General features: G+C 42.6%; 1 protein-coding gene across 1 annotated transcript; it reads left to right on the top strand.

Moving 5' to 3' along the window:
* Positions 1–20102: 20102 nt before the first annotated feature.
* On the top strand, positions 20103–48546 carry LOC100491288 (monocarboxylate transporter 2). Its single transcript, XM_031901224.1, has 5 exons — positions 20103–20230; positions 25050–25294; positions 34353–34496; positions 42313–43179; positions 46634–48546. Exons 2-5 carry the CDS (start codon positions 25078–25080, stop codon positions 46897–46899), a joined length of 1494 nt encoding a protein of 497 aa, XP_031757084.1. The 5' UTR covers positions 20103–20230; positions 25050–25077; the 3' UTR covers positions 46900–48546.
* Positions 48547–70524: the final 21978 nt, after the last annotated feature.

Raw genomic sequence — 70524 nt, 5'->3', positions numbered from 1 at the left:
TATAATTACCCCTTATTGGGGGCAGAACAGCCCTATTGGGTTTATTTAATGGTTAAATGATTCCATTTTCTCTCTAATAATAAAACAGTACCTGTACTTCATCCCAACTGTTCTATTATTACAGAGAAAAGGGAATCATTTAACCATGAAATAAACCCAATAGGGCTGTTCTGCCCCCAATAAGGGGTAATTATATCTTAGTTGGGATCAAGTACAGGTACTGTTTTATTATTACAGAGAAAAGGGAAATCATTTTTAAAAATTGGAATTATTTAATTGAAATGGAGTCTATGGAAGTTGGTCTTCCTGTTCAAAGGTTTCTGGGTAATGGTATTCCAGATAACTGATCCCATACCTGTACTCTGTTTAAACCTGGCTCCAACCGTCGCTACTTGGCCTTTAACTGGTAAGATGTAAAGAGGGACCTGTCACCCACACTCCATACCCTGTCACCCACACTCAAAGCTCAATAATAAAAGTCCCTTAGAAATTAAACATGAAATCCAATTTCTTTTTTCAATTAAATCATCTATACCTGTTATAAATGTATTTAAAAATCTGAGCTGTCAATCATGTATTGCCTGCCCCACCTCTATGCCTTCGGCATAGAGGCGGGGCAGGCAATATATGATTGACAGCTCAGATTTTTAATTGCTATTACTTCAATTTTCCATTCAGCACTCCAGAGATGGCAAATACATAAGATTTGGGGGTGATACAAAACTTGCCTTAATAACAGTGTCCACAAAATGGCGGCTGCCTGCTTGCTGTGACTGTAAATTCCAAGAGTAAAGGGGAACTTTACTTACACTTATAGTGTAAGTAAAGTTTATTTTGTTCTACTAACCTGATAGAAAAGGATTTGGAATTATTTCTTAGGGTGACAGGTCCCCCTTAATAACCAAAAGCAGCAAGGTATTTTCGATTCCATTGTATTTTAATCCCACTTGGTAGTTTGTACAGAAACCCTTCCATGTCTGCGTGCCTTTTTTTTTTTTTGGATCATGGGTTGGTACTGCGTCTTCAGAGTGTGAAGTTTTATTTATTACGGGTAATATCCAAGGCAATATCACTAGGGTTTTTGGGGTCCTTCTGCTTGAGAATGAGTAGACGTACTACTACGGAACACTAGCTCTTGAACCCTATAGAGTTTTACTGTATGCCAGGCCGGCTTTGGAAAGTAAACGTTGGCCCGCTTCTCCTTCCCATACTGGGAGGGCCGCAGAGTCTCTCCTCGCGCTTTGATTGGGCATCGAATCCTCCTCCCAGTGCTTATTCTACGTACTGAAGGTTTCTGTAGGATACGCTATGTCATTTTCTTGGCGATATATATATATATATGACATTATCTTTTTAATACAGGTGTTGAGAAGCACATGATGCCAGAGCTGGTTTATCGTTTGTTTTTTTGTGTTTTTTTGTGTTCATGCTTTAATTTTGTATTTCGATGGTGCTATCTTTTTTAATACTAGAAGACCAAATTTTTTTTTTTTATTTTCAATTAAAAAGAAAAAAGGCTGTTGGTACCGGCACAGATTTAATGGGAAAAGAGAACTAAGCAGGTTTTCAATTGGTCTTTAGTTGTTTTCTTAGCGATTTGCTTGATGTTTGTGCAGCCATGGCATTGACCAGAGCATGCCTTTTGGGGCTATGTTGTGGCACATCCTCTGCTCTGGGTGTGGAAACCCCTAGCCCCATTAGGTTGATGGAGATGTTTCTAACTGCAGCCTTTTGTTGGTATGTTTATGCTCTGGCCACTTATTTGCAGCTGGAAAAGCCTAAAGACCAATTGCATGTGGTCTTAGAATACAATTTACGGCAACGTACCAAAAATTTACTTAAAGCTTAACTTTCTCTTTAAAGTGATACCGAGACCATTGTATTGAGTCTTAACTAATGCAAAGTGCCATCTCCAAGACCTGATATCCTGGGGCTGGCACTTTGCGTTGGCCCAACTGGTGTATTTTTGGATCCTCAGTAGCCCGAAAATGCAGAGAGCTGCTGAAGATGGGTTACCTCCATAGAGAACAACAAGCAGCCAATATGATGTCTGTATCTCTTTAAAGGAAAATGAATGCAAGGTAAATCTGTGCTAGTTAATTGCTCACCTAGAGGCCAGGCTTGACTTGCCCTCTGTTGTCGAAGTGTAGTCAGTTATAGATGATAGCCTTTACGCGAGTAAAGTAGCCCCAAACCATTCACAGTTCAGGCTCTTTGCATTTTGGTTCTACTTTGTTTTTAGAAAACGTTCAACCCGTGTCCCCCAGAATATATACAAACTGTTGAGAATAAACCTAATGTTGCCAGATATAAAACAAAAACACCTATTTGTAGTTTCTGTTGTCTTACCTTAGGGCCACTTTAAAGGAGAACTAAAGCCTAAACATGAATATGGCTTGAAATGCTGTATTTGATATACAGAACGTACTGTACCAGCCCAGAGGTTCAGCAGCCCTTTGACAATAATGATCCAGGCCTTTAGCGTTTAGAGTCTACAGCAGCTCCCCATCTTGGATCTTGTTAGGCCGTCCTGTGTGTGTGTGTCAGTGGCACTGCACGTGCTCATTGGGCTCTGGGCTGCTGGAAAGATTGGCAGAAAGTGAAGTTTCATCTGTCATAGAAGCTGATAATACCTTTTGGTGCAGGAATACACTGGTTCCTATGCTGCCATGTAATGTGAATCGTATTTAAGAACTAATCACTCCTGTATGACGAATTTTATATTGCGCGTGTGTTTGTGTATAGAGTGTTTGTTGTGAGTCAGTCCCAAGTGCAGCAGCCCAGAGCATGTCAATTAGCAGAAATGAAAATGGGGGGCTACTTGGGGATCTGCTCAGGGGCCGTGGTGGCCTTGAACAGGAGCATAAGGTGTAACGTGTCCATACTAATTTTTTTTTTGAGCTTTAGTTCTCCTTAAACTTGTTTTTAGGATTATATTAACTATCTGTGTGCCGTAAACCTTGGACATTGTGTAGAGCTGGCGTTGGTTTGTTTATACAGATCCGTAATGGGAGTCCCAGATAATCTCAGTGGATTGGAACTGCATTTGCTACTCCCCATACAGCTGGATCCTGGCCTATAGTTAACTGATAGATATTTTATCTAATGTTCAATGCTGAAAGCTTGAATACCCAGCTCAGTACTGGGTAGCCTGCAACCCTGCAGCTCTCCTTATATGATCCCATATTCCCTTGGTACAGCTGGGGGGATGCAGTAGTAATGTGCAGGTCGACTAAAACTCAACCCGCACCCAACCCTAACCCGGCTGCTCCTAGCCTGAACCCTAACCAACCCAGCTAGTCCCCTTTCTTTATAGACCCGCGCCCGACCTGCCCACCGATGTCACAAAATGGCGGACGTACACCTATAACTTAGAGAGCCGAACCCGGCAGTGTAAGGTGACCCGTAAATTTTTTGCCCCGTGGGTATGGGGCCGGCCCACACATCACTAGGATGCAGGCAACTCATCCCTGATATAGATAATAAATTAGCTTTGCCTAGCCATGGCTGGCATATATCTTTGGTACAAGTATGGGATCTCTTATACAGAAACACTTTATCCAGAAAGCTCAACCCAAGTCTATGGATGCAAGTGTCCATGGCCTTGTGAGCAATGCCTAGTACCCCACTCTGTCTAGAAAATACTGCTGGGTACTGAGCATTCTGGGTAACAGATCCCATACATATACAAGGCTCAGATTCAACTGAGCACACTATTTTATTTTATTACATTATCCATGCCCTCATTTGTATAGACAGAACACTAATTTCACTCCCATGTGTTGCACAAGGATTAAAGGAAAAGTAAAACCAAAAAGTGAAAAATGTATCAAAGCAATTAAACTATAATATACTGCTTCCCTGCACTGGTAAAAGATGAATGATTACTATCGTTGATATAAATACCCAGCTGCATAGCCTTTCAAAAGGATAAAAGGCAATGGTGTTTTATCTGCTTTTTGCTATGTAACCTGTGCCTTTTCCCCTTTTTTCAGCTTAAATGGCTGCCCCTGGGGCTACACTGCAGGGTATTTATATAAACTATAGTAGGGTTTCCGAAGAAAACACACCACTTTTACCAGTGCAGGGCAACAGTACACTTTCATTTTTTGGTGTCACTGTTCCTTTAAATCCCTTGACTGAGCCCTATACAAAAACCAAGCCTATATTATCCTGACTAAACAAGTCGGGCAAGGCGGTTGGAGTGGCTATATTGCCAGAAATCCTTGTAGCATCCCTAGGTTTTTGTACCGGTGTGGGACCTGTTATCCAGAATGGGGTTTCCAGATAACAGATCTTCCCATCTTTCCATTTGGATCTCCATACTAGTCTATAAAAAAAAAAAAAAATTTGAACATTAAATAAACCCAATAGGATTCTTTTGCCCCCAATAAGGGGTAATTATATCTTAGTTGGGATCAAGTACTGTTTTATTATCCATTATTTGATTAAAATGGAGTCAACGGGAGCTGGCCTTTCTGTTATTCTGGATAACAGATCCCATACCTGTATAAGGTGCCATTGTCTTCTTAACTGCATAGTGTACAGGCTGACCTAATAGAAACGAGAGGCAATAACATATTTGTATATATAAAGCAATAAGTTGAGATATAAGGGGGCGTATAAAGGCATAGGTGTACATTAAACTTTGTGATCCTTCCGCTGTTGCAGTTGTACAACTCCCAGCATCCCCAGTGACCCCGCCACAGCCGGAGAGCCGCCATGTTGCAGACCCAACCTTCATGGCTGTAGAACCTATTGAATTTCAAGCCTTTGCTACCAGAAAGGGGACTGACTGTGAATGGAAAGATGGAGATTTTGTTTTTCGTTATTATTTCGCTTTTGTGTTGCTACTATTGTAAAAGTGTTTGATTTTTGTATTTATGCCCAGTTCTTGCACAAATATACTGTGAAAATGAAAAGAAAAAAGCCTTGATACATCACATACCTCATTGCTAGATATTGTTATGTTAGGCCTAGCGGAACCGTGGCTTAGTATGGTTCCATGGCGTAGGATCTGCTTCCATGCCAAACCTTCTCCCTTCGGAACGCACCCTTCCCTGACTCCTTACTGCCTTGCTTTTAGGATTTGAAATGTTCCCCTTTTTGTGTTTTATCATTTATATATAAATATTTTTTTTTCCTTTTTTTTAAGATTTTTTGCTTTTTGACAATCTCTTTATTTATTTGTGAGCATTTCTCCATGGCAACAAACTACCACCAATATTACTTGAATATGTGATTCTATCTAATGAAACTACTTGCTTACCAATGTGATGTCTTTATATTCACTAACTTGAGACTGTTTTGGGTTTTTGTTTTTTTATTTTTTTTTGGTTTGGTTTTCCTTAAATTTGGAAGTCTCTATGACCGTCTCTGAGTGTTCTTAGATCCACAGGTTCAGCCAATTACCAAACTGCGATTTGAAATTGCACAGATGCAGCTTTTTGGCGCAGTCAGTTCGGGGACCGCATCCCCCGATCTGACAATTTTTTTAACCTGCCCGATCGATATCTGCCCAATTTCAGGCCAGATATCGGTCAGAAGGGACCAATATCGGCAGCTACAATGGGCCCGCGTATGGCCACCTTTACAGGGGCAGATAAACGCTTGGGAATAACTAAGCAGCTTATTATTTTTTGGCTAGATACAGCCCTGTCGGGGGCTCTCCCGATGGCATTCATGGCCGGTATTGAGCCAAAAAATTGCCAAATATCTATTGAGCAGGTTGAAAATCGGAGTGAAGATGCTGTTCTTTCCTTGCATATCACCCTTTTGATCCAATCATTGGCCCACTGGGCAATAATGATGATATTATCCCAATTTAGAAATGTTAAACCAGTTCAATAAGATCTTAAAGGAACAGTAACACTAAAAAAACCAAACAAAAGCGTATCAAAGTAATTAATATAATGTACTATTGCCCTGCACTGGTTAACGTTGTGTGTTTGCTACAGAAACCCTACTATATTTTATATGAATTAGCCGCTGTGTAGCCATGGGGGCAGCCATTCAAGCTGGAAAAATAATAGAAAAGGCACAGGTTACATAAGCAGATAAGCTCTGTAGAATACAATGGGACTCTATGCAACTTATCTGTTATCTGCTATGTGACCTGTGCCATTTCTCTTTTTTCCAGCTTGAATGTCTGCCCCCGGGGCTACACAGCAACTTTGTGTATATAAACTATATGAACTAGTTGTTGTTACTGTTCCTTTAAGAAGCAGCGGTTGAAGCAATGGAGGGCTTCCTTGCTCTCCAGCCAATAGGATATGGATAAATACCTGGCCAATTAACTGTGGTTCTCTTCATGTATAGATATTGATTGGCTGCCCAAGCTTTTTAGCTTATTTTCAAGAGAGCCCAAGGGTGACCCTTGTTGTGCCACAAGTTACTATGATCAAATGCCACTTGTGGCCCCGCATACTAAACAGCGGCCCACAGAACCCCCCCCCCCCCAGTAGCAAAGTTCCTAGGTTGAACTGCAATATCTGTTCAATATAATGTACTAGAATCTATATATGTATATCAGACAGCTGGCACAAACAGAATCATCCATAGTTACAGGACTGCGGAAAGTACAGGGTTTGCTGGTTACCTGGGGCACTGCAGGGTATACGTGGATATCCGTGCCAGTTGTCATTGGTAGTAAAGCATAGGGTATGTGCATTTATATACAAGTTGGAGCTGCCATATTGCTTACCTTACGCCCTTTTGATTGATACATGAGGCAATGGAGAGAGGGTAGATCTCAATATGACTGGAAACTGAAAGCCTCCTGTATTGGTAGCAGGGGTAATCCGGTGTCCTGCTGGCCCGAGGGCCAATCCCTGTTGGCTAAAGAAAGCTGCATCTAAGGCAAGCAGTGTGGCTGCTTCTACTTGCAAAAAGCTGCATTTCTTGCATTACCTTCTATAGCAAAAATAAAGTATATTAACTTATGGTTTGGGACCCAAAAATGGATACCCTGTGTAGCAATGAGCCCCTCATAATACAGTGATATATACAATATAACATAGCTCTGATACAGTAAGCCTTTAGCAGCCAATCAGATGTTTCCTTTCATTATTCAATCTGCACTAGACCAGTATAAGTTAAATGCTGATTGGTTGCTTTGCTTAAAATATTGACACAGTCATGTAATGCCATTTTCCCCCATGAGTTGTAGGACTACAGCTCCCAGCATCCCCCGTTACTACATGACATTTCCATCATTTCCCTCAAGCTGAATTGTTGGGGTTTAATAAACAGTCATTCTGTAACCGGAGTCCAATTCAAATAAAGCTTGCAATTGGTCAGAACAATAGTGGTGGGTTCTAGGGAAAACCGGCTTTGCTGGATGACCTTATTCTGATCTGTAGCCTTTTCAGCTGTTGTTGAACTACAACTCCCAATTTCAATCTAGCAGATCCTCTATGGGGCGTATTTGAAGCCCACCACATACAAAACTGTCATCTAATTTGGTATATTTAGATATCTCTCTCTCTGATCCTTATATCCTTGAGTTTTTTTTTCTGCTCTGCCCCGCCCCCTTTTAAAAATGAAAAAAAAATAAAAAAACTTTATTGAGAGCAGTGTAACATGGTGTGTACTGTTTGGTGCTCAGGTATGCTAGCAAGTACTGTAGTGCAGTGAGGGCAAATTTGTATTTTTGTTTCATTTCTTTTGTTTTTTTAATTAATACATTTCCGTTTGCCATTATTGCACACATTTTGCATTTAACTTGATGTCATTACTTTTCATATAATAAAAAAAAAAAATTGTTTTGACATGGATGTTTGTGTTTGGGTTGCTCTGGGGAGTTTCCAGTTTAAACATAACAGTAATGATCCAGGTCTTCCAAGTCGCTGAATGTCAGTGGCACTGCACGTGCTCAGTGATCAGATTGTATATTACTGAAGTGAATAAAGCATAAAAAAGGCCATTATAGGGGTAGTTCACCTTTAGGTATGTTATAGAATGGCCAGTTCCAAGCAACTTTTCAATTGGTCTTCATTATTTATTTGTTATAGTTTTTAAATAATTTTATTGTTGTTTTGTAATACAGGTATCGGACCCATTATCCAGAAACCCGGTATCCAGAAAGTTCCGAATTTTGGAAAGGCAATCTCTCATAGACTCCATTGTAATCAAATAATTCACATTTTTAAAAATGATTTCCTTTTTCTCTGTAATAATAAAACAGTACCTGTACTTGATCCCAACTAAGATATAATTACCCCTTATTGGGGCAGAACAGCCCTATTGGGTTTATTTAATGGTTAAATGATTCCCTTTTCTCTGTAATAATAAAACAGTACCTGTACTTGATCCCAACTAAGATATAATTACCCCTTATTGGGGGCAGAACAGCCCTATTGGGTTTATTTAATGGTTAAATGATTCCCTTTTCTCTGTAATAATAAAACAGTACCTGTACTTGATCCCAACTAAGATATAATTACCCCTTATTGGGGGCAGAACAGCCCTATTGGGTTTATTTAATGGTTAAATGATTCCCTTTTCTCTGTAATAATAAAACAGTACCTGTACTTGATCCCAACTAAGATATAATTACCCCTTATTGGGGCAGAACAGCCCTATTGGGTTTATTTAATGGTTAAATGATTCCCTTTTCTCTGTAATAATAAAACAGTACCTGTACTTGATCCCAACTAAGATATAATTACCCCTTATTGGGCAGAACAGCCCTATTGGGTTTATTTAATGGTTAAATGATTCCCTTTTCTTTGTAATAATAAAACAGTACCTGTACTTGATCCCAACTAAGATATAATTACCCTTTATTGGGGCAGAACAGCCCTATTGGGTTTATTTAATGGTTAAATGATTCCCTTTTCTCTGTAATAATAAAACAGTACCTGTACTTGATCCCAACTAAGATATAATTACCCCTTATTGGGGCAGAACAGCCCTATTGGGTTTATTTAATGGTTAAATGATTCCCTTTTCTCTGTAATAATAAAACAGTACCTGTACTTGATCCCAACTAAGATATAATTACCCCTTATTGGGCAGAACAGCCCTATTGGGTTTATTTAATGGTTAAATGATTCCCTTTTCTTTGTAATAATAAAACAGTACCTGTACTTGATCCCAACTAAGATATAATTACCCTTTATTGGGGCAGAACAGCCCTATTGGGTTTATTTAATGGTTAAATGATTCCCTTTTCTCTGTAATAATAAAACAGTACCTGTACTTGATCCCAACTAAGATATAATTACCCCTTATTGGGGGCAGAACAGCCCTATTGGGTTTATTTAATGGTTAAATGATTCCCTTTTCTCTGTAATAATAAAACAGTACCTGTACTTGATCCCAACTAAGATATAATTACCCCTTATTGGGGGCAGAACAGCCCTATTGGGTTTACTTACTGTTTAAATAATTTTATTAGTGGACTTAAGGTAGGAGATCCGAATTAAGGAAAGACCCCTTATCCAGAAAACCCCAGGTCCCAAGCATCCTGGATAACAGTTCCCATACCTGTACTTTGTATTACCTATTTTTCTATTTAGACCCTCTCCTATTCATATCTCAGTCCCTGGTTGCTAAGGTAGCTTAAACCCTATTAACCAGATAACTGCTAAAACTCCAGACTGGAGAGATGCTGATCAATAAGTGCATAAAAAAAAATGAAGACCAATTGCATAGTGTCTCAGAATATTACTCTCTACATCAAACTAAAAGTTTTACCTTCCCCTTTAAACATAAAATTGCCTTTCTTTAGATCCCTGGTAAGCAGTAGTGATGTGTGGGAAGGGCCAAAACCTGTGGTGTGGGAGCCGTGGGTTTACCAACGGGTTGGGCGGGTTCGGCCTGAAATGAACACAGCCCACCCGTGAACAAACTGTGCCCCTCTTCTGCCTCCGGCAGCGTCTATATATAGATGTGTGCCTGCCCCGCCCCCTCCTTGGCGTCAATGACGGGTGTGGGTATATAAATAGGTGCAACTCAGCGGGTTGGGTCGGGAGTGGGTAGCTAGAGAGCGGGGTGGGGTCTCGCACATCACTAATATGCAGGAAAACAAATCCCCTCTGTAGAAAAACAGGGCATCATCCAAGCAGTGCAGGGAGCCATTATTGACATTTGTCCCTTTGTTCTGCTCATCTTATCTGTTATCTGCTGTGTAAATGTCTATTATTGCCCTGTTCCAGCCACTCAGCAGCGTATTTACATTGGCCATATCTGAGCCTCTGGAGCAAAAGTGCAGTTTGGACCAGTAAGGGCTCTGGTACACGGGGAGATTAGTCGCCCGCGGCAAAACTCCCTGCTCGCGGGCGACTAATCGGGATGGCAGACGTGGCGGGGCGATTTCGGGAAATCGCAGAAAAAGCGAAATCGCGCCGCCGCGTCTGCCATCCCGCCGGCGACTTACATGTTCGCCGGTGGGATGGCAGGGGGAAGGCAACTCTGGGAGATTAGTCGCCCGCGAGCAGGGAGTTTTGCCGCGGGTGACTAATCTCCCCGTGTACCAGAGCCCTAAGGGCTCTGGCACACGGGGAGATTAGACGCCCGCGACAAATCTCCCTTGTGCCATGACCCGCCATCCCACCGGCGAACATGTAAGTCGCCGGCGGGATGGCACACCCGCCGGCGACTTACATGTTCGCTGGTGGGATGGCAGGGGAAGACAATTCAGGGAGATTAGTCGCCCACGAGCAGGGAGTTTTGTCGCGGGCGACTAATCTCCCCGAGTTGCCATCAGTTGCCATCCCACCGGCGAAAATGTAAGTCGTCTGTGGGATGGCACACGCGGCGGCACGATTTCGGCAAATCTGCGAAAATGCCTCGCGAGGCAACTTCGGCGATTTGCCGAAATCGCCTGCGCAGCATGTACCATCCCACCGGCAACTTACATGTTCACCGGTGGGATGGTAGTTCAGGGAGATTAGTCGCCTGTGACAAGGGAGATTTGTCGCGGGCAACTAATCTCCCTGTGTGCCAGAGCCCTAAAGGGTAACTACACAGTATGTAAACACCTGGAAAACTTATTGTAGTGGTGTTAAGGTCCCCATGCACGGGCCGATTGTAGCTGCCGATATTGGTCCCTTGGACCGATTCGGCAGCTTATCGGCCCGTGTAGGGGCAGAAACGAGCGGCCTGCCCGACCAATATCAGGCCTGAAATTGGCCAGATATCAATCGGCCAGGTTAGAAAATTCAGTCGGATCGGGGACCGCATCGGCTCGTTGATGCGGTCCCCGAACCGACTGCCCCATCGCCACCAATATAATTCGATTTTAGCCTACACGTGCCCCGATATCGCCCACCCGTAGGTGGGGATCGGGTGAAGATCCGCTCGCCAACGTGTATGGGGGCCTTTACTGGCCCTGACCCGCATAGAAGCTTTCCTTTACTCCTAGCTTCTATTGAACAAACTCTTCTTTAAGCCTCAGCCATCAGATGGACTTAGAGGTTTATACACAGCCAGGCAGGTCCATTTCAGTCACACTATCCTACTACATGTATACCAGTTCTGGAGAGTTACTTCATATCATCCTATCATATTGTTGGTTGGCAGGCACTTTAGGGCGAAGACACATGGAGCTACTAGTAGCAGCAGCTACTTTTTCATGGCTACTAAACTCCAGAAAATCCCCTGCCATAGACAATACTGAGAATTGCCTCTGCTAAAACACACGTAGAGACAATTATCAGTAAATGATCAGCACTGTCTATTTTAGTAGCTGCTACTAGTAGCTCTGTTGTGTGTCTTCACCCTTAGACCCCCCCCCCAGGAAAGGAAATCATGATAGTCTGTCTCTTTTAGACACTTTTAGGCTCACAGTGTTTAGCAACCCCCCTGTCTTACCTGCTTCCATTGTGAAGTGCTACATTCTGGGATTTGAAGTTCTTCTACTTTCCAGAGAATCGGTGCAGCACCCGCTATGGGAAGCAGAGACTCTACAGGTCCCATAATCCAGTAGGGGCTAAAGTAGCTCTGCTATACTATTTAAAATGTATAGGGGAAATATTCTTTAATAGGGGGAACCCCAATACATGAGTGTTATTACACACCCTGTTAAGTATTGGGGGCTAAACCCCAATAAACCAAACCCTCTCTATGGGACCCTGCAATGGATTTGTACAGAATTTTCCTTGGTTCTGCTTCATTTATACAGCCATCTCTCGCTTAGCCAGGTTATTATACGGGCTAATTACTAATTTATCTCTGAAGACATTAATCTGACCTTTGAAAGCACAGCAGGTTGGGGCTTTGAGCACTTATGAGGAGTTTTTGCTGTTCCCTCCACCGATTGGCCGCCAAACGCAGAACTCTGACCTTTCACTAACCAGGCCGCGTGGATAACTTGCGTAGAACTAAAGTAAAGCACTGGGTATAAGGAATGCTGCCCAAGAAGGTGATAGCTCCCCCCCAAGCTTGTTAAGGGAAACTACACCCCCAGAATGAATCCGTAACCAACAGACAGTTTATATTATATTAAGTGGCCTATTAAAGAATCTCCCCAAACTGGAATATATATATATCAGTAAATATTGCCCTTTTACATCCTTTCCCTTGAGCCGCCATTTAGTGATGGGCTGTGTGCCCCCTCAGAGATCAGCTGACAGGAAGTGATGCAGCTCTAACTGTAACAGGAAGTAGTGTGGGTGCAAAATGCAGAACTCTGTCCATTCATTGGCTGATGGGGCCTAGCATGTATGTGTGCCTTGGCTTGTTTGTGTGCACTGTGACTCTTATGATCCCAGGGGGCGGCCCTGTGTACTTAAAATGGCAGTTTCCTATTTAGGATTACCCAGTGGCACATACTGCTAAATAAGAATATTTATATGAAAATGGTTTATTTAGATGAAGCAGGGTTTTACATAGGAGCTGTTTTATGGGATATACTTTTATAGAGGGGTATACTTTTCCTTTATCACCTGCTTCCCCAAAACATACGCCCCTGTAATGCAACCCTTCTTATGTCATTGGTTTCACATATACCCCCACTAGTTGGTTTTTCCCAAACTCATTCTGACACAAGCAGAGCCCTATCAGCGGCCAAGCAACCCAATCCAATTTCCTTGTAACTGAACCCCTATAACCCCTGTCGCTGGCAGAATAATATAGTCAGGGTTGAACTGGGGGGTGCAGGGCCCACCCTGCGGCCACGTCCCCTAATCCCCCCCACAGGGGCCCCCCTAACCCCCCACAGGGTCCCCCGCCCAACGTCCTTCCCTGAGCGTGCGTAAATTTAACGCATCAGGGGAGGAACGGTCGGGTAGGGGGAGCGCCGGCAAGGGTCGGGTCTGGGCCGGCAGGGCCCACCGGGATTTTTCCCGGTGTCCCAGCAACCCAGTCCCCTGAATATAGTGCAAAAAATATTTTGGGTCCCACTAAAACTTTAGGAATAGAACTTTTTTCATAAAACTATTTATCAGTCAGTGCCTTACTGGGCCCCCTACACCGCCCTTGGCCTCCCAGAAGTTGCTGGGTCCCCTTTACCTACAGATGTGTGGGCAGTGAGCCTTTACCCCCAGTTTGTGATAGCGATGGATATTTCCCCCCTTTGCCAGTGTCAGAGCCGTAATGGAGAATAAATCATTGTTCGTTTCAGAGATTTGCCACATTCCGCTCAGTCTTTCCATTCTAATTGTCATCTCCCCAGTGCCGGTTCCCATCCTGATCAGACCAGTCGGCGGAGCCGTATTTGGAGCGCGCCAGTGTTTATGTTGCACTTGAAAGAGAAACCATTCAGCTGAGCAGTTTAACTAAATGGAAAATTCAGAGTGCATTCAAAGTGCCAAACAAACGCATACTGGCTTAAAGGGACAGTGTCCCTGTCTGGTCTGAGCTGGTCATGCACAGGCTGGCACTGACCAAACTGCCAGTTTATTGGCCCAAGTATGGACCTATAATTTTTTAGCCAAATTGGTTGCCTGAAATGGGCTAAAGGGTGTAGTTCCCCTTTAAATTAATTTTATTATGATATAGACAATGCTATTCTGAGACAGTTTGCATTTGGTCTCCATATGGTGTTTTTTTTTTTTTCTTTTAAATATTTAGGATTTTATTCAGCAACTCTCCAGTTTGGAATTTTAGCAGCTATCTGCTGTACATCTTTCAATCTCTCATTCAAACACTGTCTGGTTGCTAGGGTAACTTTAACTCTAGCAACCGGACAGTGTTTGAATGAGAGATTGAAAGATGTATAGGAGAGGCCTATACATCAATAATAACAGCAATATAAACATTGAAGTATCAGGTGCAATAATTTATAGCAAATAATAGAAAATCAAACATGAAGACCAACTGAAAAGTGGCTAAGAAGAGGATATTCTAAAGGGGGTTGTCTGCCTTTGAGTTAAGTTTTAGTATGATGTAGAGAGTAATACTCTGAGACAATTTCTAATTGGTCTTCATTTATTATGTGTAGTTTTTTTTAATGATTTCAGTTTTTGTTCAGCAGCTCCCCAGCTTGGAGTATCAGCCGCTGTTTGGTTGCTAGGATCCAAATTTCCTTAGCAACCAGGGTGTGGTTTGAATGAAAGACTGATATATGAATAGGAAAGGAGCTGAAGAGAAAAATAAGTAATATAAAGTAACTATAACAAATAATCTGTAGCCTCACAGAGCAATAGTCTTTTAACTCAGGGGTCAGTGACCCCCATTTGAAAGCTGCAAAGAGTTAAAAAATAATTTAAAAACTATGAAAAACAAATAATGAAGACTAATTGAAAAATGACTTAGAATTGGCCTTTCTATAACATACTTAAACGTTAAATTAATAGTGAACTACCCCTATGGCAGCCCCTAAGGCAGCACATTACCCATTCTAGTGAATAGAAAGTGGCTGCCAGTGGGTAGGGGGGTGTTAAAATGCCCCCACTGCCCCTGAAATGACTGCAGCAATTAGAAAGCCCAGTAAGCCAGTGCCCTTTGACATAAACGAAAGACAAGCAAGACTGGAATGGAATGCCTTTATTGGCTGGCTCCTTTGCGTATATAGTCGGGATACTGCCCAGTCAAGGTCAGGGGCACGTGTCCCAAAGCAGAGGCTATTCTGAGTACTCAGGGTGGAATTATAGAGGCTATTATATGGCAGCTTTCCAATGTACATATGTGTGTAAAGTTATGTGTCAGTGTAATTGCTATAGAAAGCAGCATCTGTCTCTTTTGCTCTTTCCGCTCTTGGAGACAGAGAATGCAAAGACAGAGGCTGCTTTTAATAGCCATTGTCTCTGCAATGTCCTTTATATAAAGCTCTATATACTTTATATAGTGAATAAAGTACCACCTGTAAAATATAGGGATATTATACATCACAGAGGAGTTCCTTATAATATACAGTGAATAAAGTACCCCCTATTGTAACATATAGGGATATTATACGTCACAGAGGAGTTCCTTATAATATATAGTGAATAAAGTACCCCCTATTGTAACATATAGGGATATTATAAGCCACAGAGGAGTTTCTTATAATATATAGTGAATAAAGTACCCCCTATTGTAACATATAGGGATATTATAAGTCACAGAGGAGTTCCTTATAATATATAGTGAATAAAGTACCCCCTATTGTAACATATAGGGATATTATAAGTCACAGAGGAGTTCCTTATAATATACAGTGAATAAAGTGCCCCCTATTGTAACATATAGGGATATTATAAGTCACAGAGGAGTTCCTTATAATATACAGTGAATAAAGTGCCCCCTATTGTATCATATAGGGATATTATAAGTCACAGAGGAGTTCCTTATAATATACAGTGAATAAAGTGCCCCCTATTGTATCATATAGGGATATTATAAGTCCCCGAGGAGTTCCTTATAATATATAGTGAATAAAGTGCCCCCTATTGTAACATATAGGGATATTATAAGCCACAGAGGAGTTTCTTATAATATATAGTGAATAAAGTACCCCCTATTGTAACATATAGGGATATTATAAGTCACAGAGGAGTTCCTTATAATATATAGTGAATAAAGTACCCCCTATTGTAACATATAGGGATATTATAAGTCACAGAGGAGTTCCTTATAATATATAGTGAATAAAGTACCCCCTATTGTAACATATAGGGATATTATAAGTCACAGAGGAGTTCCTTATAATATATAGTGAATAAAGTGCCCCCTATTGTAACATATAGGGATATTATAAGTCCCCGAGGAGTTCCTTATAATATATAGTGAATAAAGTACCCCCTATTGTAACATATAGGGATATTATAAGTCCCCGAGGAGTTCCTTATAATATATAGTGAATAAAGTACCCCCTATTGTAACATATAGGGATATTATAAGCCCCCGAGGAGTTCCTTATAATATATAGTGAATAAAGTACCCCCTATTGTAACATATAGGGATATTATAAGTCACAGAGGAGTTCCTTATAATATATAGTGAATAAAGTACCCCCTATTGTAACATATAGGGATATTATAAGTCACAGAGGAGTTCCTTATAATATATAGTGAATAAAGTGCCCCCTATTGTAACATATAGGGATATTTTAAGTCCCCGAGGAGTTCTTTATAATATATAGTGAATAAAGTACCCCCTATTGTAACATATAGGGATATTATAAGTCACAGAGGAGTTCCTTATAATATATAGTGAATAAAGTGCCCCCTATTGTAACATATAGGGATATTATAAGTCACAGAGGAGTTCCTTATAATATACAGTGAATAAAGTGCCCCCTATTGTAACATATAGGGATATTATAAGTCACAGAGGAGTTCTTTATAATATACAGTGAATAAAGTGCCCCCTATTGTAACATATAGGGATATTATAAGTCACAGAAGAGTTCCTTATAATATATAGCGAATAAAGTACCCCCTATTGTAACATATAGGGATATTATAAGTCACAGAGAGTTCCTTATAATATATAGCGAATAAAGTACCCCCTATTGTAACATATAGGGATATTATAAGTCACAGAGAGTTCCTTATAATATATAGTGAATAAAGTACCCCCTATTGTAAAAAATAAGGATATTATAATTCCCCGAGGAGTCCCATGACCATATAAAAGCACGAGGCGTACAATGAATAGGCTGCAGGCTCATAAGATCACAATTAGTGAAGCTCAATAAAAAGGTGCAGCCTGTTGCTAATAACCATCTGTTCCTGTAATAAAGCAGAAAAATGCCTGAATGTCACCCTCGGGCAGCTAAATGTCAACAGGTGGCTGCGACTTTACTGCAGCTCGCGAGTCGCTGAATATAAAGGGCCGTGCAGTCATGACAACTATAGGCAGGTCTGGTACCAAACTATTTTTTTGGCCAGATGATTCTCCTTTTTAACTCCAAATGTAGGAATGATGCCCTTTAAAACCAAACATATACACAGCGCCCTTAAACCCCACGCATTACGTGGCTGCACAGAAGCCGCAGCAGTCTGCAGCATGTATGTATGTTACGTTAATGCCGCCAGAAAGTCACCGGTGGGTTCCGGTCATAGTTCAGCCAAATGTTTACCTACTGCTGTCTAAACACACACCTTGTTTAACTTTTGTAATAATGTCTGTAATGAGGGGGCATTTGCATGGACAAATCTGGCTACTGAGTGAGGCAAGCAGTGAGTGGCCAGGGATCGTTAGCCACTAGCCATTGCCGGGGCATGGGAAGATCCACTCATTATAGGGGGACACGGGACCTGTCGGGGTACCAGGAAATCTCCCTATGGGCCCATGTCACAAATCCCACCATCTCCCTTATTTCTCCTATAGAGCTGTGCCTTATACACATATATACACATATACACACATATATACACATATACACACATATACACACATATATACACATATACACACATATACACACATATACACACATATACACACATATACACACATATACACACATATACACATATATACACACATATACACATATACACACATATATACACACATATACACACATATACACATATACACACATATACACATATATACACACATATATACACACATATACACACATATATACACATATACACACATATATACACATATACACACATATACACACATATATACACATATACACACATATACACACATATACACACATATACACACATATATACACATATACACACATATATACACATATATACACATATACACACATATACACACATATACACACATATACACATATACACACATATATACACACATATATACACATATACACACATATATACACATATACACACATATATACACATATATACACATATACACACATATACACACATATACACACATATACACATATATACACACATATACACATATACACACATATATACGCATATACACACATATATACACATATACACACATATATACACACATATACACACATATACACACATATATACACATATATACACATATACACACATATACACACATATACACACATATACACACATATACACGCATATATACGCATATACACACATATATACACATATACACACATATATACACACATATACACACATATACACACATATACACACATATATTGGCACCCTACTGGGCTAATAAGCTTCCAACTCAGTCTATAGCTGACATGGTGGCAGCCATAGGGTGCATTTATGGCCAGCTTTGCTCTGGAGCTGTAACCCATAGCCACCAATCAGCAGCTAGATCTGATTGGCCAATGCCGTAAAGCTGGCCATATACGGGCCAATTGTAGCTGCCGATATTGGCCCCTTAGACCGATTCGGCAGCTTATCGGCCCGTGTAGGGGCAGCAACGACGGGCCAGCCCGACTGATATCTGGCCTGGAATTGGGCAGATATCGATTGGGCAGGTTAAAAGATTTAGTCGGATCGGGGACTGCATCGGCTCGTTGTTGCGGTCCCTGAACCGACTGCGCCCATTACCATCGCCCTGGGACCGAATTAGCCTACATTTTCCCAATATCACCCACCCATAGGTGGGTGGGGACCTAAATTCGCCCGATATCGCCCACCCGTATGTGGGTGGGACCTCACCAAGTGAGCGGATCTTAACGTGTATGGGCACCTTTAGGCTAATACAAGTTGAATTCTTATTGTCATTGACTTGCCGCTACCCCCTGCAGGGATGCCCAAGTGGGACTGAGTAGTAAATGGGAAATTAGCAGTCAGTTTAGAGGCACATTGCATGGCTGTATGACAAGCAGCACAGCCGACAGCAAATATCTAGATGAACCAGCAGTGGGGGAGTGGGGGGGATCTGGGGGAGAGGGGCCTGCTTTCTCCATTGTTTCGCCACTGGTTCATCTAGATTTTTGCTGTAAATTTTGAATGTAAATGGTCACTTTTCGTCTGTCGAGGCGGTCCCTGCGTGGGGGGGGGTTAGGGGTGCGTGGCGGTCCCTGCGTGGGGGGGGTTAGGGGTGCGTGGCGGTCCCTGCGTGGGACGCGGCCGAAGGAGGCACCTTGGGGGGTGCCAGGCGTAGTTACACCACCGAGATGAACTACTCGTTATGTACTGCAAGATGCTCTCTTATGTGCCAATTATTAGTGGAATGAGATGGCAACTCTGCCCAAACTATAGTACATTTCTACAATTGTTGCTGAACTATGTTGACTTAAAGGGCAACTTAGGTCTTTAGAAGCCTTTAGTGCCACCAACTGAACTGGAACTACCAGCCACTGGCATAGTGAGGGGCAGGGAGCAGCAGAACTTCAGCTCCCCTGGGCTCTTATACACTGCAATTGGTACAGCAGCCCTGTAACATGGAACAGACAACAGCACCATGTATTCTTTTCAGTCTTCTATCATCATTATTATTATCGTTTATACACATGGTTACACCATGAAAATGATATCAGAGGCCCCTGACCCCAAGAGCTTACAGTCTAAAGACCTTAGTTCTTGCCAGTTTTTCAGGACTGCCAGGCCCAGGTAGGAATGCCGGGACCCCAATGTAATGGTGGATAAATATGGGGGTGCCCAAGCTGTCGGCCCTCCGGCTGTAGTTGAACTGCCACCCTCTGCATGCCGATACCCAGAGAGCTGACAGTCACACAATAGGGAGGAGGAGCTAGAGGTGACTAAGTAAAGTAACTCCTTTCCTAGTAATGAAGCACATGTCTGCCCCACACCCCCCCCCCCTCCCGCAGGCAGGCTCCGCCCCCAGCCCCGCCCCCAGGCTCATAGGAGCAGATATGTGATCTGTGTTTGATTTCCTCCCATCCGCATCACAAGGCTCCTTCCTGGGGAACCCAAGCAGCATCCCGCTCCCGGCGGTGAGTACATACTCTGAGCGCTTAATCGCTCTGTAGCGGCGCTGCAATCGCTCCCCGGGCTGCTCTGTGCCACATGGAGGGACCGGCTCCGCTAAGGGGCGCTGTGCGCTTCTCTCATCACTTCCAGCTAAACTTCTACTGGGGGGGGGGTCTCTCTGTCCCACCCCAACGTGTAGCAGTCTCCTTATCCACTAGCCCCCTGGCTTCAGAGCTTGCAATCTAATTTTAATCACATACAGTTGCGAACAGAGTAGCACAGCCCTTGGAAACATTGTATCAAACGTTACTACCTGCTCAGTGGGATGACTGCACATTGTAGCATCATTTATTAACAGATTTACCCCAAGTTAAGTTGGCCATACAGCCATCTGGAGAGGTTGCCAGACAACTGGATCTTTCCCCTATGCCCACTTTGAGTTGGCCAGTAGCCTGATTGCTTGGGCCACTTTAGGAAGTAGGAACTGTCAGTGGGTCTTAGGGGCAAGAAGTACTTGACTTCAGTCTAAGTTCTCCCCATTTACCCACAGAACATTCAGACAGGTTCCTTTGCCCTTAAGGGTGAAGACACACGGAGCTACTTAGTAGCATCTACTTGTTGTGGCTACTAAAATAGACAATGCTGATCATTTACTGTCTCTATGTGTGTTTTAGCAGAGGCAATTCTCAGTATTGTCTATGGCAATGTATTTTCTGGAGTTTAGTAGCCATGAAAAAGTAGCTCCTACTAGTAGCCCAGTGTGTCTTCACCCTTAACACATGGAGCTGCCTATTAGCAGCTACCTGTCACGGTTACTAAACTCCAGAAAATCCCCTGCCATAGACAATACTGAGAATTGCCTCTGCTAAAACACACATAGAGACAATTATCAGTAAATGATCAGCATTGTCTATTTTAGTAGCCACGATAAGTAGCTGCTACTAGTAGCTGCCCCTAGGGTTAGGGGACTCCTGTGGGGGGGGGGGTTAGGGGACTCCTTTGGGGGGGGTTTAGGGGACTCCTTTGGGGGGGGGGGGTTTAGGGGACTCCTTTGGGGGGGGGGTTTAGGGGACTCCTGTGGGGGGGGGGTTTAGGGGACTCCTGTGGGGGGGGGGTTTAGGGGACTCCTGTGGGGGGGGGGTTAGGGGACTCCTGTGGGGGGGGGTTTAGGGGACTCCTGTGGGGGGGGGTTTAGGGGACTCCTGTGGGGGGGGGGTTAGGGGACTCCTGTGGGGGGGGGTTAGGGGACTCCTGTGGGGGGGGTTTAGGGGACTCCTGTGGGGGGGCGTTAGGGGACTCCTGTGGGGGGGGGGTTAGGGGACTCCTGTGGGGGGGGGTTAGGGGACTCCTGTGGGGGGGGCGTTTAGGGGACTCCTGTGGGGGGGGGCGGTTAGGGGACTCCTGTGGGGGGGCGTTTAGGGGACTCCTGTGGGGGGGGCGTTTAGGGGACTCCTGTGGGGGGGGTGTTAGGGGACTCCGGGGGGAGTTAGGGGACTCCTGGGGGGGGGGGTTAAGGGACTCCTGGGGGGGGTTAGGGGATGCGGCCGGCGGGGGCTCCAGTGCTCCCTGCACCCCCCCCCAGCCTGACCCTGCCTACCGGCAACAATGTAAATCGCCAGTGGGATGGCATACGCGTTGCTCCGATTTCTTGAAGTCGCCAAAAGTTGCTTCTCGGGAAAAGGGGAGCCCAACCCACCCCCACTCCACCCCCATTCCCAAGTGGGGGCCCGGGGAACTTTTTGGCTAGGGTAACCCAAATGTAACACAGCTACACATGTCTGTGAACCCTGCACATTGCATCCAAGCTGGTGGGTGTAAAGGGCAAGTTGCAGGGAAATGCGAGTAGTTTTGCGTTCCCCCCCCCTAACCTATCATTCCGCTGCTGCTCTTGTTTTAGTACATCGGCCTTTTGGAAATCTTGCACTTTGCTTTGTTTACAGCACTTTAGTTCTGCTACAGTAAAGCAAACAGCAAGTAACAGTGTAAATGTTCTGTTCTGTTTGGTTGCGCTGCCGCTGACAGATCAGAGAGAAAGGGGAAGGTATTAGCGGTTTAAAAAACACACAGGGAGGAATTTGGGGGACATTAGCTAGGAATTTAGCGGAAGTTTGGGGGATTAGCTTTTCCTGGCGCAGTGGTATTAGTAGGACCCTAATAGGCCAGGGCAGCAGCCAATACATGGGCTGAGCTGTGTGATTAAGTTCTTTCCCTGGGCCCCATCTCTGTCATCCCCCGGCTACTAACGGAATTAACCCGGTGGCCCAGCCTGAAGGTCAGTTGGATTTGGGGCGAGCAGTCATTTGCTTTATTTGACCCGACAAAATGTCAGTTGCCACCCAGGGCAGATAATCAGGACATTGATTGATGAAGTGCAATCTGGGGTTAATGTGTGGTTTTACTTTCCCTTTAATTGTATTGATCAGCTCATACCTTGCCCTGCCATATAGGAATATTACTGTCCATACATTAGTCATTAAGCCTTTTGTTTTTTAGCTAATAAAGATCCCCCCCATATACTGGGCCCCCTCACATGTGTATTTGTCTGTAACCCGTAGCTTTCAGTGTATATTCCCTTCATATAAACACTTGGCCCTGAGAAGCGCGTTTTGCCCCAGAGCTCAGGGTGACGAATGACTGCCCTGTTTCCCTAAAGTAGCCACGCCCCCTCCAACAGGACGCGGGAGTCGAAAGCCCAACTCCCCGCAAGCGCTCACGTAGTGTCATTCACATATTTCAGACACATTTCTGTATATTTAATTGCACAGATATTACAGGAATGTGCCAGTGCAGACTGTACGTGAGTGATTAGGAGGTGGATCTGCTGAGACGGCAAACTGATAGGCCAGTGGGATGCCCAGGGCTACTGGGGGGCCGCTGACTGATTGGGAACTATAGGATTAGAGTGCATGCTCTTAAACTTTTGGGGTGGCCTCCTCAAGGGTCCCAGAAACCGTTTATGGGGGCAGATTTACATGGTGGTAAATGCACGTGCCTCGGTTCTATTTTGTTCTTCCATTCTCCTGCAATTATCAGTGCTTTTTGGGGTCGCTGACCCCAGCAACTTGATATCTTATATATTAATAGAGTTTTAGTGCTTATTTTTATTGCTTTCTGTTCTCAAACTTTCTCTTGTTCATCTTCCAGTCTGCCATTCAAACCTCTGTTTGGTTGCTAGGGTAAATGGGTTCCTAGTAACTGGTTAACATCTTACTTTCAAAAACCACAAAAGTATCTTAAAGATCCCTTTTTGGTTGCTGGGAACAGAGGGAGAGAAGTACCAGAATCCATTACTTTACATTGGAACAAGGTGAAGGAGGGTTTGCATCACTCTGTGAGCCTAAGGGGGGGTTGGGAAATGGTTCTTATGAGAAAAATGGTTTCCAGTGGGTGACATTAGGTGCCCCACCCCACAGATATATTTTACTGGACCCCCAGAAGCATCTCACACATCTTTCCCCAGCAGGGACCCCCCCCATGCACTAGACCTAAAATAACCCTATGAATGTTTAGGCCCCCGGGGGTTGCGGGGTCTGCTGTTCGCTAATTATACAAGTGATTATTTCCTTTCAATCTGTTTAATCAGGTATATCTGTTATATTTATAAGTTCTGTCAAAAAGGGGGGGTTAATTTTCCCTTTAGTTGAGATTCTGGACGTTTGTCACCATGACAAAGTTAATTATCACATTAGTGACCAAATGCCCACAATCGGCATGGGCCATTGGCCCTAACTACTGTTAAATGCCCTCACTGCAGCCCCCATAATTTGCCCCATAATTTCGCTGATTCCGCGTTTTTAAGTTGTGCTGAAATGATCATGTGATTTCCTTATTCCATAAATTATCAAATTACGAGAATCATGTGGGTTTAACTGGATATTCTCTCTGCTGCTCTGTCAGTCACGTGGTGCCAAAGGGCTGTCATTCAGCTTTCTACTTATGTTCCAGTGGGTCAGACTGGACTTTCAGTGGATCCCTCCTAAACCTCTACCTTTGCCCATCTAATCACCCTTACTATTCATCATTCACTGCCAATCACAATTGGATCATACTGATATAACACATATAATGGTCACAGAACCCCTCAGTGACTGCTAATATCCTTATCATTTACAGTAGGGGGTACATTATCCCTTATAATACATGAGTGATACTCAGAGTTCCCTGTATAACTCAGCCTGCAGCCTTGTGCCTTTATATGGGGGGCACAGAACCCCTCAGTGACTGCTAATATCCTTATCATTTACAGTAGGGGGTACATTATCCCTTATAATACATGAGTGATACTCAGAGTTCCCTGTATAACTCAGCCTGCAGCCTTGTGCCTTTATATGGGCACAGAACCCCTCAGTGACTGCTAATATCCTTATCATTTACAGTAGGGGGTACATTATCCCTTATAATACATGAGTGATACTCAGAGTTCCCTGTATAACTCAGCCTGCAGCCTTGTGCCTTTATATGGGCACAGAACCCCTCAGTGACTGCTAATATCCTTATCATTTACAGTAGGGGGTACATTATCCCTTATAATACATGCGTGATACTCAGAGTTCCCTGTATAACTCAGCCTGCAGCCTTGTGCCTTTATATGGGCACAGAACCCCTCAGTGACTGCTAATATCCTTATCATTTACAGTAGGGGGTACATTATCCCTTATAATACATGCGTGATACTCAGAGTTCCCTGTATAACTCAGCCTGCAGCCTTGTGCCTTTATATGGGCACAGAACCCCTCAGTGACTGCTAATATCCTTATCATTTACAGTAGGGGGTACATTATCCCTTATAATACATGAGTGATACTCAGAGTTCCCTGTATAACCCCCCTGTTTGTCTGGCAGGCCTATGAGTGCAGCATAGGAAGAAGACATGGCACCATTGGCTGACAATGCGATGGGATACACTCCACCGGACGGAGGCTGGGGTTGGATGGTCGTCTTGGGGGCTTTCATCTCCATGGGATTCTCCTACGCCTTTTCAAAAGCGATCACCGTCTTCTTCAAAGAAATCCAGGAGCATTTCGGGGCCTCGTACAGTGAAATTGCATGGATATCCTCAATATTGCTGGCCGCCATGTATGCCGGGGGTGAGAAAGAAAATATCTTTTTATATTCACAGCGCAAATAATTCTAATTATGTTGATGTTATAATGCAACGTCCTATGTGAAGACCACTGTTTTGGGGATGTCCTTTTATGCATATAGGTGGGACTGAGGGCAACCTTCAGGCCTAGAAACCCTAGTAATAGGTACAGTTCATATACACCTATAAATAAAGGGGGGAGCTGTCTACATGCCATGCAGCATGTGGAATTTATATGGATATAATATTAAAGGCTAAGCTCTTGCACCCCTAAAGTAAAACCCTTTCTAATTCTTTATTGAGGCAGGCCCGGACTGGCAATCTGTGGGTTCTGGCAAATACCAGAGGGGCTACTGTAAGGTGCCATAGACAGTCACTATTTATTGGGCTGGGGGGGGCTGTTTGTGCCTCTGGGTACTGGGAATGCCAGGGGGGCTGTAAGGTGCCACAGACAGTCACTATTTATTGGGCTGGGGGGGCTGTTTGTGCCTCTGGGTACTGGGAATGCCAGGGGGGCTGTAAGGTGCCACAGACAGTCACTATTTATTGGGCTGGGGGGGGGCTGTTTGTGCCTCTGGGTACTGGGAATGCCAGAGGGGCTGCTGTAAGGTGCCACAGACAGTCACTATTTATTGGGCTGGGGGGGGGCTGTTTGTGCCTCTGGGTACTGGGAATGCCAGAGGGGCTGCTGTAAGGTGCCACAGACAGTCACTATTTATTGGGCTGGGGGGCTGTTTGAGCCTCTGGGTACTGGGAATGCCAGGGGGGCTGTAAGGTGCCACAGACAGTCACTGTTTATTGGGCTGGGGGGGCTGTTTGTGCCTCTGGGTACTGGGAATGCCAGGGGGGCTGTAAGGTGCCACAGACAGTCACTATTTATTGGGCTGGGGGGGCTGTTTGGGCCACTGGGTACTGGGAATGCCAGGGGGGCTGTAAGGTGCCACAGACAGTCACTATTTATTGGGCTGGGGGGGGGGGCTGTTTGTGCCTCTGGGTACTGGGAATGCCAGGGGGGCTGTAAGGTGCCACAGACAGTCACTATTTATTGGGCTGTTTGTGCCTCTGGGTACTGGGAATGCCAGGGGGGCTGTTAGGTGCCACAGACAGTCACTATTTATTGGGCTGGGGGGGCTGTTTGTGCCTCTGGGTACTGGGAATGCCAGGGGGGCTGTAAGGTGCCACAGACAGTCACTATTTATTGGGCTGGGGGGGCTGTTTGTGCCTCTGGGTACTGGGAATGCCAGGGCTATTTTGAATCCCATTCAGATCTGCATTTGAACCTCAAAGTTGGATTGGCTGGGGAAGAAGTAAAAGCTGCACCTAAATAATCTGTGTAATGTAACATTGACATTTAACATATCAGGAAGCCGTTCCGCATGAAGCTAATTGTTTTAAAAGGTCACGTCAATGGCATTAAATGGTAGTAGTCATTGCAATTTGAATTTTGGGTGTGTTTTTTTTTCCCCTTTAATCTGCGAGCAATTCATTGATCGCCAACAGATAATTCATTGTTAGCAGCTATCATTTAGTGATTGGCTGAATCACCCAGTATTGGTTATCTGGGCCAGATAAGCTCATGTGTTGCAGCCATAGCAGATCACTGCAGGGCAATGTTGGGAAGTCTCCATCCTGGTGTTAGAGTAGATTACCCTTCTGGCAGCGGAAGATGCCCACAGTTTGTGGCCAAATTAGACTTCCGCTCCTTAGCATTTCATGGCTTGGCACAAGCGCGTCCACTTGTACGGAAATGAACGCCCACTTGCACAGAATCCGATATGACTTTAACAAGAGCTTGAATGCTCTGTATCTAATGTAAGTAAAGGTGGGAATACAAAACACTATCTGGAACCTTATCTTCTTGCCTAGTAGCCAAGCCATTGCTGTGCCGTCTCTTTCAGGGCTCTGGCACACAGGGAGATTAGTCGCCCGCGACAAATCTCGTTGTTCGCGGGTGACTAATCTCCCCGAGTTGCCATCCCACCGGCGAAAATGTAAGTCGCCAGTGGGATGGCACACGCGGCTGCGCGATTTCGGCAAATCGCCGAAAATGCCTCGCGAGGCAACTTCTGCGATTTGCCGAAATCGCCTGCGCAGCGTGTGCCATCCCACCGGTCACGGGCGACTAATCTCCCCATGTGCCAGAGCCCTCAAGCACCTTCAAAAAGATCAATCACAGTCCTTAATATATTTACTCAGCTTAGAAGTGTTAATTATCCCTGGGGTACGACTGTCTACTCGACCTCTCTGTAACATGGCAAGCTAAAGGTGCTTATACATGGGCAGATTTCAGACCAATTTGGCAGCTTATTTGCGTATGTATGGGTAACCCCGATGGGCCTACCCGACCAGCATCAATTGGCCAGATCTCGACAGGTTTGATTTTCAGTTCAGGCAGTGTATCCACTCGTTGATGCAGTCCTTGGTCCGATGGCACCTTTGCCTGCCATTGTTATTCAGTCCTTTTGCCCTAGAGCCATATTAGCCCAATAATTTGGGCATATCGGCAGAAGATATGCTTATTTGGCGACCTTGCCAAATGAGCAGATCTTACCATGTATGGCCACCGTTAGCTAAGCATTGAGCCACCAGTGCTGCTCCTCACTGTGTGGTGGCAGTTTGACTGGTAACTTTGATCAAAATTATAGTACTCATTGCATGGTACAGAGAGTCATCCCAATGTAAAGCTCAATAATCCGCTAGGTATGGGATCCATTATCCGGAAAACCCATTATCCACAAATCTCCAGAACAAGACCATTAAGGCCATCTCCCATAGACTCCATTTTAATCAAATAATTCAGATTTGTAAAAAGGATTTCTTTTTTCTCTGTAATAATAAAACAGTACCTGTACTTGATCCCAACTAAGATATAATTACCCCTTATTGGGGGCAGAACAGCCCTATTGGGTTTATTTAATGGTTAAATGATTCCCTTTTCTCTGTAATAATAAAACAGTACCTGTACTTGATCCCAACTAAGATATAATTACCCCTTATTGGGGCAGAACAGCTATATTGGGTTTATTTAATGGTTAAATGATTCCCTTTTCTCTGTAATAATAAAACAGTACCTGTACTTGATCCCAACTCAGATATAATTACCCCTTATTGGGGGCAGAACAGTCCTATTGGGTTTATTTAATGGTTAAATGATTCCCTTTTCTCTGTAATAATAAAACAGTACCTGTACTTGATCCTAACTAAGATATAATTACCCCTTATTGGGGGCAGAACAGCCTTGTTGGGTTTATTTAATGGTTAAATTATTCCCTTTTCTCTGTAATAATAAAACAGTACCTGTACTTGATCCCAACTAAGATATAATTACCCCTTATTGGGGGCAGAACAGCCCTATTGGGTTTATTTAATGGTTAAATGATTCCCTTTTCTCTGTAATAATAAAACAGTACCTGTACTTGATCCCAACTAAGATATAATTACCCCTTATTGGGGGCAGAACAGCCCTATTGGGTTTATTTAATGGTTAAATGATTCCCTTTTCTCTGTAATAATAAAACAATCCCTGTACTTGATCCCAACTAAGATATAATTACCCCTTATTGGGGCAGAACAGCCCTATTGGGTTTATTTAATGGTTAAATTATTCCCTTTTCTCTGTAATAATAAAACAATCCCTGTACTTGATCCTAACTAAGATATAATTACCCCTTATTGGGGCAGAACAGCCCTATTGGGTTTATTTAATGGTTAAATTATTCCCTTTTCTCTGTAATAATAAAACAATCCCTGTACTTGATCCTAACTAAGATATAATTACCCCTTATTGGGGCAGAACAACCCTATTGGGTTTATTTAATGGTTAAATGATTCCCTTTTCTCTGTAATAATAAAACAGTACCTGTACTTGATCCCAACTAAGATATAATTACCCCTTATTGGGGGCAGAACAGCCCTATTGGGTTTATTTAATGGTTAAATGATTCCCTTTTCTCTGTAATAATAAAACAGTACCTGTACTTGATCCCAACTAAGATATAATTACCCCTTATTGGGGGCAGAACAGCCCTATTGGGTTTATTTAATGGTTAAATGATTCCCTTTTCTGGATAACCATTCCCAGCCCGCATTCAGTATAGTTTCTCTTCAGTAGAATTTTTCCCATAAAGCCAGTGTTTTTCCTCTTGGGCACTTGCTTCTTTTTATTACCGGTGCAACGGCCAACAACCAATAAAGTTTTATCAGAGCAATGAAAGTTAGACAATACAACATTATGTTTGGTAGATTGCCATTGGTTGCTGCAAAGGTGCCCAACATGTTGCTCCCCAACCCCTCGGATGTTGCTCCCAGTGCCCCCAAACCAGGGGCTTATGTTTGTATTCCTGGCTTGGGGGCAAGTTTTGGATTCATAAAACCAGTTGTACTGCCAGACAGAGCCTGTCCATATAGGGGCTACCAAATAACCAATCATAGCCCTTGTCTGGCACCCCCAGGAATATTTTTTCTGCTTGCATTGTTCCCCAAAAGTTTGAGGATCCCTGGTCTATGGCAACAGCAACAAAAAAAAAACATTATTCTTTCAAGGACTTACTGGCATAACTAGGCATTTGCTACAATGTAGTAAAACTTTAATCTTCTTGTATTGGCATCCGCCCATGTGTCCATGCGTCAGCCTTGGTCGAGCCAAGTTTTAGCTTGTCCTGTTGGTCCGATGCCAGTTGGCAACCAGCTATCAGTTTAGTTGTAACCTTAGTGGAAAAGTTGGAAGCCATGTCATCACTTGTCACCTTGTAAAGTGACACCTTGTAAAGTATGTCATCTTGTTTCAATATTATCCTAGCAGACATATTCCTTCTATCATCACTAGAACCCTTGAAGCAGAATTCTTGATATGATCTGTGTTAAAGGGCCCTAGACAATATTGTAAAATGGGAGGGATACTATGAATGGGATTGGGCTGCAGCAGACTAGAAAAGGGTTAGGGTGTTGTATGGATTGGTGCACCATAATTATTGTAATACATAGTACAGGTATGGGATCCCTTATCCGGAAACCCAGTATCCAGAGAGTTCCGAATTACAGAAAGGCCATCTCCCATAGACTTCATTAATCCAGAAACCCATTATCCAAAAAGCAAATTACCGGACCACCATCTCCCATAAATTTTTTTCCCTATGTAATAATAATACAGTACCTGTTCTTGATCCCAACTAAGATATAATTACCCCTTATTGGGGGCAGAACAGCCCTATTGGGTTTATTTAATGGTTAAATGATTCCCTTTTCTCTGTAATAATAAAACAGTACCTGTACTTGATCCCAACTAAGATATAATTACCCCTTATTGGGGGCAGAACAGCCCTATTGGGTTTATTTAATGGTTAAATGATTCCCTTTTCTCTGTAATAATAAAACAGTACCTGTACTTGATCCCAACTAAGATATAATTACCCCTTATTGGGGGCAGAACAGCCCTATTGGGTTTATTTAATGGTTAAATGATTCCCTTTTCTCTGTAATAATAAAACAGTACCTATACTTGATCCCAACTAAGATATAATTACCCCTTATTGGGGCAAAACAATCCTATTGGGTTTATTTAATAGTTGCATGATTTTTTAGAAGACTTAAGGCATAGTGATCCAAATTATGGAAAGATCCCTTGTCCAGGAAACCCCAGGTCCCTAGCATTCTGGATAACAGGTCCCATACTTGTATCAAAAACAACCTATACAAACCTTTCAAAAGCTAGGGCCAAGCCTCCCAGGAGAATGGAGGCTGTTAAAAACTCCATGTTAAAAGTTTATTTGGCAAATACATCCTTTATCTGCACGTGATCCTTCACCATAAACCCTGATTCCCCAAGCTTTCTCTCTCTTTGACCTTTGTCATTTTATTGGAGTTAAATTAAAGTGGAAGGTTACAGTTGATACAGAGGGTAATAAAAGGGCAGTGCTCAGAAGTGGTGTCATTGCCCTGTATATTTAATTTTATTGGAATCATGTACAACCTTGCACTGAATTTCAGAGTGTTCTCAGCTTCAAAAGGGCATCTGTTATAGGTATTTAAAGGGAAACTATACCCCCAGAATGAATACGTAACCAACAGATAGTTTATATTATGTTAAGTGGCCTATTCAAGAATCTCCCCAAACTGGAATATATATATCAGTAAATATTGCCCTTTTACATCCTTTCCCTTGAGCCGCCATTTAGTGATGGGCTGTGTGCCCCCTCAGAGATCAGCTGACAGGAAGTGATGCAGCTATAACTGTAACAGGAAGTAGTGTGGGAGCAAAAGGCAGGACTGCCCCCAATAAGGGGTAATTATATCTTAGTTGGGATCAAGTACAAGTACTGTTTTATTATTACAGAGAAAAGGGAATCATTTAACCATTAAATAAACCCAATAGGGCTGTTCTGCCCCAATAAGGGGTAATTATATCTTAGTTGGGATCAAGTACAGGTACTGTTTTATTATTACAGAGAAAAGGGAATCATTTAACCATTAAATAAACCCAATAGGGCTGTTCTGCCCCAATAAGGGGTAATTATATCTTAGTTGGGATCAAGTACAGGTACTGTTTTATTATTACAGAGAAAAGGGAATCATTTAACCATTAAATAAACCCAATAGGGCTGTTCTGCCCCAATAAGGGGTAATTATATCTTAGTTGGGATCAAGTACAGGTACTGTTTTATTATTACAGAGAAAAGGGAATCATTTAACCATGAAATAAACCCAATAGGGCTTTTCTGCTCATCAAAAACCGTTAACTATTAGTCAAAGATAACATAATTGAACACAAAATGCAGTTTTTAAATGAAGGTTTACGTTATTAAGGGAGAAAAAAAACTCCAAATCTACATGGCCCTGTGTGAAAAAGTGATTGCCCCCCTTGTTAAAAAATAACTTAACTGTGGTTTATCAATTTCAATTTTCAATTTCAATATCAATTTCTGTAGTCACCCCCAGGCCTGATTACTGCCACACCTGTTTCAATCAAGAAATCTTCCCAGGAGTGGCCGGCCGACCAAAATTACCCCAAGAGTGCAGAGACAACTCATCCGAGAGGCCACAAAAGACCCCAGGACAACATCTAAAGAACTGCAGGCCTCACTTGCCTCAATTAAGGTCAGTGTTCACGACTCCACCATAAGAAAGAGACTGGGCAAAAACGGCCTGCATGGCAGATTTCCAAGGCGCAAACCACTTTTAAGCAAAAAGAACATTATGGCTCCTCTCAATTTTGCTAAAAAACATCTCAATGATTGCCAAGACTTTTGAGAAAATACCTTGTGGACCGACGAGACAAAAGTTGAACTTTTTGGAAGGTGCGTGTCCCGTTACATCTGCCGTAAAAGTAACACAGCATTTCAGAAAAAGAACATCATACCAACAGTAAAATATGGTGGTGGTAGTGTGATGGTCTGGGGTTGTTTTGCTGCTTCAGGACCTGGAAGGCTTGCTGTGATAGATGGAACCATGAATTCTACTGTCTACCAAAAAATCCTGAAGGAGAATGTCCGGCCATCTGTTCGTCAACTCAAGCTGAAGCGATCTTGGGTGCTGCAGCAGGACAATGACCCAAAACACAGCAGCAAATCCACCTCTGAATGGCTGAAGAAAAACAAAATGAAGACTTTGGAGTGGCCTAGTCAAAGTCCTGACCTGAATCCTATTGAGATGTTGTGGCATGACCTTAAAAAGGCGGTTCATGCTAGAAAACCCTCAAATAAAGCTGAATTACAACAATTCTGCAAAGATGAGTGGGCCAAAATTCCTCCAGAGCGCTGTAAAAGACTCGTTGCAAGTTATCGCAAACGCTTGATTGCAGTTATTGCTGCTAAGGGTGGCCCAACCAGTTATTAGGTTCAGGGGGCAATTACTTTTTTACACAGGGCCATGTAGGTTTGGATTTTTTTTCTCCCTAAATAATAAAAACCCTCATTTAAAAACTGCATTTTGTGTTTACTTGTGTTATCTTTGACTAATAGTTAAATGTATTTGATGATCAGAAACATTTTGTGTGACAAACATGCAAAAGAATAAGAAATCAGGAAGGGGGCAAATAGTTTTTCACACCACTGTATATCTTAGTTGGGATCAAGTACAGGTACTGTTTTATTATTACAGAGAAAAGGGAATCATTTAACCATGAAATAAACCCAATAGGGCTGTTCTGCCCCAATAAGGGGTAATTATATCTTAGTTGGGATCAAGTACAGGTACTGTTTTATTATTACAGAGAAAAGGGAATCATTTAACCATTAAATAAACCCAAAAGGATTGTTCTGCCCCCCAATAAGGGGTAATTATATCTTAGTTGGGATCAAGTACAGGTACTGTTTTATTATTACAGAGAAAAGGGAATCATTTAACCATTAAATAAACCCAATAGGGCTGTTCTGCCCCCAATAAGGGGTAATTATATCTTAGTTGGGATCAAGTACAGGTACTGTTTTATTATTACAGAGAAAAGGGAATCATTTAACCATTAAATAAACCCAATAGGGCTGTTCTGCCCCAATAAGGGGTAATTATATCTTAGTTGGGATCAAGTACAGGTACTGTTTTATTATTACAGAGAAAAGGGGATCATTTTTAAAGATGTGGATTATGTGATTAAAATGGAGTCTATGGGAGATGGCCTTCCTGTTATTTGAAGCTTTTTTGATAACTGGTTTCTGGATGATCAATCCCATACCTATACAGTATTACTCTTTGGAAGCAGTCAGATATCATTGTTCAACCACCCTAGACCATTAGGTGTAAGAATGCCATTCCTACATTTTTCCTCTACTCCCCTACCACCCGACAGCCTGGAATTCCACACTGAAGTTCCCAATATAATGCCCATTCATGTATTCCATAAGTCCAACAACATTTGGCTTGTGTTTTGTGGGATACTAACAGTAATACTGTGTGTGTGATATAGGTTACACTGCATGCCCCAAAGGACATAGTACATAGTAGTTAGCGGTGCTCAAATGCTACTGGCGCCTTTGGTTCCGGGCTAATAGGTGCATAAATGACCATCTATATGTAGTAAGAGAGCCATATGTGTGAATAACTTTATTTCTTTACTTTTTTTACTTTTTCAGGTCCGGTTAGCAGTATCTTGGTGAATCGCTATGGCAGCAGGCCGGTGGTTATATTCGGAGGACTGTTAAGCGGAGTGGGTATGATCATAGCAACGTTCAGTTCCAGTATTCTGCAGCTGTACATCTTCATCGGTGTCATTGCGGGTAAGATCATTATTTCATCAGTTGCCCGTCCCCACATACCAAATAGGCCATATATTACATATGACATGTGTACAAGGGTTGTTACTAGAGCACAGTAGCTTAAATCTAGATCAATGTAGTCCTTATATCAACTAGTGGGTAAATAGCACCCCATAAGCAGGAACAGCTAAGGACAATATAGCTAGAGGAGCCACCCAAGTGTTTTCGTACACCAAGTATCCCAACACCTGCCTGTCCAATATCTAATTCCCAACTAAGTGTATTAATATGAAGTTACCCCATTGCTGCTATAACTGCCCCTACTTTTCTTGGAAGGTTCCCACTAGATGTTGGGACATTGTTGGTGGGAGTTGCTCCCATTCAGCCATAAGAGCATTAGTGAAGTTGGGCATCCGGCCTGGTTTTCAGTCCCAGTTCATCCCACAGGGGTTCAGTTGAGTTGAGGTCAGGGATCTTTGCAGTCAGGTTCTTCCATTTCCTTCTCAGCAAACCCATTCTGAATCGACCTGACATTGTGCATGGGGAACATAATTGTGCTGAAACAGGAACCCCCTAAGTTTGCTCATAGCCTGTACAGAGAGATACCATAAAACTATGGCAGCATAGGGATTCCCCTGTACTAAGCACAATTCAGCAGGAACAGCCCCCTAAGTTTGCTCATAGCCTGTACAGAGAGATACCATAAAACTATGGCAGCATAGGGATTCCCCTGTACTAAGCACAATTCAGCAGGAACAGCCCCCTAAGTTTGCTCATAGCCTGTACAGAGAGATACCATAAAACTATGGCACATAGGGATTCCCCTGTACTAAGCACAATTCAGCAGGAACAGCCCCCTAAGTTTGCTCATAGCCTGTACAGAGAGATACCATAAAACTATGGCACATAGGGATTCCCCTGTACTAAGCACAATTCAGCAGGAACAGCCCCCTAAGTTTGCTCATAGCCTGTACAGAGAGATACCATAAAACTATGGCACATAGGGATTCCCCTGTACTAAGCACAATTCAGCAGGAACAGCCCCCTAAGTTTGCTCATAGCCTGTACAGAGAGATACCATAAAACTATGGCACATAGGGATTCCCCTGTACTAAGCACAATTCAGCAGGAACAGCCCCCTAAGTTTGCTCATAGCCTGTACAGAGAGATCCCATAAAACTATGGCACATAGGGATTCCCCTGTACTAAGCACAATTCAGCAGGAACAGCCCCCTAAGTTTGCTCATAGCCTGTACAGAGAGATACCATAAAACTATGGCAGCATAGGGATTCCCCTGTACTAAGCACAATTCAGCAGGAACAGCTCCCTAAGTTTGCTCATAGCCTGTACAGAGAGATACCATAAAACTATGGCAGCATAGGGATTCCCCTGTACTAAGCACAATTCAGCAGGAACAGCTCCCTAAGTTTGCTCATAGCCTGTACAGAGAGATCCCATAAAACTATGGCACATAGGGATTCCCCTGTACTAAGCACAATTCAGCAGGAACAGCTCCCTAAGTTTGCTCATAGCCTGTACAGAGAGATACCAAAAAACTATGGCACATAGGGATTCCCCTGTACTAAGCACAATTCAGCAGGAACAGCTCCCTAAGTTTGCTCATAGCCTGTACAGAGAGATACCAAAAAACTATGGCACATAGGGATTCCCCTGTACTAAGCACAATTCAGCAGGAACAGCCCCCTAAGTTTGCTCATAGCCTGTACAGAGAGATACCATAAAACTATGGCACATAGGGATTCCCCTGTACTAAGCACAATTCAGCAGGAACAGCCCCCTAAGTTTGCTCATAGCCTGTACAGAGAGATACCATAAAACTATGGCACATAGGGATTCCCCTGTACTAAGCACAATTCAGCAGGAACAGCCCCCTAAGTTTGCTCATAGCCTGTACAGAGAGATACCATAAAACTATGGCAGCATAGGGATTCCCCTGTACTAAGCACAATTCAGCAGGAACAGCTCCCTAAGTTTGCTCATAGCCTGTACAGAGAGATACCATAAAACTATAGCAGCATAGGGATTCCCCTGTACTAAGCACAATTCAGCAGGAACAGCTCCCTAAGTTTGCTCATAGCCTGTACAGAGAGATCCCATAAAACTATGGCACATAGGGATTCCCCTGTACTAAGCACAATTCAGCAGGAACAGCTCCCTAAGTTTGCTCATAGCCTGTACAGAGAGATACCAAAAAACTATGGCACATAGGGATTCCCCTGTACTAAGCACAATTCAGCAGGAACAGCTCCCTAAGTTTGCTCATAGCCTGTACAGAGAGATACCAAAAAACTATGGCACATAGGGATTCCCCTGTACTAAGCACAATTCAGCAGGAACAGCCCCCTAAGTTTGCTCATAGCCTGTACAGAGAGATACCATAAAACTATGGCACATAGGGATTCCCCTGTACTAAGCACAATTCAGCAGGAACAGCCCCCTAAGTTTGCTCATAGCCTGTACAGAGAGATACCAAAAAACTATGGCACATAGGGATTCCCCTGTACTAAGCACAATTCAGCAGGAACAGCCCCCTAAGTTTGCTCATAGCCTGTACAGAGAGATACCAAAAAACTATGGCACATAGGGATTCCCCTGTACTAAGCACAATTCAGCAGGAACAGCCCCCTAAGTTTGCTCATAGCCTGTACAGAGAGATACCAAAAAACTATGGCACATAGGGATTCCCCTGTACTAAGCACAATTCAGCAGGAACAGCCCCCTAAGTTTGCTCATAGCCTGTACAGAGAGATACCAAAAAACTATGGCAGCATAGGGATTCCCCTGTACTAAGCACAATTCAGCAGGAACAGCCCCCTAAGTTTGCTCATAGCCTGTACAGAGAGATACCATAAAACTATGGCAGCATAGGGATTCCCCTGTACTAAGCACAATTCAGCAGGAACAGCCCCCTAAGTTTGCTCATAGCCTGTACAGAGAGATACCATAAAACTATGGCACATAGGGATTCCCCTGTACTAAGCACAATTCAGCAGGAACAGCCCCCTAAGTTTGCTCATAGCCTGTACAGAGAGATACCATAAAACTATGGCACATAGGGATTCCCCTGTACTAAGCACAATTCAGCAGGAACAGCCCCCTAAGTTTGCTCATAGCCTGTACAGAGAGATACCAAAAAACTATGGCAGCATAGGGATTCCCCTGTACTAAGCACAATTCAGCAGGAACAGCCCCCTAAGTTTGCTCATAGCCTGTACAGAGAGATACCATAAAACTATGGCAGCATAGGGATTCCCCTGTACTAAGCACAATTCAGCAGGAACAGCCCCCTAAGTTTGCTCATAGCCTGTACAGAGAGATACCATAAAACTATGGCACATAGGGGGCTGTTCCTGCTGAATTGTGCTTAGTACAGGGGAATCCCTATGTGCCATAGTTTCATGGTATCTCTCTGTACAGGCTATGAGCAAACTTAGGGGGCTGTTCCTGCTGAATTGTGCTTAGTACAGGGGAATCCCTATGCTGCCATAGTTTTATGGTATCTCTCTGTACAGGCTATGAGCAAACTTAGGGGGCTGTTCCTGCTGAATTGTGCTTAGTACAGGGGAATCCCTAAGTTTGCTCATAGCCTGTACAGAGAGATACCATAAAACTATGGCACATAGGGATTCCCCTGTACTAAGCACAATTCAGCAGGAACAGCCCCCTAAGTTTGCTCATAGCCTGTACAGAGAGATACCATAAAACTATGGCACATAGGGATTCCCCTGTACTAAGCACAATTCAGCAGGAACAGCCCCCTAAGTTTGCTCATAGCCTGTACAGAGAGATACCATAAAACTATGGCAGCATAGGGATTCCCCTGTACTAAGCACAATTCAGCAGTATGGTGGCATTCTGGGTACAAAAAAAAAATGGAAGTTTTCCACTGACAGTTGTGTCTAAAATATAATTAATTACTCTTTCTTTTGTCCCAGTTCTCCACCAATGTTCTCGTGTTTGCAGTTTTATTTCTGTTCACGTGCCAACTCTTTGTTTGCTCCTATTTCTTAAAATTTTTTTCGGCATTCCCTGCCTCACTTGGCTGCACTTTGCTCGTAGTTAAATAGAACGACTGCGCTGCAGAGTTAAACTCGGTGCATAAATTTTACAGGTGTCTGAAACTCTTCCTAATGACAGAAAGTGCTGAGTAGGGAGCCCTCACATACTAATTAATGCCGCTAAAACGAGATTCTAATAAATTAGATTTGTGTCACCGAAAAAAATGAATGACGAGATAATGGGGAGTTTTAATTGATTATTACCTAAATGGCTAGTTGACATTCAACCTAATTGTCTCTCTTATTAACGACTCTGTTTTCCATAAAAAATGTCTACTGCTTCTCATGAACCCGGTGTCGCCGGCTTCCCAATAATAGTCAATTAAATAACGAACCTTTTGTAACATTTATGCTTAATGGTCATGCATTGAATCAGATTTCAGAGACACAATACGAACGGGGTTTGATTAATTTATTGTCTGTGCGTGTAACCACTCAGAAGGTTAAAAAAGTCAAAATAGTAAAGCCAACTCTCGGCACCAGGGGGCAGAACCACAACATTTTGGATATGCCTCTCTTTACTCTTTCTGTGTACAGTTTTTGTAATATTTCAGCTGCTAAAGTAATATTATTTGGTATAAACTGACTCCATTAGCTGATAGAAGGCAGAAATCTTTGGTGTTGTAGAGTGTCAGAACTACAAGACTGTGATTACAAGGTAAATGGTGGTGCTGACGTTTAGAATGAAGATGAAGGATTTTATGTAGTATCCCACCATTCCATTGTAGGGAACTGGTAAATTGTACCTTTTCTAACTCTGTGGTCCCCTAGTATTTGGACAGCTATGAAGGGTCCTTAATGTAATGGGAAGTAAGTCCTTTGTTCCTGGGTCATGGCGTGACCTTTTGTGCAGTTCCACAATGGCCATTAGGTGGCACTGTGGTAATAAAAGGCTGAGCAGCCATGAGGCTGGAGACCATTTTGTGAAGCTTTCTGCCTGAGCAAGCAGCAGGGAGATACTGGTAGGTTCAGAAAGAATAGGCAGCTCCTGTTATAGGTCACACTAGGGGGCTGATTTACTAAGACACGATTTCGAATCCGAATTGGAAAAATTCCGATTGGAAACGAACATTTTGCGACTTTTTTGTATTTTTTGCGATTTTTTCGGCGTCTTTACGATTTTTGCGTAAAAACGCAAGTTTTTCGGCGTCTTTACGAAAGTTGCGCAAAGTCGCGATTTTTTCGTAGCATTAACACTTTAACGCGCAAGTTTTAACGCTACGAAAAAATCGCGACTTTGCGCAACTTTCGTAATGACGCCGGAAAAACTCGCGTTTTTACGCAAAAATCGTAAAGACGCCGAAAAACTCGCGTTTTTACGCAAAAATCGTAAAGACTCGGAAAAAATCGCAAAATTACCGATCATTACGAAAAAAACGCAATCGGACGCATTCGGCCCGTTCGTGGGTTAGTAAATGTGCCCCTAGGTGCGATAGACAGGCAGGGCTATTTAGTGAGCAGCATTTTGGCTCCAACCAGGAATTGTAGAGGAATTATAATCCCAGGTATAATACTGCCCAGAGTAGGGTTAACAGTGTACAGACCTAGGGTTAGATAGTGATCACCCAGGTTCCACTGCAAGCATATACCTGAAAGCTGGGAGTTAACCCATTGTGCCCTGCAGCTAAAGGGTCATTGTGACTATTCCTTGTAAGTACTGCCTATTCTGTGAGTTGCTACTACCTACCTATTCTGTGCTGTAATTACTCCTAAGTGGCTGTGTAAATAAACAGTTCATGGTTTCAAGGTTAAGAACCACCGGCGCCCATTTATTGAGAAACACAACACATATGTACCTGGCCTCCATACAAAGCGAGGGCTCACCCCTGGGGGATACAGTCTCATCCGGGATAAAATACGGTGTAGCTTGTGGTAATTAAAGGGCTAATTTACTATAAGCTTACACCATATATATTGAGTAGGTGCATCTTAATATATAATTTTTCTCTGTAATAATAAAACAGTACCTGTACTTGATCCCAACTAAGATATAATTACCCCTTATTGGGGCAGAACAGCCCTATTGGGTTTATTTAATGGTTAAATGATTCCCTTTTCTCTGTAATAATAAAACAGTACCTGTACTTGATCCCAACTAAGATATAATTACCCCTTATTGGGGCAGAACAGCCCTATTGGGTTTATTTAATGGTTAAATGATTCCCTTTTCTCTGTAATAACAAAACAGTACCTGTACTTGATCCCAACTAAGATATAATTACCCCTTATTGGGGGCAGAACAGCCCTATTGGGTTTATTTAATGGTTAAATGATTGCCGTTTCTCTGTAATAATAAAACAGTACCTGTACTTGATCCCAACTAAGATATAATTACCCCTTATTGGGGGCAGAACAGCCCTATTGGGTTTATTTCATGGTTAAACGATTCCCTTTTCTCTGTAATAACAAAACAGTACCTGTACTTGATCCCAACTAAGATATAATTACCCCTTATTGGGGGCAGAACAGCCCTATTGGGTTTATTTAATGGTTAAATGATTGCCGTTTCTCTGTAATAATAAAACAGTACCTGTACTTGATCCCAACTAAGATATAATTACCCCTTATTGGGGGCAGAACAGCCCTATTGGGTTTATTTAATGGTTAAACGATTCCCTTTTCTCTGTAATAATAAAACAGTACCTGTACTTGATCCCAACTAAGATATAATTACCCCTTATTGGGGGCAGAACAGCCCTATTGGGTTTATTTCATGGTTAAATGATTCCCTTTTCTCTGTAATAATAAAACAGTACCTGTACTTGATCCCAACTAAGATATAATTACCCCTTATTGGGGCAGAACAGCCCTATTGGGTTTATTTAATGGTTAAATGATTCTCTTTTCTCTGTAATAATAAAACAGTACCTGTACTTGATCCCAACTAAGATATAATTACCCCTTATTGGGGGCAGAACAGCCCTATTGGGTTTATTTAATGGTTAAATGATTCCCTTTTCTCTGTAATAATAAAACAGTACCTGTACTTGATCCCAACTAAGATATAATTGCCCCTTATCGGGGGCAGAACAGCCCTATTGGGTTTAATTATATTTTATTGATGTTTTAGTAGACTTAAGGGATGGAGATCCAAATTACGGAAAGACCCCTTATCCAGAATACCCTTGGTCCCGAGCATTCTGGATAACTGGTCCTACACCTGTATAACTGATTTACGGTCTCAAGGTGAAGTAAAATAGCTTGAAACAAGAAAGAATCACATCTGATTTTGTGAATTACATTGTTAACATTTCTCATAGAAGTCTTCTGCTGAGATGCTCCTGCTACTATACAATGACTGGCTAATCTACCATGTTCTTTTGATATAACTTGTTCCTCTATAGACCATCAAAGGTAGATGGGACATTTCAAAAGGAAGGGTGAATTGAAAGAGGACATCATATTGCCATTTCATTATTAGCGGATATGAGACGCTGTCAATGCCTCAGCAGAGCCACTCTCTATAAACTTCCATAAATCAAACTATATTGTAGTCCACATAGGTTCTCCACGTAGGTTCAGAGCACCTCAGCAGAAGACTTCTATGAGAAATGTTAACAATTAGATTAGATGTGATTATTTCTTGGTTCAAGTTATTTTACTTGACCTTGAGACCGTAAATCGGTTATACTATTTAGCACGTGCTGTAAAAATGTTTTATTTATAACTAGTGTAAGTTCCACTAGGTGACAGTTCAGCAGAGGTTGTTAACCAGAAACAATTATTGTAAAAATAATACACTTTTTTTTCTTTCCAGGTTTTGGGTTCTCTTTGAATCTTCAGCCGTCTGTGATAGTAGTTGGGAAGTATTTCCTTAAAAAAAGACCGATTGCTAATGGCCTTGCCATGGCTGGGAGTCCAGTCGTCCTTTCCACACTTGCACCGCTCAACCAGTTCCTGTTTGATAAATTCGGCTGGAGGGGCAGTTTCTTTATACTGGGTGCGTTGTTGCTAAACTGCTGCGTAGCAGGGGCCCTTTTTCGACCCATAGGACCATCGACGACTGATAAAATACAGAAAAAGCCAGCGCAAGATCTTGCTGAAAAAGGCACAAATGAAACCTTACTGACTGCCAACAAGCTTCCGCCTTCCTACGGGACCAAAATGGAGGAAACCAAGCAAGAAACCTGCTTGCAGAAATTCAACAAAGTCTTGGACTTAACACTTTTTAAGCACAGAGGTTTCATGATTTACCTAGTCGGCAACGTGGTCATGTTTTTTGCATTTTACGCCCCGATTGTATTTCTGACTCCATACGCCAAGCATCTTGGGGTCGATGAGTACTCGGCTGCATTCCTCTTATCAATCCTTGCCATTGTAGATATGTTTGCCCGGCCAGGCACCGGTTTAATTGCCAACACTAAGTGGGTTCGGCCCAAGATCCAATATTTCTTTAGCTTTTCCGTTACTTTTAATGGGTTTTGCCATCTCATGTGCCCATTTGCCACAGGCTATGTCGGTTTGGTCGTCTACTCCGTATTTTTTGGTTTGGCTTTTGGAATGGTTTGCGCTTTACTCTTTGAGACACTAATGGATCTTGTCGGAGTCAAGAGATTTTCAAGTGCCGTGGGACTCGTTACAATTGTGGAGTGTGTTCCTCTTCTCCTAGGACCCCCGATTGGAGGTAAGAACCACTATGAAATCTTGATTAAGAACATTCTTCCTGGGATACTAGTGTGTTTAAATTTCAAAAACGCAGAAAAGGTCAGGGAGGGAATTTGGAGGGGGGTCAGTGGACGGGGGGGGCTCTGGTTGAGATTTTAATAATTAGTAAGTTAGGTTGAAAAAAGACGTCCATCACGTTCAACCATAATGCCTATATATAACCTGCCTAACTGCTAGTTGATCCAGAGGAAGGCAAAAACCCCATCTGAAGCCTCTCTAATTTGCCACAGAGGGGAAAAAATTCCTTCCTGACTCCAAGATGCCAATCGGACCAGTCCCTGGGGCAACTTGTACTGTCTCAACTTGCTGTCTCCCATACCCCTGTATTCCCTCTTGAGTTTCAGAAGAAGGATACATACAAATGTCTTCCTAAAAATCACCCTACTATACTTTCAAATGTGACTTTATACCCACACCAATACCAAGTTTGCCACCCCTAACAGGTATTTTGCCCCCCCCCCCCCACCAGCATTTGCTGCTCCCTGATGGGGTGCGGAAAAGTTGCTGGGGTTGCCCAACCTAAAGATCAGTTATGGTGAGATCTAGAGAGAATACTATTGGCTTTCCTAGATGCTCCTACAGCCCAGTATCAAGGTCAGGAATTGGGTGAACACTTATTTGCTGTCTTAGATATGCTTGAAAGGCTGATACAGCGGCCAAACGTTGAACCTCAATGGGGGACTTTGACTAAAAAAGTCAAAGTCAAGTCTTCATCCCTAGGAGGCAGCCCCACCAAGCACTTAATCAACCTAGAACCCATGTTCTTAATTCCCCTTTATGTACAGTGTTTTCCTGCAGAAGTCCATTTAGATAGCACCACAAAGGGTTTCTTGAGTACATTGTCTTCAGGTAATAACTACCTTGTCTGTATGAAACTGCAAAACTTGCTTTTAATACGGTTTTCATGGAGGAACAATTACCGTAACATTCCTTGACCGTCATTTTCTCGTCAATGATAAAGACTTTTTCCTAAATAAACTTGTTGCACTTGAATAAACATGAAAAAAATAACGTGTATTTACTGTAGAAGAAAAGGGTGATCTATTATAAATCTGCCCCTTAGGTTCTTGTAGGGGATACTAAAGGTGGCCATACACGGGCCGATTCTAGCTGCCGATATCGGTCCCTTAGACAGATTCGGCATCTTATTGGCCCGTGTATGGGCACTACCGTTGGGCGACCGATATCTGGCCTGAAATCGGGCAGGTTAAAAAAAATCTAGTCGGATCGGGGACCGCATCGGCTCGTTGATACGGTATCTGGACCGACTTTGCCTATAACAGTCGTTCCAATTCAAGCATTTGGCCCCAGGGCCAAACGACCGAATTAGCCTGGATTCCGCAACATCGCTAAACGAGTGGTTCTTAAGGTGTATGGGCACCTGTGGGGCAAATTTATCAAAATGTGAGTTTAGAGCTTAATACATAAAAACTCACCCACATTCTATTCATTCCTATGGGATTTTAAGGGCTCTGGCACATGGGGAGATTAGTCGCCCGCGACAAAACTCCCTGTTCGCGGGAGACTAATCTCCCCGAGTTGCCTTCACCTGCCGTGAGGCTTTTTCGGTGATTTGCGCAAAATCGCGCCGCCGCGCGTGCCATCCCACCGGCGACTTACATGTTCGCCGGTGGGATGGCAGGTGAAGGCAACTCGGGGAGATTAGTCGCCCGCCAACAGGGAGTTTTGTCGCGGGCGACTAATCTCCCCGTGTGCCAGAGCCCTTAGAAGGCTATTTATCAATGGGTGAAATTTGGAACTCTTAATTTGATACATAAGGTTCTAAAAACCCCATAGGAATGAATAGAACGTGGGCGAGTTTTTATGTATTAAGCTCTAAACTCGCATTTTGATAAATCCGGCCCTAAGAATATATCACCTGGGAAAAGGTAGTCAGGTCCGCGTGTACCAGGAAATACACAGAGTGGCTTTAACTTGTTTCAGAATGAAAGTAAATACAATTTCTGAGGCTATTTTCTTTTAGTAAATACAATTTCTGAGGCTATTCTCTATTCACCACACACACACCTTGGTTTTCTTGTGAAAACAAACACTTATTAGTATGACGGTTGTGTATAGTACGTCAGGATATTGACATTCAGTCATGCAGCACTAAAGAAATGCTTTGCCTCATATGATCTGAAGATAAATGCTACACAAATGGGGCGTTTACTAATGATCTGATTTTTTTTAAAAAAAAAATTCTGATCTTTTAGCTCTAAAAGTCGCAGAAAAAAAGTAGCAAATTTATCGAGATTTACTGTGCGAAAAAATCGCTTGAAATCCCTAGGGCCAAATGATCGAATTATATTGGCGGCCATGGGACAGTCGGTTTGGGGGCCGCATCAACGAGCCGATGCGGTCCCCGATCCGACTGAATTTTCTAACCAGCCCAATCGATATCTGGCCAATTTCAGGCCAAATATCGGTTGGCCAGGCCCCTCGTTCCTGCCCCTACACGGGCCGATAAGCTGCCGAATCATTCTAAGGGACCAATATCGGCAGCTACAATCGGCCCGTGTATGGGGACCTTAGAACGTGCCAAGATCATGTAGAAGTCAATGGCAGGTGTCCCTTCCCTGGAGGATCCTTCTTTGCTTCAAAACTTTAGAGATTTCAGATTTTTGAATTCCAAAAAATTTGAGTTTTAGGGGCAACAATTCGAAAAAGACTTTTTCCCCACGCGGAATCCAGACATTCCTGGAAGTCGCAGTTTTAGTACACGTGCCCCTATGAGTTGAAAAACTTGCCTCCAGTGACAGCGCCCCCACTAGGGGGAAATTCAGCACAATTGCCACCTCAGCTGCCCATAGTACCTGGATAATAGTTGGTTTGGCAGGGCACCATACGTGGATAGTATTGGTGTATGTTCAGCAGTTGCTCAGGTCTTCCTGGGCCTTCCTTCTTCAGTATATCAGGGTCTTACAAATCATTGATGTGTATAGGACTATATTTTTAAATTATTTAGCAGGGAACTTTTTATTGTGTACAGCAGGGGTCCTCAAACTTCTGACCCAGGGGGCCCTATCAAGGGCCCCTCAACAGCACTCCCCCCCCCCTCGTTGGTGGCGGCATCGGCAAAGGCAAAATGTGCCCCAAACTGGTCCCCCAAACTGGACGCCCTCCCCCCCGGCTCTCCCTTCATTCCCGCTGAGTCCTACCTGCCGCCCTGTTCTCAGCCCCCACGTCCAGGTCCCTGCTAAGTCCTCTCTCTCTGCTGCCAGGGATGAGGAGGCAGCGGGGGGCCTGGTAAATTCACCTGGGGGGCCCACGGGCCGTAGTTTGAGGACCGCTGGTGTACAGGTTCAGTAATGCCGAGGAAAGGACCTTATTGTGGTGGTCATAGTAGACTTGCTGCTAAGTTGCTTGATCAGCCTTAATGCATGTTTATTGTTGTTTTTTTTCCCCACTAGGTGCCATTGTCGATGCCTTTGGAGACTACAAGTACATGTATTTTGAATGTGGCGCTATCATGGTACTGGCGGGACTTTTTCTTTTCGTCATGAACTACTATAATTACCGTATGCTTGAGAAGGAAGAAAAGGAAAAACAAGCGAAAGAAATGGAAATGAAAGAAAGCTCCGGTTGTAAGAAGGAAGAGACACCGGGAAATGAGGACAAAATACAAAATGGCAGCGACTCGAAGCCCGATACGGAAAAGGCTTGGAAAGACGACTAACGTGGGTCGGAGAGATCGCTTGAAATGCACTTGAAGACAAATCCCACCAAAATCATCAAAACCATCTGCATAATGTTGGTTTACTGTGAAAATAAACTAAAACAAACAACTTTTTATAAGGGTATTTCCAACCTGTGCCCCCTGGCACAACATGTTTCATCATTAATTTTAGTTTAAAGTGGTGTGATAATCAGTTTCAGCAGAGGGACATGGCGAAATATCTAAAATAAAGCTTGATTAACTTTTCTACATCTGTATTTCAACATCATCCCAAGAGACATAGACATCCCAGTGAGAAATGATGCACTATTTTAGCTAGTTTCTGGTGTTTCCTAGCATTTTTATTTTGTAGGATGTATTATTTTTAATTCATTTTCAGTTTCCAATCTAGTTGGACTGAATGTCTTGAAGTTCCACCAGATCACAATCATTCTGTCCATATCTCATCCATGTGTGTTTTGAATCAACTGCAGATCAAGAAGAAAGAGGGACCAGAGCAGCCTTCATGTCGGTGCTATTTGGTAATCCATATGGATTTCCAAATTGGACAGTATTCCACCATTTGTCCAATGCATCGGTTGTTGAAGAACTGCCTGTTTTAGAGTTGGATCATTCCGTCCAAATCTCATCCATGTATGTTTGAATCATCTGCAGATCAAGAAGAAAGACGGACCGGAACAACCTTGGTGTCTTTTCAGAACGGTGCAGTTTGGTAATCCATATGGATTTCCAAATTGGACAGTTTGCCACCATTCGTCCAATGGATCGATTGTTGAAGAACTGCCTGTTTTAGAGTTGGATCATTCCGTCCAAATCTCATCCATGTATGTTTGAATCATCTGCAGATCAAGAAGAAAGACGGACCGGAGCAGTCTTCATGTCTTTTCCGATCGGTGCTGTTTGGTAATCCATATGGATTTCCAAATTGGACAGTTTGCCACCATTCGTCCAATGGATCGATTGTTGAAGAACTGCCTCTTTTAGGGTTGGATCATTCTATCCATATCTCTTCCATGTATGTTTTGAATCATCTGCAGATCGAGAAGAAACATGAACCAGAGCAGCCTTGGTGTCTTTTCAGATCGGTGCTGTTTGGTAATCCCTATGGATTTCCAAATTGGACAGTATCCCACCATTCGTCCAGTGGATCGGTTGTTGAAGAACTGCCTCTTTTAGGGTTGGTCCTACTCTGCTGATCAATGTAAAACGCACTTCTTCTCTGTAACCTAAATTGCTAGTCCATCTTACAGCAGGAATGGAAAACCTTTCCAGTCTAAATAAGATCACACCTTCATGTATAGACTTTTTTATTTTTATCACCACGTGCCAAAATGAATACCTTCTGCTAACATCAGCATTTTCTGTGCCAAAAGTAGAGCAGGGAAATAACTATTCCAACAAGCCAAGGGGAAGATAAAGAACCTCGTTTTATTCACAAAGGACGTATTCAGGCACCGCAAGGCTAAATGGTGCTTAGGAACTAATGGAATTCTTTGTAAATGCGTTGTTTCCCTTATTTGAATATTGTAATTTGGTTTATAAAATATTTTTTAAATGGGCTTTGTAATCATTTTTAATAGGGAAGCAGAAGTGTTTTTCTTACATGGAAATTGAATGCGGTGGATTAAATGAGATGGTGCTAGCAAATGTGGGATTGTAAACATTTTTTTTAAAATAAGTCGCTCTGCTCAGTGTTGTTTCTGATTCATATTATGGGAGAATACCCATGGTGCCGTAGGTTAATGTTATCTATCAGAGGAAACTCTAGGTGTCCCTGTTATGAAGTACAGGTATGGGATCCCTTATCCGGAAACCGTTATCCAGAAAGCTACGGATTACGGAAAGCCTGTCTCCCATAGACTCCATTTTAATCAAATAATACAGAATTTTGAAACTGATTTCCTTTTTCTCTGCACTAATAAAACAGTACCTGTAATTGATCCCAAATAAGATATAATTACCCCTTATTGGGGCAGAACAGCCCTATTGGGTTTATTTCATGGTTAAATGATTCCCTTTTCTCTGTAATAATAAAACAGTACCTGTACTTGATCCCAACTAAGATATAATTACCCCTTATTGGGGCAGAACAGCCCTATTGGGTTTATTTCATGGTTAAATGATTCCCTTTTCTCTGTAATAATAAAACAGTACCTGTACTTGATCCCAACTAAGATATAATTACCCCTTATTGGGGGCAGAACAGTCCTATTGGGTTTATTTAATGGTTAAATGATTCCCTTTTCTCTGTAATAATAAAACAGTACCTGTACTTGATCCCAACTAAGATATAATTACCCCTTATTGGGGCAGAACAGCCCTATTGGGTTTATTTAATGGTTAAATGATTCCCTTTTCTCTGTAATAATAAAACAGTACCTGTAATTGATCCCAACTAAGATATAAATAATCCTTGTTTGATGCAAAACAATCCTATTGGGTTTAATTTTTTAGTAGACTTAAGGTATTGAGATCCAAATTACGGAAAGACCCCTAATCCGGAATACCCTTGGTCCTGAGCATTCTGGATAACAGGTCCCATACCTGTATTTATTTTATGGTCCCATTTATCTACCCATGTCCTATACAACACCAGACCATGGGGGTTATGTAGTAAAATGCACTAAGTTTGCCCAGGAGCATTTACTGGTCACCTGTTTAAAAGAAAACATCTAATTGGTTGCTATGGGTTACTGCTCCTGAGCAAACTTAGTGCTATTTATTACATTTAGGAGGCATGAATCCTGGGCCACTATGCACTTGCCCAAAGAGGCAAAGCGGATGCCTGTGAGATGGTGAAACAGCGCTCAGAGAAAAAAACTTAAATGATACAGTGAGTTCCAGCATTAAACATTTTACCCCTTGTAAATGAGAGTCACTTATCCCCTTTAGATTTTAGTTCAGAAAATGCCTGGGCCTCCAGGGTACCATGAAAAAAACCTGGTGAACCCCAACAGTACCTGTACTTGATCCCAACTAAGATATAATTACCCCTTATTGGGGCAGAACAGCCCTATTGGGTTTATTTCATGGTTAAATGATTCCCTTTTCTCTGTAATAATAAAACAGTACCTGTACTTGATCCCAACTAAGATATAATTACCCCTTATTGGGGGCAGAACAGCCCTATGGGTTTATTTAATGGTTAAATGATTCCCTTTTCTCTGTAATAATAAAACAGTACCTGTACTTGATCCCAACTAAGATATAATTACCCCTTATTGGGGGCAGAACAGCCCTATGGGTTTATTTAATGGTTAAATGATTCCCTTTTCTCTGTAATAATAAAACAGTACCTGTACTTGATCCCAACTAAGATATAATTACCCCTTATTGGGGGCAGAACAGCCCTATGGGTTTATTTAATGGTTAAATGATTCCCTTTTCTCTGTAATAATAAAACAGTACCTGTACTTGATCCCAACTAAGATATAATTACCCCTTATTGGGGGCAGAACAGCCCTATTGGGTTTAATGTTTTTTAGTAGACTTATGGAGATCCAAATTGCAGAAAGATCCCTTATCTGACAAACCCCAGGTCCCGTGCATTCTGCATAACAGGTTCCCATACCTGTATCTAAATATAAATGTGCATTTATAAGAGAAAAATATTTAAAAAAGAACTCGGAATACCTTATTGTTTATCTACAATGTTCTGATTTTGTGTTTAAGTTTTGATTTTTTTTTCTTCCCTCTCTCCAAATGCTGGCTTTATCGACACAATCTTTTAGCTTGGTGAGTGAAGGTTGTTTGATGTAGAATTGTACGACACTTTACGCTGATCCCCATATAATGTCAGGGTAAGAATACACAGGTTACAACTGGTCTCAGAACACCGGATCCAGTTAGAGGTGGAATGTGGCAGGGCTACGGCAGGTGTTCATGTAGGAGGAGCCAAAAAACTCTCTTGTGTCACATGAACGAGATTTATTATAATAGAAATATCCGTGCCAAGGAATAGCTAAACATTATTGCCCTGTCCATGGTTCTCTTTATTATGTTCTAGAACGGCCATTTCTAAGCAACATTTCAATTGGTCTTCATTTATTTGTTCTAGTTTTTTAAAATTATTTGCCTTCTTCCTCAAACTCTTTGCATTTTTTTAAATGGGGGTCACTGACCCCACCAGCGAAAAAGCTATTGCTGTCCGAGGCTACAGTTTTATTGTTATTGTTACTTTTTGTAACTTTCTTGTCTATTCAGTCCCTCTCCTATTCATATACCAGTCTCTCATCCACACCACTCCTTGGTTGCTAAGGTAACTTGGACCCCAGCAACCAAATAGCTGCTGAAACTGGAGAGCTGCCGAACTAAAAATGAAGTAATTAAACTACAAATGATAAAAAATGACCACTTGGAAATTGTCTCAGAATATTACCCTATACATCATACTAAAGGTCCCCATACACCTTAAGATCCGCTCGCTTGGCGATGTCGCCAAGCGATGTCGCCAAGCGAGCAGATCTTCTCCCGATATCCCCCACCTACGGGTGGGCGTTATCGGGAGAACCCAGACTAATCCCTGGGGCCAAATGATCGAATTATTACGACGGGTATAGGCATAGTCAAATCGGGGACCGCATCGGCTCGTTGATGCGGTCCCCGATCCGACTAGATTTTTATCTAGATATCTGCCCAATTTAGGTCTAAGGAACTGATATCGGCAGCTAGAATTGGCCCGTGTATGGGGACCTTAAGTTAACTCAAAGATGAACAATCACTTTAACAGGTGTCCCAGCGATCATCATTGTAAACTCAGAGCATTAATTCTTTTGCTCTTATCTTAGCTAATAGATAGTAATGTTTACGGTGTCAGATACCCGGTTATAGCTTTTGGAATACCTAGGATTGTGTCCGGCTCATTAATATCTTTCTTAAGGACTGGAGCCCACAACTGCCCCTCATACTCAAGGTGAGGCCTTACCAGGGTCCTATAAAGTGTCAAATGCCCTTTTGCTGCAAGGCAGCACTTTATGTGCTTTAGTAGCCATTAATGACACTGCCTAGAGTTACACAGCTTGTTATCCACAAAAATCCCCAGATCTTTTGTAAGTAAGCATACCCCCAACATACTACCATTTAGTGTATAATTCACGTGTATTATTTCTACCAAAGTACATAACCTTCCATTTATCAACATTGAACCCCATTTGACAGTTTTGCCAGTTAGATCACTCTTCAAAGTGCCAGCATATGGCATGGAACTTTTGCACAATTTCGTATCATCAGCAAAAACAGAAACAGTACTGTCTATGCCCACCTCCAGGTCATTTATTGTCACTTTTGCTCTTCTACTTCAGAGGTTTTATTGAGGTGCTGCAGAACCGTGCCAAACATTTCCTAAAGCTATGCAAACCTTTCCCCGAATACCGCTGACTGGTTTACATTTTCTTTATTACTGACTTCATAAACCTACATAGTAGTTGGAAAAGAAATCCATTTATATTAGTTTAACAGATCACATCAGCCGGCAGTTGCCTTACGAAATATTTACAGCTGGTGGAACTGGCAGCACCGACCTCAAAGGGGAATTTAGTGCCCTAAATGAGTTAAATTGCTTGTTCCAACAGACGTCAGAAAGCAGTGATGCAGCACAAATGAACTGAGTAAAATATATATGACCATGATTTGCTTGTGACTACAAAAGAGCCATTAGTGACATGTATATGAATACTGTTAATGTGCTTTAATTGTAAAATAAACCTGACATTTGCTCCATGCTGATAAGGTGGTGGTGATATATCCCATGTATCCCTGATGTATCCTTATGTTCTCCAACATGAGTAGCACACAGCAAAACATACTTAAAAATTAATTAAACCCAATAGGATTATTCTGCCTCCAATAAGGATTAATTATATCTTAGTTGGGATCAAGTACAGGTACTGTTTTATTATTACAGAGAAAAGGGAATCATTTAACCATTAAATAAACCCAATAGGGCTGTTCTGCCCCCAATAAGGGGTAATTATATCTTAGTTGGGATCAAGTACAGGTACTGTTTTATTATTACAGAGAAAAGGGAATCATTTAACCATTAAATAAACCCAATAGGGCTGTTCTGCCCCCAATAAGGGGTAATTATATCTTAGTTGGGATCAAGTACAGGTACTGTTTTATTATTACAGAGAAAAGGGAATCATTTAACCATTAAATAACCCCAATAGGGCTGTTCTGCCCCAATAAGGGGTAATTATATCTTAGTTGGGATCAAGTACAGGTACTGTTTTATTATTACAGAGAAAAGGGAATCATTTAACCATTAAATAAACCCAATAGGGCTGTTCTGCCCCCAATAAGGGGTAATTATATCTTAGTTGGGATCAAGTACAGGTACTGTTTTATTATTACAGAGAAAAGGGAATCATTTAACCATTAAATAAACCCAATAGGGCTGTTCTGCCCCCAATAAGGGGTAATTATATCTTAGTTGGGATCAAGTACAGGTACTGTTTTATTATTACAGAGAAAAGGGAATCATTTAACCATGAAATAAACCCAATAGGGCTGTTCTGCCCCAATAAGGGGTAATTATATCTTAGTTGGGATCAAGTACAGGTACTGTTTTATTATTACAGAGAAAAGGGAATCATTTAACCATTAAATAACCCAATAGGGCTGTTCTGCCCCCAATAAGGGGTAATTATATCTTAGTTGGGATCAAGTACAGGTACTGTTTTATTAGTACAGAGAGAAGTGAATCGTTTAAACATGTTTTCTCCATGCATTTCCACCAATGGCGAACTTCCTTTAATAGAATAAGCATTATTCATACTGGTGAGCTGAAGGTCGATTTGTGTGTATATATAAATATAGTGTATATATAGGTTTATTTTCTAAATGAACTTAAAAATACACTAAAATCCCAATTTGCTACTAATAAGTAATCAGTTACTTGTTATTTTACTAATTAGTTCATTTTAAAGCCTTAATGGAAGGAGTTTGGTTTTCCCTGATAAATATGTGCTGCACATAGTCATAAAAGTTGCTTTTCAGCACAGATTGAATGGTCCTTGATGGATTCTGACAGATAACAATCCTCGGTTCTATTACTCATACCCACCTTAGGGCAAGGTACTTATCTTAGTCATTAACCTTCCCCATTAAGATTCATATTATCTCATTTGCCTCTGTAGAGACCTGTTATTTATAGTGATTAGAAGACGTCATTTGTCAACATAATCCTATTCTGCCAGTCGGGGTTTTCTCCGCATCTGTGTTAGTAGGGCTCATATGGAACTAGCGAGAAATGATAAATAATCATTACATTGTAGTGCACAGCATATTGTGTGTTCATTGCCCGCAGTTAAGGATCTATGGGTAATATATCACTATTGGCTTTATGTTTTATGGGCCAAAATAGTTGTCTAATAAAAAGGCATTTTAGAATAAATATGTTGTGCCCTTTATCCTGTTATATATACTGTATATATATACAGTGGTGTGAAAAACTATTTGCCCCCTTCCTGATTTCTTATTCTTTTGCATGTTTGTCACACTTAAATGTTTCTGCTCATCAAAAACCGTTAACTATTAGTCAAAGATAACATAATTGAACACAAAATGCAGTTTTTAAATGAAGGTTTACGTTATTAAGGGAGAAAAAAAACTCCAAATCTACATGGCCCTGTGTGAAAAAGTGATTGCCCCCCTTGTTAAAAAATAACTTAACTGTGGTTTATCCCACCTGAGTTCAATTTCTGTAGTCACCCCCAGGCCTGATTACTGCCACACCTGTTTCAATCAAGAAATCACTTAAATAGGAGCTACCTGACACAGAGAAGTAGCCCAAAAGCACCTCAAAAGCTAGACATCATGCCAAGATCCAAAGAAATTCAGGAACAAATGAGAACCAAAGTAATTGAGATCTATCAGTCTGGTAAAGGTTATAAAGCCATTTCTAAAGCTTTGGGACTCCAGCGAACCACAGTGAGAGCCATTATCCACAAATGGCAAAAACATGGAACAGTGGTGAACCTTCCCAGGAGTGGCCGGCCGACCAAAATTACCCCAAGAGCGCAGAGACAACTCATCCGAGAGGCCACAAAAAACCCCAGGACAACATCTAAAGAACTGCAGGCCTCACTTGCCTCAATTAAGGTCAGTGTTCACGACTCCACCATAAGAAAGACACTGGGCAAAAAAGGCGCAAACCACTTTTAAGCAAAAAGAACATTATGGCTCATCTCAATTTTGCTAAAAAACATCTCAATGATTGCCAAGACTTTTGAGAAAATATCTTGTGGACCGACGAGACAAAAGTTGAACTTTTTGGAAGGTGCATGTCCCGTTACATCTGGCGTAAAAATAACACAGCATTTCAGAAAAAGAACATCATACCAACAGTAAAATATGGTGGTGGTAGTGTGATGGTCTGGGGTTGTTTTGCTGCTTCAGGACCTGGAAGGCTTGCTGTGATAGATGGAACCATGAATTCTACTGTCTACCAAAAAATCCTGAAGGAGAATGTCCGGCCATCTGTTCGTCAACTCAAGCTGAAGCGATCTTGGGTGCTGCAGCAGGACAATGACCCAAAACAAACCAGCAAATCCACCTCTGAATGGCTGAAGAAAAACAAAATGAAGACTTTGGAGTGGCCTAGTCAAAGTCCTGACCTGAATCCTATTGAGATGTTGTGGCATGACCTTAAAAAGGCGGTTCATGCTAGAAAACCCTCAAATAAAGCTGAATTACAACAATTCTGCAAAGATGAGTGGGCCAAAATTCCTCCAGAGCGCTGTAAAAGACTCGTTGCAAGTTATCGCAAACGCTTGATTGCAGTTATTGCTGCTAAGGGTGGCCCAACCAGTTATTAGGTTCAGGGGGCAATTACTTTTTCACACAGGGCCATGTAGGTTTGGATTTTTTTTCTCCCTAAATAATAAAAACCCTCATTTAAAAACTGCATTTTGTGTTTACTTGTGTTATCTTTGACTAATAGTTAAATGTGTTTGATGATCAGAAACATTTTGTGTGACAAACATGCAAAAGAATAAGAAATCAGGAAGGGGGCAAATAGTTTTTCACACCACTGTATATATATATCCTGTATCCGTGTAAAGCAGAGTCGTGTTATAAGGAGTCTGATACAGTTAGTTGTTATTGTATGATATTATTATTGTTATGTTACCCAGGGAATCTTGTTAGTCATGGGACCATCTTGCCAGCAATGCAATGGTTTAGTACCACTTGGAATGAGATAATTAAATAGGAGAAACCTAAAAATGTTCATCAGTTTAAGACTTTTTAGATATTATTCTTATGGGCACTTTATTAACTCTCCTTGGACAGCTCTCTCCGCTTTAATACCTGCCTACCTAGTTCTTACTCTGGAACTTCTAACACAGGGGTCCTCAAACTTCTGACCCAAGGGGCCGTATCAAGGGCCCTCAGATTGTTGGGCCCACCATCACCAGCACCCCCCCCACCATCAAACAGTGGCCCAGACTGTTGCATTACCCCCCAACCCCTCCCCCCCAGCGCTACGTTCATTAACACTGCCCTACCTGTACCAGTTCCCCCCGGTCTGCAGTCCGTCCTCCATCTCAGCTCCTCTGTGCTGCTCCCCGCTGAGGCCTCTCTCTCCACTGCCAAGGGTGAGGACGCAGCGGGGGCCGGGTAAATTCCTCTGGGGGGCCGGATGCAGCCCACAGGCCTTAGTTTGGGGACCACTGTTCTAACACATTAGTTGGAACCCGTTTGTAGGTTATTGAGTAGTTTCTCCAACATAAACATTTTACAGTAGAGGTCTTTAGACTATTTGGGTTTGGGCCCCTTTTGTGGTCCACAATTCGGACAGGCCTGCCCCTTGGCATAACTAGGTTACTGATGGTCTCACCAGTCATGTCCTGTAGTTACAGGGATAGCCAAGACAATAAATAAGCACTCAGTCACGCTAGGTGGTCTGGATATTCCTTCTAGTTCACTGGGGTCCCCTAATAGGGCCATAACCATAGTTTTTCAACCACTGCATTATCCACATTCTCAGGTTTTCCAATATACTTGAAGCCTTCTTAAAAGAGGCCTCCCTGTCTGACATCTTCTCCCTTTAGGTATATAATCATAATCCAGAGGCCATTTATCCTTGCAGCCAAGACAGGAACCTGGCCTTGTAACATAGGATATCCAGGTGCCTGCAGCTGTCAAGGTAGAATTTTTTATTTGTATAGTAAAAGGTAACATGGCAATAATAGAACATAAAAACCTATATACAAGTCATTGTATCTTCAGTAATTACATTCATTCTTAAATTCAACAGAGAAGAAGAAGGAGGTTCTACCCTAATCTAATTGATTGGTGGAGTCTATGAGCCGCCACCGCTGCCTCACTCATCTCTCTCTTGACATATTGTAAATATGTAAGGTAACTAAGACTTCTCTGTGCCTTACTGCTCTCTGGTGTTTGTTTAAAGCTCCCAACGGCCCCGATTTGTTTACTGTTGACTGCCCTAGTTTCTGTGTCCACCACTCGAGACGCCTATTACCGTATATCTCCAACCACATTTGCTTTGACCTGTATCTGTTAATGGGCACATCATTAGCACAGATGCAAAAAGCTGGTAGGCTTTAGCTTTACATAGTTACATAGGGTTGAAAAAAGACCAGAGTCCATCAGGTTCAACCCTTCCAAGTAAACCCAGCACCCACAACCTATACTTACCTATCTATACCAACACATACATAAACTATATATACAAACATTAATACTAAGGGGCACATTTACTAACCCACGAACGGGCCGAATGCGTCCGATTGCGTTTTTTTCGTAATGATCGGTAATTTTGCAATTTTTTTCGGCGTCTTTACGATTTTTGCGTAAAAACGTGAGTTTTCCGTAGCCATTACGAAAGTTGCGCAAAGTCGCGATTTTTTCGTAGCGTTAAAACTTGCGCGAAATGCCACGCCTTTTAAGTTTTAACGCCACGAAAAAGGCGCGACTTTGCGCGCAAGTGTTAACGCTACGAAAAAATCGTGACTTTGCGCAACTTTCGTAATGGCTACGAAAAACTCGCGTTTTTACGCAAAAATCGTAAAGACGCCGAAAAACGCGCGTTTTTACGCAAAAATCGTAAAAGACGCCGAAAAAATCGCCAAAAATACGAAAAAGTCGCAAAATGTTCGTTTCCAATCGGAATTTGTCCAATTCGGATTCGAAATCGTGTCTTAGTAAATCAGCCCCTAACTGTAGATATTAGTATCACAATAGCCTTGGATACTGTGCTTGTTCAAGAACTCAGAGCTTTAGGTAGATACAGATATGGGTGGCAGACCCTACTGAAGATCTGATGGCAAATATGTGGCCACTTTTTACCTTCTACATGTGTGCCAGATATTGCCTTGAACAGAGCTTTAAACCAACAAAGTCACTCATAATATCACTTTCTCATGCTCAGTGAATCCACCACCAAACCACAGTATGGCTCCCTTTGTAACTCAACATTATACAAACTGTGGCTCTTTAATTGTTGCTCAGGACTGAGTCTGGGAAAAGACGTCAGCTCGAAAGAATATTGAATTTAACCTTAGAAGATCCTCAGAGGAGCAGTCAGAGCGCCGAGCTTCAGAAGAAGAATAATGAAGGTCTCTTCTGAGCTGTCTTTCACTATTCGGCTTTTAATTTTGTGCTAACAATTTGATTATCATCGTTCGGTTTCACTCGCAGGGCAAGAATGTAATCATCCAACAATAACTCAAGTGCAGCGAGAGCCCGGTATGGTTTGTGCCTTTAGTTTCCTATAAAACAAAATACATTTCATTCATCATGTAGAAGCCATTGTCTGTATTAAACAGATGCACGGGGTACAGATGGCACTGGGTAATACAGCTGGTTCCTTCTCAGTGGGTTCATTCACATTTAAATTCCGACGGAAAACACAAGCCTCTGATACTGCAATTAGACTGATATAAGCACAATATCGGGAGATTTAGTTCATCTTGCAAATTATCTATAGTGAGTAGTGAGTAGAGAAATTTTGGCGGCAGGCATGGATTCACAGGCATTTCGCCATTGGCGAAATTGTTTCGCGAAACCTCCGTGAAAATTTGGCGTGAAAAAAATTAGGTGCGCAGATTTTTTTTTTCGTTGCACGTCAAATTGGGCACGGTCGCGTCAAAATGGCTGCGGTCGTGACAAAAAAACCGCGGGGGACAAAAAAATAGCCGTGGCGACAAAAAATAGATGCGGGCACAAAACAATTGCCGTGGCGACAAAAAATAGATGCGGGCACAAAAAAAATTGCCGTGGCGACAAAAAATAGATGCGGGCACAAAAAAATAGCCATGGGGGACAAAAAAGACGCAGGCGACAAAAAAAATCGCGTGACAAATGCGTTTCGTGAATTTTATGGCGAAGCAAAATGGGACAGATTCGCTAATCACTAATAGCTACAAGGAAATGAAAAGCAATTTTAGAAATATTGGGGTAACGTAATGAAAGTGCCAAAGTTTGCACCAACTAATCCATAGCAATCAACCAATAGAATTTACATGCCACCTGTTTGAAAGCAAATCTCTGACTGGTTGCTATAGGTTACTAGACCTGGTGTAAACTAAGGGGCACAAAAAACAGACAGAAGCAGCCGGCACTGTATTCATGGGAGGCAGACACAGGTCTCTTTCCTTCGTTTTGGAGTGCAAAGTGCAAAAATATTGGTGATTGTGCCAGTTTTGGACTTTTGCACAAGACTAGAACACTTTTATAGCAACTTGCAGGGTCTGTAATTGAAACAATGGACATTATTAGGGCAATCTCAATGCAGTTTATGTGGGGCAGGACAGGGCAAAGCTTGAACGCTTACATGGCAGCTTCTACAAAAAGAGCGTAGGGCAGAAACTTTCTGTAACAGCTGAAAAAAACAAGTTCTATATCCAGTCCCATCTGTTACAGTCAACAGTTATATCAGTCCTACAAGTAATAGTTTAACCCAGAAGCTCAACAGACCTCCTTTGAGCTTTTCTTAGTCCCTGCTACAGTAACGGAGGTGGTTTTATTGGTGAAACCTATCACTATTATAATACCCAGAGGATGCAGGAGGAGGAAGGGTAATAGTGGGATGTTTAGGTTGGGGCAAAAGTAAGTAAATGTGCAAGGAGGGGTGTGGCGCGGGAAGAATAAGATCCTTGAAGAAGTTCTCCAATAGGACATTTCCAGTACCCCACTCATTGGGTACCCCATACATGGGCGAAATGTGGTTTCTCCTCCAGGAACAAGTGACGGGGGACACAAGGCCCTCAAGTCCAGGGCTCCCTTCACACCTCAGCATCGGGAGAGTACTCTGCACATAGCAGGTCCCACGTAGACTATGCTATAGGTAGGAAAGTTAGAGGTGGCTGATATAAGAAAGCAAGATGGAAACAGAAGGAAGGATGATGGCAGTAACACTTTGTATCACTGCTGCCCAAATTGTGGCCTTTCAGTTGTCCCTGAGGTACAACCCAAGGCTGTTGAATGGCCAGTTCTGTTTATATAAATAATGGACCCTATATTGATCCAGATCCCACCACAGCTAAAGGCGACTCCACAAGGGAATATGAGTGCTAAATAAAAGAATAACTTCTAGTCACTCACTAATAAGAATTATTTTAGGACCTTCTCAGTTGAGAAGGATATGGGGGGTTTTGTGGATAACAAACTGTGTAACTCTAAGCAGTCAGCGTTAGTCAGTGGCTACTAAAGCAAACAAAGTTCTATTCTGTATAAAAAAGTGCATTAACATCATTTTAATTCATTTTCATAGATCCCTGGTAAGGTCTCACCTTAAGTGACACATATTTGGGAGGAATTTAATAACTTTTTGTTGGTGAAACTTGGTCCCCTAACAGCGAATTGCTAATCTTGCTAACCAACCAGATTTGGGTATTTTATAAACATGTCTTAGGGATCAACCACTATTTTTTGTTTGATCCCCTGGCCTTAGGCGCTCCTTGCCTTTCCCCGTGGTAGCACTTGGCTGCCCTGCCTTCTGTTCCGAATCATGAGAAAGTTCTCCTGTTGGCGTAGGGGACTCCTGGAGCTCCAGTCATCTTTAAACTAGTGGTAAATCCAAAATTGCACTTTGCACGCTGCAATTGTGTTTGTAAATGAGCCCTATAACCTCCCCACCCAGTCTTTGGAGACTACTTAATATGAGAGAGAACAAATCTTATTATACTTAATATCCTATTATACTATATGATGAGTCACATGACATTGAGATGCTCCACACACATCTAATAGACTTGTACATACAAAGTGCAGCTTGGGGAACAACATTACTTGTAAGAGTAGAAATCAAAACCTCTATTGATTATAATGGAGAGATATTGGCCTTCCTATAACCCACCCCCTGGGGCAAGAGCACTGATCTGGGGCACAGATTGTCTGCAACTCACCGCAGGACTCAATACATTGACCCCAGATAAAACTGCTGCTCCAGGAGAAAAATGAAGCCCTCAAAAGCTGCTTTTCTGGGTCAATAAACTGATTTTCTGGCTTTCCATAAGCAGCCGCGGCCAATGGGAGGCGCTAATTTCGGTTACTGAAGCAGCTTAAATAACTATTTTATAAATCACACTGGGACACTGGTTCCCATATATATTGTATATTGGATATACAGTGGAGGAAATAATTATTTGACCCCTCACTGATTTTGTAAGTTTGTCCAATGACAAAGAAATGAAAAGTCTCAGAACAGTATCATTTCAATGGTAGGTTTAACAGTGGCAGATAGCACATCAAAAGGAAAATGGAAAAAATAACTTTAAATAAAAGATAGCAACTGATTTGCATTTCATTGAGTGAAATAAGTTTTTGAACCCCTACCAACCATTAAGAGTTCTGGCTCCCACAGAGTGGTTAGACACTTCTACTCAATTAGTCAACCTCATTAAGATCACCTGTCTTAACTAGTCACCTGTATAAAAGACACCTGTCCACAGAATCAATCAATCAAGCAGACTCCAAACTCTCCAACATGGGAAAGACCAAAGAGCTGTCCAAGGATGTCAGAGACAAAATTGTAGACCTGCACAAGGCTGGAATGGGCTACAAAACCACTAGCAAGAAGCTGGGAGAGAAGGTGACAACTGTTGGTGCGATTGTTCGAAAATGGAAGGAGCACAAAATGACCATCAATCGACCTCGCTCTGGGGCTCCACGCAAGATCTCACCTCGTGGGGTGTCAATGATTCTGAGAAAGGTGAAAAAGCATCCTAGAACTACACGGGAGGAGTTAGTTAATGACCTCAAATTAGCAGGGACCACAGTCACCAAGAAAACCATTGGAAACACATTACACCGCAATGGATTAAAATCCTGCAGGGCTCGCAAGGTCCCCCTGCTCAAGAAGGCACATGTGCAGGCCCGTCTGAAGTTTGCCAATGAACACCTGAATGATTCTGTGAGTGACTGGGAGAAGGTGCTGTGGTCTGATGAGACCAAAATAGAGCTCTTTGGCATTAACTCAACTCGCTGTGTTTGGAGGAAGAAAAATGCTGCCTATGACCCCCAAAACACCGTCCCCACCGTCAAGCATGGGGGTGGAAACATTTTGCTTTGGGGGTGTTTTTCTGCTAAGGGCACAGGACAACTTATTCGCATTAACGGGAAAATGGACGGAGCCATGTATCGTGAAATCCTGAACGACAACCTCCTTCCCTCTGCCAGGAAACTAAAAATGGGTCGTGGATGGGTGTTCCAGCACGACAATGACCCAAAACATACAGCAAAGGCACCAAAGGAGTGGCTCAAGAAGAAGCACATTAAGGTCATGGAGTGGCCTAGTCAGTCTCCGGACCTTAATCCAATAGAAAACCTATGGAGGGAGCTCAAGCTCAGAGTTGCACAGAGACAGAAACCTTAGGGATTTAGAGATGATCTGCAAAGAGGAGTGGGACCAACATTCCTCCTAAAATGTGCGCAAACTTGCTCATCAATTACAAGAAACGTTTGACCTTGTTTTGCAAACAAGGGTTTTTCCACTAAGTATTAAGTCTTTTTTTGTTAGAGGGTTCAAAAACTTATTTCACTCAATGAAATGCAAATCAGTTGCTATCTTTTATTTAAAGTTATTTTTTCCATTTTCCTTTTGATGTGCTATCTGCCACTGTTAAACCTACCATTGAAATGATACTGTTCTGAGACTTTTCATTTCTTTGTCATTGGACAAACTTACAAAATCAGTGAGGGGTCAAATAATTATTTCCTCCACTGTATATATATAAACCCCCATCCGCAGCCTTTCCCTTATCTGAGAGCTGGCACGCGGGCGGGTAAAGGCATAGGGTGCACTGGCCCCTCTGAGGATTTTTTGCAGGGGGTCCCCAACCATGTAGTTACAGCACTGTATGCATTTATACATTATTCATGTGTATATAAGAATATTGTAAGGCGCTCTGCCGGTTCGATCCGCTGACCTGGGCCACGCCAGCTGTACGTCCGGGTTCGCGTTTGACGCCATCTTTGTAAAGGTTTTCTAATAGTTCCTATTACCTCATTTCCTTGTTGTTTTTGGCGCCAAAAACCGCCTATTTAAACTGATTTCTCATTCTCTCCTTGCCCAAGCTGGCTTCTGGTTATCAGTACCTGCTCAAGCTTTTTGACCGCAGCGGAAAGTTCCGGGGCCCCAAAAGGGGCGTCGGTGAAGACCGGGAAGGGCTGGGAGTTCCTGCTGTACCGTAAGAGTCAGACTTTACATCCAGCGGTTGCACACTGGTTCCTACCTAACTTGAACGTTATAGTTAGCTTCGATTCACTTAGATTTTAGATGAAATGAAATGACATTTGAGCCCTGTTATAGACCATTATACATTTATTTTTGGCAAATATATACTTAGTCTTCCATATAAAGTATTAGCTATTGCTTTATAATCCCAAATAATAATCAGGGATTTATTTAGGTGCCGGACCTCTGCCCACCTTCTTCACTTGGCGATTGGTGTGTGCACAGATGTCCTGCACCAATAACAGACGAGCTAGTTAACCCTGACCGTCCCTCTGAGCTCCGCTGGCGGATAAATGTGCAAGTATCAGGTACAGGGCAGAAGGCATTTGGTTTTTTTGTGTGTTTGTGCACTTGTTTTCTGTACCATATAGGCATCTGCAGCCCCCCCCCCCTAACGCTGCTGCCTTGGCAGGGCTATATTAATGATTATTTTATTTACCATATGGGCACCTGAGGGACACCCAGTTTTTAAAACAGAAATTCACTTCTGCTAGAGCAGATGGTGCAAATGTGCTCCATACTAATATCTACAGTTAGTACTAGTGGTTGTATTTATAGTTATGTATGTGAGTGTATAGATTGGTAGGTGTGGGTTGTGTGTGCTGGGTTTACTCGGATGGGTTGAACTTGATGGACACTGGTCTTTTTTCAACCCTATGTAACTATGTAACTATACTAGGGATGCACACAAAGCCTTTGGAAGAGATTCGGCCGAATATCGAACCAATCCTAATATGCATTGGTAAATTAGCACACAGAAGTAGGGATGCACCGAATCCAAGATTCGGCCAAGATTCGGCCTTTTTCAGCAGGATGCAGATTTGGCTGAATCGACGCTCCTGGCCGAACTGAATCCTAATCTTTAAAATCATGTGACTTTTTGTTTCATAAACACGCAAGTTGTACAGAGCAACCCTCTTTAACCCTTCCATATCCTAATTTATATAAACAAATTAGGATTGGGTTTGGTATTCGGCCGAATCTTTTACAAATGTAAATGTTGAAAATGGTGGATTTGGTGCACAGAAGAATTAAAGAGCGCTGCACTCGTGGTGAAAAATGTTTGGCTTCCATGTTTATCCAGGATAAGGATAGGTTCCTCTACACTAGCAATGTGCCCCCTTCCCCCCCGGCCCCCCTCTGGCGCTGTAAAAGTAACCGCAGGGGCGGAATCACAGGAGCCAGAAACGCCCCTGAGGTGCCAATATGGTAAATATAGCCCTGGTCATGGGAACTCAAGTGCCTATATGGTAAGTCTGTCCCTGGCAAAAGTTGTGCCCCCAATCTTTCTGTATTGCCAGGGGGCCCCCATCTGTTCCGTTTCGCTTCGCCGAAACACTCGCAAAACGGAGAAAAAGTCGTGAGACCATTCTTTTGTCGCCCGCGGCTATTATTTTGTCGCATGGCTATTATTTTGTCGCCCGTGGCTATTATTTTGTCGCACGGCTATTATTTTGTTGCACAGTTATTATTTTGTTGCATGGCTATTATTTTGTCGCCCAGCTATTATTTTGTTGCACGGTTATTATTTTGTCGCATGGCTATTATTTTCTCGCCAGCGGCTATTATTTTGTCGCACGGTTATTATTTTGTCGCAAGGCTATTATTTTGTCGCCCAGCTATAATTTTGTCACACGGTTATTATTTTCTCGCATGGCTATTATTTTCTCGCCAGCGGCTATTATTTTGTCATCCGCGGCTATTATTTTGTCGCATGGCTATTATTTTGTCGCCTGCGGCTATTATTTCATCACGCGGCTATTCTTTTGACGCCCACGACTATTCTTCTTTCATGCCGGCGACAAATTTTGGACGTGCGGCGAATTTTTCCGTGGCAAATTTTTTCATCCGTTTCGTGAAACAATCCGCTAATGGCGAAACGCGGAAATTCGCCGCAATTCCATGCCTGGTGAAACATTTCGCCCATCACTAGTGTTGGCCAAATCTGACCATTCAACCTGTATGTCTGCCTTTAGTTACATTTACTCCTATGAATGGATTACTGGGCCAGGACATATTCTACCCTTGTTACTCCATACCGACCTCTGTGTTTATTTTCATACTAAGATAATTTGTTTCCAGCGAAGCCATTTATGAAATAATCCGTATATTTTGCATTTGAGAACAAGAATTAATGGTATTTCCAGCGCAAAACCCATCGATCTGAACTGGATCCGGGCACAGACTCTAATCTGCATTACAGAAAGTTTGCCCATTGGCACGGCAATATATAAAGGTTCCCTTTCATCATTCATTCTGCTCACATGCTTAGATGCCAGAAGGGTATCGAATAATGAAGGTAATTAAGCATCCATCTATAATTAATTTCACACACTTCTGTGCTTCTGACAGGCAGGGAGAAAGTTTAGTGCCGGATCTGAAAGCCTTTGGTCTGATTGTTGTTACAGCCGCAAAACTCTAAACTATAAGTTTCCTGCGGTAATCACACGACAACAGCCCCCAATAAGGGGTAATTATATCTTAGTTGGGATCAAGTACAGGTACTGTTTTATTATTACAGAGAAAAGGGAATCATTTAACCATTAAATAAACCCAATAGGGCTGTTCTGCCCCCAATAAGGGGTAATTATATCTTAGTTGGGATCAAGTACAGGTACTGTTTTATTATTACAGAGAAAAGGGAATCATTTAACCATTAAATAAACCCAATAGGGCTGTTCTGCCCCCAATAAGGGGTAATTATATCTTAGTTGGGATCAAGTACAGGTACTGTTTTATTATTACAGAGAAAAGGGAATCATTTAACCATTAAATAAACCCAATAGGGCTGTTCTGCCCCAATAAGGGGTAATTATATCTTAGTTGGGATCAAGTACAGGTACTGTTTTATTATTACAGAGAAAAGGGAATCATTTAACCATTAAATAAACCCAATAGGGCTGTTCTGCCCCAATAAGGGGTAATTATATCTTAGTTGGGATCAAGTACAGGTACTGTTTTATTATTACAGAGAAAAGGGAATCATTTAACCATTAAATAAACCCAATAGGGCTGTTCTGCCCCAATAAGGGGTAATTATATCTTAGTTGGGATCAAGTACAGGTACTGTTTTATTATTACAGAGAAAAGGGAATCATTTAACCATTAAATAAACCCAATAGGACTGTTCTGCCCCCAATAAGGGGTAATTATATCTTAGTTGGGATCAAGTACAGGTACTGTTTTATTATTACAGAGAAAAGGGAATCATTTAACCATTAAATAAACCCAATAGGGCTGTTCTGCCCCCAATAAGGGGTAATTATATCTTAGTTGGGATCAAGTACAGGTACTGTTTTATTATTACAGAGAAAAGGGAATCATTTAACCATTAAATAAACCCAATAGGGCTGTTCTGCCCCCAATAAGGGGTAATTATATCTTAGTTGGGATCACGTACAAGCCACTCTTTTATTATTATTATTATTATTATTATTATTATTATTATTATTATTATTATACAGAAAAAGGAAATTGTTTAAAATTAAATTATTTGACTAAATGGATTCTGTGTGAGATGGCCTTCCCTTAATTCGGAGCTTTTTGGATAACGGGTTTACAGATCATGCATTCCATACCTACAGTATATATATTAAAATGTTTAAAAAAGGGGTGTTCACCTTTATGTTAGCTTTTAATATGTTATAGCATGGCCAATTCTAAGCAACTTTTCCATTGGTCTTCATTATTTATTTATATTTATTTATAGAGAGCTGCGGAGCAAAATGTAAAGCAATGAAAAACTACCAATAATAAACAATGAAGACCAATTGAAAATTGTCTCAGAATATTACTCTCTACATCATACTATAAGTTAACCCAAAGGTGACCAACCCCTTATTTATTTATTCTTAGTTAAAGCCACCTTGGTTCCATACGTCTGGTCCTTGCATTTGCCACAGTAACCTTTGGACTGTGTGGTCACCCATGTGTTTGTTCTGCAAATATTGCCCAACTCTAGTCTCTTGCTGGTCGATATGTATCCTCCATGCTAATGTAGGTTGGGCAGCCCTGCCCAATTTTCTGCCTACGGCCCCTCTGTAACTTGCACTTAGTACATAAGGAATGGCCTATAAATGCATTTGGATAGAGAACCTATTGGAATGAATGAGAACATTGCCGCTCAGTTGGAGCTTAAAATCCAATTTCCCAATTACACACACAGATCATTTAACGAGAAGCCCGTTAGGCACTAGAGTTGGGTTCAGTTCCCCTTTAAACAGGCAAAGCTTTTGCCTTTGTTATGTAACTACAGAGCGTAGCAATCATGCCTTCATCTCCTGGCAAATATTTTTATTTATGTTTCTTTTTATCTCCATCATATCATGTCATATTCCAATTAAGCTATAAAGGAGATAACTGACCTTTGCCTAATTCCTTTAAGAGAGGAAAGGGACTTGGCACCTGCTGTGCTGGAATGGGTGGCTATAGGTGGCTATGGGTGGGTATAGGTGGCTATGGGTGGGTATAGGTGGCTATGGGTGGATATAGATGGCTATGGATGGCTGTGGGTGGAATGAGTGGCTGTGGGTAGCTATGGGTGACTGTGGGTGGAATGGGTGGCTATGTGTGGAATGGGTGGCTATGTGTGGAATGGGTGGTTATGGGTGACTGTGGGTGGAATGGGTGACTATGGGTGGCTGTGGGTAGAAAGGGTGGCTATAGGTGGAATGGGTGGCTATGGGTGGCTGTGGGTAGAAAGGGTGGCTATAGGTGGAATGGGTGGCAATTGGTGGCTGTGGGTAGAAAGGGTGGCTATAGGTGGAATGGGTGGCTGTGGGTAGAAAGGGTGCCTATAGGTGAAATGGGTGGCTATGGGTGGCTGTGGGTAGAAAGGGTGGCTATAGGTGGAATGGGTGGCTATGGGTGGAATGGGTGGCTGTGGGTAGAAAGGGTGGCTATAGGTGAAATGGGTGGCTGTGGGTAGAAAGGGTGGCTATAAGTGGAATGGGTGGCTATGGGTGGAATGGGTGGCTATGGGTGCAGTGGGTGGCTGTGGGTAGCTATGGGAGAGATGGGGGGGGTTGGGTGAGTGCCAGTCTGTATCAGTGCAGTGGCCCAATGCCCAGTAGCCAGTTCGTTTTGATAAGCCTGATACGTTATTAAATAAATGACACCAGTGCAGTTACCCTTTACTTGCTATTACAGTAATACCTATCTATTTAATACATGCAAAAAAGGGCAGTTTGCTAAAGGTATCAGTACTTCAAAGAGAGGGCAGAGACCTGAGCCCCAGCCATGGACACAGAGCTGGCAGTGCTGTATTCATATAGGGTGGGCACCCCCTACCCATCACCTAATTGCAAGTCAGTCAGACATATATGTTAGGGGGCCAATTTAAGGTGCCAGCAGTGCTGTATTTGTAATCTGGGCACCCAGAGGCCACCCCCATTCGTGCTACCTCCTCCACCCCCAGCCCCGCACGCAGGGTTAGACTGGGGGGGGGGCTCCTGCCCCAGGGGCCCTGCTGGTGCCCCCATCGGCCATGTCCCCTGCACCCCCTAGGGGCCCCCCCTAACCCCCTGCAGGTCCCCCACCGGATGGCCTCCCCTGAGCGCGCGTAAGTTTAACGCATCAGGGGAGAAACAGTTGGGCAGGGGGAGTGCCGGCAAGGGTCGGGTCTGGACCCCCGGGGCCCACAAGGATTCTTCCCAGTGTCCCAGTCCGACCCTGCCTGCACATGTCCTTTTGGGAGCAGACAAAACTTGCAAAACAAAATTAAATCATCTTTTTTATAAATAACCTATCAAGGCTCTGCTCACCTAGTGGATGAAATTGAGGTGTCTGCATTTTCTGGGGAATGATTCAATAAAAATGTATAGCAGATATAAGGTTTGATGGTGGGCTCCTTGTCTTGGTGGGCCCTGGGCAAATGCCCCTTTTGCCCATTTATTTAAAAGGCCCTATACTGGTGGGCACAGACCCAGCTAAAGCCTTATACTTATAGCATTCCATACAGGGTCAGACATGGGGGGGTGCAGGGCCCACTGGGGCTGCCACCGCAGGGACCCCTGCCAAGGTCCCCACACCCCCCTAGTCCTCGCCACCTTCCCAACCCCCTAACCCCGAGCCCGGATACTTAGGTGCATTGGGAGAGGTGGAACTACAGGACCTGGAGCACCCAACAGGGATCGGTTTGTACTGGGGCCCACCAGGTTTTTTCCCAGTGCCCCGCTGGCCCAGTCCGACCATGACTCCATATATATTGGCCAGTAAGAAAATGACCCATTAGTTGTTTTTACTGGTTATCGACCCCTCAGACAGATTTTCTGCTCATTTCTCCTTATCGGTGACCCTGGGAATGTACCGAGATCCAAATGAAATTCAAGTTTAACACCCGCTGTCTGAACAAAGTGTGAAATCATTTTATATTCCTATAAAAGCGCCTGTTTGCCTGCGCAGCCGCCCAATAAGAGGCAAATTTGTGTCTAAAGTCCAGGGGGAAAGTTTAGCGAATCTAGTAAATCCTGCCGCTTGTTTATGGCCTTTAATGTTTCATCATCTGTCGCTGATAAGAGGAGGCTTTAATGTGCTGCAATCAGAGCAATAGAAGGGTTTATTAGGGATCTGGTGTCACTCAAGTGCATTACCGGCCCGGGAAACCCAGTCAGCGGCACAGAGAGACCTACACGGGGGCAGAACTGCTCCAACCCAGGTCCCCTTTGCGCTGGGTGCTCTAGGGCAGGGGTGGCCAGGCCTCACCCATACAAAGCATCATTACCAAAAAGCATAGCCGACATTACTCGCATGTAGATATCGTAGGGTCATTTATAAACACTGTGTAAATCTGCACCTGGGCTGTTAAAGTCCCCATACACAGGCCGATTGTAGCTGCCGATATGGGTCCCTTAGACCAATTCGGCAGCTAATCGGCCCGTGTAGGGGCACTACCGACGGGCCTGGCCAACCAATATCTGGCCTGAAAT

Source organism: Xenopus tropicalis, chromosome 4 (assembly GCF_000004195.4).
Source record: "Xenopus tropicalis strain Nigerian chromosome 4, UCB_Xtro_10.0, whole genome shotgun sequence".
In the NCBI taxonomy this organism is placed as follows: Eukaryota; Metazoa; Chordata; class Amphibia; order Anura; family Pipidae; genus Xenopus; species Xenopus tropicalis.
Note: the sequence above shows the minus strand (reverse complement) of the source record. Positions and strands in the feature narration are given on the sequence as shown.

What these genes read in the sequence shown, in the direction of transcription:
- LOC100491288 (XM_031901224.1), top strand. Translation starts at nt 25,078, where the DNA reads ATGGCACCATTGGCTGACAATGCGATGGGATACACTCCACCGGACGGA. An exon ending in GGCCGCCATGTATGCCGGGG is followed by an intron (nt 25,295 to 34,352) that starts GTGAGAAAGAAA and finishes TTACTTTTTCAG; the next exon opens with GTCCGGTTAGCAGTATCTTG. An exon ending in CCTAGGACCCCCGATTGGAG is followed by an intron (nt 43,180 to 46,633) that starts GTAAGAACCACT and finishes TTTCCCCACTAG; the next exon opens with GTGCCATTGTCGATGCCTTT.